General features: G+C 29.7%; 6 protein-coding genes, 1 long non-coding RNA gene and 1 other non-coding gene across 12 annotated transcripts; 4 read left to right on the plus strand and 4 right to left on the minus strand.

Annotated features, from left to right (window-relative positions):
- Positions 1-7,084: 7,084 nt before the first annotated feature.
- LOC107262395 (ethylene-responsive transcription factor ERF119-like) lies at positions 7,085-9,297 on the plus strand. The gene is made up of 3 exons (XM_048373952.1): positions 7,085-7,339; positions 7,509-7,749; positions 7,923-9,297. The coding sequence occupies exon 3, from the start codon at positions 8,120-8,122 to the stop codon at positions 9,083-9,085; it is 966 nt and encodes a 321-aa protein (XP_048229909.1). The 5' UTR covers positions 7,085-7,339; positions 7,509-7,749; positions 7,923-8,119; the 3' UTR covers positions 9,086-9,297.
- Positions 9,298-11,457: 2,160 nt separating this feature from the next.
- LOC8280383 (carbon catabolite repressor protein 4 homolog 5) lies at positions 11,458-17,595 on the minus strand. The gene is made up of 14 exons (XM_015727922.3): positions 17,181-17,595; positions 16,857-17,020; positions 16,252-16,317; positions 16,085-16,137; positions 15,674-15,755; positions 14,711-14,757; positions 14,134-14,221; positions 13,830-13,922; positions 13,688-13,720; positions 13,487-13,584; positions 12,881-13,013; positions 12,482-12,567; positions 12,315-12,399; positions 11,458-11,850 (listed from the first exon to the last, which is right to left on the minus strand). The coding sequence occupies exons 1-14, from the start codon at positions 17,446-17,448 to the stop codon at positions 11,797-11,799; spliced, it is 1,350 nt and encodes a 449-aa protein (XP_015583408.2). The 5' UTR covers positions 17,449-17,595; the 3' UTR covers positions 11,458-11,796.
- A 229-nt stretch (positions 17,596-17,824) lies between these two features.
- LOC8280382 (lysM domain-containing GPI-anchored protein 1) lies at positions 17,825-22,954 on the plus strand. 4 transcript variants are annotated; one of them, XM_048370690.1, is made up of 7 exons: positions 18,701-18,842; positions 18,986-19,109; positions 19,216-19,245; positions 21,731-21,845; positions 21,936-22,097; positions 22,376-22,407; positions 22,486-22,954. In XM_048370690.1, exons 2-7 carry the CDS (start codon positions 19,013-19,015, stop codon positions 22,731-22,733), a joined length of 684 nt encoding a protein of 227 aa, XP_048226647.1. In that variant the 5' UTR covers positions 18,701-18,842; positions 18,986-19,012; the 3' UTR covers positions 22,734-22,954. The 4 variants fall into 4 exon arrangements, with proteins under 4 accessions (XP_048226637.1, XP_002533411.2, XP_048226647.1 ...); XM_048370687.1 differs by having other exon boundaries at positions 18,725-18,866; XM_048370680.1 differs by having other exon boundaries at positions 17,825-19,109.
- Positions 22,955-24,140: 1,186 nt separating this feature from the next.
- LOC125370902 lies at positions 24,141-25,484 on the plus strand. The gene is made up of 2 exons (XR_007217092.1): positions 24,141-24,726; positions 25,145-25,484. It is a non-coding gene; the product is annotated as an uncharacterized LOC125370902 (long non-coding RNA).
- Positions 25,485-29,835: 4,351 nt separating this feature from the next.
- LOC112536910 lies at positions 29,836-29,942 on the minus strand. Its single transcript, XR_003080824.2, has one exon. It is a non-coding gene; the product is annotated as a small nucleolar RNA R71 (small nucleolar RNA).
- A 6,447-nt stretch (positions 29,943-36,389) lies between these two features.
- Positions 36,390-38,598, plus strand: LOC8261758 (zinc finger protein CONSTANS-LIKE 6). The gene is made up of 2 exons (XM_002533366.4): positions 36,390-37,633; positions 37,964-38,598. Exons 1-2 carry the CDS (start codon positions 36,587-36,589, stop codon positions 38,207-38,209), a joined length of 1,293 nt encoding a protein of 430 aa, XP_002533412.2. The 5' UTR covers positions 36,390-36,586; the 3' UTR covers positions 38,210-38,598.
- A 13,212-nt stretch (positions 38,599-51,810) lies between these two features.
- On the minus strand, positions 51,811-56,653 carry LOC8268608 (NADH dehydrogenase [ubiquinone] 1 beta subcomplex subunit 10-B). Of its 2 annotated transcripts, none has more exons than XM_002533368.4 (3): positions 56,285-56,650; positions 56,158-56,198; positions 51,811-52,079 (listed from the first exon to the last, which is right to left on the minus strand). In XM_002533368.4, exons 1-2 carry the CDS (start codon positions 56,571-56,573, stop codon positions 56,167-56,169), a joined length of 321 nt encoding a protein of 106 aa, XP_002533414.1. In that variant the 5' UTR covers positions 56,574-56,650; the 3' UTR covers positions 51,811-52,079; positions 56,158-56,166. The 2 variants fall into 2 exon arrangements, with proteins under 2 accessions (XP_002533414.1, XP_048235946.1); XM_048379989.1 differs by lacking the exon at positions 51,811-52,079 and adding an exon at positions 53,886-54,022 and having other exon boundaries at positions 56,285-56,653.
- Positions 56,654-58,717: 2,064 nt separating this feature from the next.
- On the minus strand, positions 58,718-60,182 carry LOC8280381 (LOB domain-containing protein 40). Its single transcript, XM_002533369.4, has 2 exons — positions 59,587-60,182; positions 58,718-59,436 (listed from the first exon to the last, which is right to left on the minus strand). The coding sequence occupies exons 1-2, from the start codon at positions 59,930-59,932 to the stop codon at positions 58,907-58,909; spliced, it is 876 nt and encodes a 291-aa protein (XP_002533415.3). The 5' UTR covers positions 59,933-60,182; the 3' UTR covers positions 58,718-58,906.
- Between the last annotated feature and the right edge of the window lie 5,888 nt (positions 60,183-66,070).

Consider the following 66,070-nt stretch of genomic DNA (forward strand, 5'->3'; position numbering starts at 1 on the left):
TTAAATATATTTTCATCAGATTAATTAATTATTGGATGGTCTTTAAATAAATTTTAAGCATAGCTTTATTTTATTTTTATATTTTCCTTATAAGTCTGAAAAGTCCAATACCCTATATATTCTATCCAAGAAAATAAATTAAAGGAAGAGACCAAGATGTTTCCAAGTAAGTCTTTGATATCTCAATTATCATACTTCTATGATAATAAATAGTAATAAGATTCCACTTTTTATATATGGTTAAGTCATTATGTGAAATGTATATGATAGTGTCCTTCAATAGAATGTGGACCTAGAATGTCATAGCAAATGCTTTACTATCATACTTTGATCTATTTAAAAGGCATATGTTTGATTATTCAATGATGATGGAGTGGAAATGAGAATAAAATAAAGATTTTTTAGGATTGGAGTTGTTGAAAAATAGGAAGAGTGATATCTTTGTAAATATGAGTTGATATTTTATAATGCTAAATGGATATTTACATCAATAACTGTAAATTTATTTTGTTTTTCTTCCTGTGAATATATATATTATATTTATGTGTAAATTCATAGATCCGATCAAGATGCATATCCAACTAATTTATTAAAGATCTAACTACTAATTAAATTTTGAATTTTATATATTTTAATAATTTTATCTAATGTCTTAAAATTTTAAAATAAATATTCATGTTTTCAACTTATTCTAAAAATATTTTAATAATTCCATAATAAAAAACAACGTGGCAAATCAAATATATTTACTAGAAAAGAAAAATTTGGAAGTCAATAAAAAGATTTATCCTAAATTTAGCAATGTAGCTATTAAAGTCTTACATATGTACATCATTTTCCCATTTCTTACATCTAATTGCACCAAGTTTTTCTTGATTCACAAATTTTTCTTTTAGTTCATCGACAATGCTATTAATTTCATTGTAAAATTACAAAAACTGTCACCAGACAATGTTTTGAAAATAAAATATATGAAAAATAAATTCTAAAACAATTATTTAAAATTATTAAGAAGTGTAAAATTTAGACATTTATAAAATTGATTTTGTAACACAATTGAAGTTAGTAAACACTTGAGGCCTAGCTCAAGAGCGTTTACTTTTGGGAGTGAAAGATTTGAGTTCGAGTCATTTCTTACGCATTAGGTGCGTTTTCATTTTTGTGACGAGTGTAAGAGAAAGATTATCTAATGTTGTGTAATTCATGACCAGTAGGATCTCCAATTAATAAAAAAGGGTTTAAGCTAGTAACATAACAGAAAATTATCAAAGGGAGGTTGGATGCTTAGTCCAGCAGTACTTCGCAATGATTAAATTGATCTCAAATGAGAAGATTGAGAGAATTAGAGATTATAAAAATTATTTAGTGAGTGAATTACGTTACCTCTTCATGAGACTGTTTCTATATAGATATAGAGTAGTCTTTCTTTAAGATGAGTTGGTCTTTTCCATTAGAATAAGTATTTCTTTTGGAATTTATTTTTTTAAAATAATTTATTATTATTTAATTTAAATTTAATTCAAATCTACTTGTATAGTTCTCGTATATTCGACTTGTAGTCCTCCTAATATGATTAGATAATTTAATAGCTACCATAAAGAATATGAATTATTTTGAGATTTTGCAATCTAAACACCATAAATACATACTAAACGTACAGTGAGATATTTGAACTTTAGTCATTTAATCACTCCAATGCCTAAAATTTTAATATAACCTAATAGATTCAACTTGTACTTTTTATAATATTTGAGCATAATGGCTTCATCCAATATGTCCACTGATATTGAGCGATAAGTGTTTTAATATTATAAAAAATTAAAGTTCATATGTAGATTAAATCAATTTAAAAACTAAAAGGATTTAAAAAGTTATAAAAATAAAATTCAAATGTTTATCGTATTAAATAAAAATTCAAATGTTAAAATGACTAAATGGTTAAACTATAATATAGTATTTGATTGAAATCTATAAAATTTATGGAATTTATTTTGTGAATCTGAAATTTATATGCTTTAAATAGAGTGAAAGTTAATTAAATATTCTATATAATAAAATTTGTATGGAGTTGGTTACAGTTAAACTAAATTCTAATAAAATAGATAGAATTTTCAAATAAATTTCACATTAGTAAGTTAATACATTTCATAATATAAAAATATCTCTTTCAACTTTATTATTTCTATTTTATCTTCTATCTCATGTATTTTTTTTTTAAATAAAATAAATTTTTTGTGGATTTAGACCAAATATAGCATAAATATCTAAATATGTATTATGCCGTGATACCATTCGTATGTATTATATACCAGACACAACTTTAGAAAATTATACTCCGAAACGTAATCCCAAACTTATATCTTTTTTTATCTTTTTTAACAATATAAATATATATATATATAGAAGGAAAATATTTTATAAAGTGAAAATAAAATATCACATTTGGAAAAAGAGTTATAACAATCTGCTATTATGATCCTAGTTGGCGACATATAAAAATTGAATCTCACAATGAAAATATGGAATTTCAGTGAGAGATATATATGGAATTGGGCTCTCTCGTTTTTGAGGTTTGATTCTCTCAAGGTTCACAACATCGCAGCAGCTTTTGGTTTAGGCGTTTCACGTGGAGAACAGGGGAGATTTCATGACCTTGCAATCTCCCCTTTTGTTAAGTCTCACTATTGTTTGCATTCTCATATTTCTTTCTTCTTATAAACTTATGCTATATAATTATACACCTATATTAATGGCCAATTTGATATTGCTTTTTACCATGTATTTCTTTTACTCTTTTTTTAAGAAAACAAAAAAAAAAAATTATAAAATAAACATTTAGAAAAATCATCCATCCAAAACTTAACTTTAAGAATTGAGTTAAATTAGAAGAACGATCTCAATTTTGATAAATTGTATCAAATAAATTAAATCTAATAATTCCGTTAAATTTTAAATTTCTTTAATCAAAACAGTATTATAGATATATTGATAATGATGATATTAATTTAATATTTAAATCAACTATTAAATAAATACTGTTTCAAAATTCATTATTGCATTCGTTGGACACCTCGAATTTTCAACAAAGTCCATTATAGTTCAATCAGGATATCAATGAGACCCATTAAGAAAAGTATTTGCCCTTCCTCAATCTCCCTATTCGAGAGACATGTAGTAGTATAAGTCAAAGTGATAAGGATAGAAGCACAAGCCACTAAAAATAGCTCAAAACTCACCTAAACACTTCTCTCATAAGATAAAGTCCCGTGTCACACAAATCAACGACTCTCATTTACCATCACTGTAAATGTTCCTTTATTTCCTAATAGAAGCAATTTTCTGTTTTATCTCATTTTGTAACTTTAGAGAATTGAGAGCTTCTCCCTCTAAGCCTGACTGCACTCCCTTGCTACTGTACTGCGCTACCTCTACTGCTACTGTACTCACTACCACTGCTCATCATCACTCGCCACTCGCCAGTTTATTTGAGGTGCCCCTCTTAAGAGCTATTACTACATATACACGGGTCGTAAAAACTACTCAGCTCTCATCCCATGTCTACATTTCTCTCGTTCCCAGTTTACTGTATCTAGTGAAAACATAAACTAAGACATTAACCCTCATTACATACAAAATAAACCATCTAACAAACCCTAAGTATCTACAAATATTCTGCGTGAAATAGTATTCTGAATTGAATATTCTTTTAGGCATTGCTACATAACTTATGTGCATGTGCTTAAAATGAGTTTAACTCCTGATAATAAAGAAAAAAAAAGATTTTAACTCTTGAATATATTTAAAGATGTGTAATAATTATTATAAAACATTCATTATGTCGATATATACAACTCTTTTGAATAAAAATTTAATTTTAAGTCCTTAAAATTTAATTTTATGATCGAATGGATTATCAGATACATTATTTTTTTTCTTCTTTTAATATTTTTTATGGACTTTCTAAAAGTACTCTAAAAAATTATTAAAAATATCATTATTATTATGTAATTTAAAAAAAAAAATCTTTTTCTAATTTTCTTTTCAAATTTACAATATGGTTATTTTTTAGTTGTTTTTTGATTTTTTTTTCAGTTATTTTTTGATTGTGTTTTTAGTTGTTTTATTCAAAAATAACTAAAAGAAAATAAAAAAAAATCAATCAAAACCATAATTTTAAAAAGAAAATTAAAAACCATTAACACGATAAAATGAAAAAGTAGCATAAACCTAATAAAAAAAAAATCAAAAGACATATATCTTCTTTAATTTCAGTGACCCGTGGTGATTAGATTGGACTCTAAGTGAGAGCGGACATCAATTTCCATCTCAAGTAAATGTAATTGAAAACAGAATAAGAAAAAAAGATGCTCTGTCTGCTTTAACAAAAGAGTAGGCCATGCATAACAAGATGATCCAAACAAGTTGTCCTAAGCTTAGGCCGAAAGAGAAGCTGGGCCAAATCCTGAACACACAGTTATACCATTATTTCTTCTACTTTTCTCCCTGCCTGCCAATTGATGCACAACTAGGATAAGTTTTCAAGTAACCTAGAGGATTTCTATTAGTAATCTTCTTTAAAAATCTAGAAAAAAAAATTAAAAAAATTATTAGGTATCAGCTGCCAATTCTATTAAGAGAAATCAATCATGACGTGTGTTAATAAGATCACAACTAATTTTATCTTAAAGTGAAACGCTCGTTGGCCTTTTTTGGGGAAGAGCTCAGTATCCAGCCGTAAGAGTCGAGTCTTAATTCTCGGACACAGCCTATGAACTTATTAGGATTGTCCAGTCCCTATCAATTTGGACAGGGACACAGAGAGAGAAAGAGGGGTTTGTCTCAACAGCTTTCTAAAGAAGAAAATCATTATATAATTCAGAAACTTCAGGTGTCAAATGGGTGGTGTTTCATATATTCTGATAATTCTTTTGAAAATAAAAAAGGAGCATGTCTCAATCTGAAACTCCAAATCTAATTTCATAAGCCCAATTTGATTAAAAGGTAAAATTTATATAATAAGTTATATTTCAATATTATGCTTTTAATATTTTGGATTATCTGATAGAATTTTAAAGATTTATGTTTAAACTTCACATAATAGTTAAATTCACTCTCTAAAGTAAGTTGAATAACAGTAATAATTTTTAAATTGGAAGTTAAAAAGTTACTGAATAATAAAAATGATTCCACATAATAAAAGAGAGAAAAAATAACGTTGCAGTCCTATCTAACAAATTAGGAAGTATCTAACAATTTCTGTTGGTACCAAAAAACAAAATCAATAAAACAGCACATTTTGTTATATATATATATATATATATATATATATATATATATATATATATATATATATATTGTGCCAGCTGAAATGACAACTAATAATAGCACTTCATTGCATCAAATAAGGAATCCCTCTTTGAAGTTTTGAATCAGAAAAGGAATAATTCTTGCCCAGAAAAATAATGAACATTTTAATTATGAAGACAACTCAAAGAAGGTCCAACTCCAACCACATTTATGGTAATTGACTTTATATAAAAGTGAAATATTCAGTAAAAAATTAAAAATAAAATGTAGAATCAACATGGTCCCGCACTACAATAATATATATATATATATATATATATATATATTAAGGGTAGTTGATATAATAAAAACCTCTAAAAAAATGTCCGCTCGTAACATAACAGATAAAGTATATTACATAGTCCGTTTTAAGAATTGGCGACCTAATTCAGTGCAAAAAATGAGTACTCTCGGATCAGATGAATCCAATAATAGACGTATGTTGGTACTTCGACTTTCTTTCTCCTTTCCGGCCTATCCGAAAAAAAATTAAATACTTCTTGATCGTAAATATCTGAATAGGACGAACAGTCCTATGGATATCTTTATTTCGAAACAAAATAATTAAGAATATATTTATCCAACTATAGTATTAAGGCATATGATTCATTTAAAAAAATTATCCATGGTATAAAATTTATAGCAATAATTGCCAAGAGCACATAATTCAATTGGAAAAAATATTTGTAATCCCATAACGTTTCATAATAATTGCTAAATTCCAGATTTTTATTGTTTAGATAATTGTTCTTTCTTTTTGAAGCAAACTCATTTTTACCTATCTAACACTAGATTTCTATGGTATATCATTTTCCTTTTTGAAACTATGAATCAATTATCTATAATACAACACAACGATAATGAGTTAAAAATGATATACCATTAACTTATGAAAAAAATCCCTGTGCAGACAGTAAAAGTTAATTTCTTAGAAATAGTAAGGGAGGACTATTTTGTAAAATAATATATGTATATTGAAATTAAAGTGGAACCCATTTGTACTGGACTGAAAAAATTAATTTTAGTTGAATTGATACTACTTGTGTTACAATTATAATCCCTTTCATTTTAAGACATGCCAAATTTGATTTGGTACTAATTTATTTCATAAATATAACAAAATTTGTTTCAAGAAAAATATATAAATTCTTAAATTTATATTATATGCCTATATATCATAAATAAATACAGATATAAATTTTTTTGATATATATATTTATTATGGATATAAAATTGTTATCTTAAATTGAATTATTATGTTTAAGAATATTATATTATAATTATATTTTTTAAACGAGTAAAAAGAATATATTAAATTTTAATTAAATAATAATCTTAATTCTAAAATTAGTATAATAATTAATACGTTAACACATAAATCCATTTTCTAATTAAGCAATGATTTTCAATTTTAAGAATATAAATTATATTTCAATTTTAGTTTATATAGATATAATTGATATATATAAAGAAATTAATTAAATTCTCTCATTCTAATTCGATATATACTATCAAAAAATATTTGTTTTAAACATAAAAATCAACTTAGAATTTTCTAAATTTAAAATGTTTATTAATCAAACCAGTAGACAACTAATGTTTCTTATTATGGTGCTAATAGTAATGAATATGAAAACGTGTCACTAGCATGCAAAATCCAACTTGTAGTTGCATGACAACACAATCTTCTAAATTTGTTTTTCTTGCATGATTTTCAAAATCAAAACTAATTTTGCATAAAAGGAAAATTCTTAGGGAGTATCGCAGGAAAGAAAGAGTCGGGATTGGAAGGTTTTGGAGAGAGAGACACTGAGAGAGTGGTCCTACTGATTGATACTCTGTTTCGTTTAGAGAAAGGCCCCCTTTTGATTTCATTTCAGTTTCTTCTCTCCTCTCTCTCTCTCTAGTCTCTTTCATTCACTCAAAAAGAAACACCATTCTTTGGAGAGAAAGAGAGTCAGAGAGAGAGAGTGATTGATTCATCAACTTTTGAGTAAGTTACAAGTTTCTTGATATACACCTCCTTTTTCTTTCTTTCTCTTTTTTGAATTTCAATTTTTGGTTTCCATTTCTTGATATTCTGTTTCTTGATTCATGGGATTTCGTTGCAATCTTTAATATTTTCTATCCTAATAAGATTCATATTTTGAATTTCGATACAGATACCAGAAGATTTTTCTTTTCTTCATTCTATCAGGGAAAAACAGAGGAGAAACAAGAAAAACAGAGAGGATTTATGTCGTGTCTGTTTGATCTGCTAACAACTAGAGCTCTAAAGAAGCTCTGGATCTCGTTTTGTTCACTCTGTATCGCTCTCTTCACTTTTAGCGATCAGTCCTGGTCATTTGGGAACAGCAGGAAACAGAACTTTTTTATCATTTCTATTCAATTAAGATTAATATGGTATGTGGGCTTCTTTTATTTATTTTTTATTTTTTTATGCATTTTGTTGTTCACTCCTGAATTATCGTTAACACATAATGATCATTGATTTTAATCAACTAGTGTACATAGATGTTCTGTTTTTTTTTTTTTTTGGTTTTACTTTTAATTCTGTTTGTATCTTCTTTGTACAGGAATTGTTATTGCTTCCAGAATTATCAGAGAAATCATTTATTGTCTTTAACCTTAGGGTTTAAGGGGTTTTAGAATTTTGGGTTTTACTTGATACTCGAGTTGTCAGAGATTTGCTTTCCATTTATTGTTATCCTGCTTTTTCATTTATTTAATTTCAAGATTCCCTTTTGGGTTCAATCAGTTTCACTTTCAAATAATGCCAGGCCTTAGAAGGCCAATTTTGGATCAAAATTTGAGTTTCGAGTTTGACAAAGAGAAGACAATTAGGCCAGGCATGAAAAACAATTTGATGATGACAAGGAAAGTTCGTATTATATGCCATGATCCTGAGGCAACTGACTCCTCAAGCGATGAAGATGAAGGAGATATTAGCAGAAGAATGATGGGTGCTAAACTTTTTGTGAAAGAGATTAATCTTTCAATTCTGCCATATGAATCAAGCACTGAGAACTCGTCACAAGACAATAATAATGACAAAGGAGGCAAAACCACAAGTCATAGTAAGTATGGTGACAAAAAGAAAACTCGAACGTCCTCCCCTTATTATAAAGGCGTTAGGCGAAGGCCATGGGGAAAATATTCAGCAGAGATTAGAGATCCATTTCGAAAGATCCGACTATGGCTTGGTACTTACACTACTGCAGAGGAGGCTGCTGCTGCTTATAGGAAAAAGAAGGAGGAGTTCGATAGCAAGATGGCGGCAGAGAAACTCAAGAATTTGCCTATAGTTTCTAAGGAGGGAACAGAAGAACCTAGCGGTTTATTTTCGCATCCGTCGCCGTCTTCTGTGCTTGATGTTTCCGCAGCAACATCACTTAGTCATGGAGTTGAATGTTCGATTAGAGATGAGAGCAGTGCGGAACAGGCAGTCAAAGAATGCACCGAGAGAAAAATGGTGGAAGAAGAACATTCTATATCTAATTTATGGGATGAGTCAGCGCTATCGCCATCGGTTAGTCAAGAATTGCTGGGTGGTGACTACTACTTGCACTTCGGGAATGATTTTGAGCATTTTTTTGACGGTGTGAATGATGTAGAAGATTTCTATATGGCTGAAAGCAGTGAGGTGAGTTTTCCCTGTGACGGGGTGATGGATCTTCCAAACATTGAACTTGATGCTCTTGCTTTTGTTGATGAAACTCTCAATTTTACATGCCTATAAGTTTTGCAGTTAGGAACAGAAGCATTAGTTATGAGTGTTTTTTTATTGAATTGAGGAAATACAGCTAGTTTTTTAGTCATATATTAGTATTTTGGTGAAGAGAAATTGGAGTTTTTGATCTTGTTAGAGAGGGATAAAAGAGAGAGCTCTTGGGTTTTTGATTGTGATTTTCCAAGAATTTTGAATGAAGTTCTCCTAAATATGCTGTGGAATTTTGAGTAAAATCTTTAATTATATGGAATTTTATCTTTGCCTGCAAGTAATACTAAGGAAACCATTTCTCTAATTGAAGATTAAGGAAACCATTTCTCTAATTGAGAATCTGAATATTCATGCATAGACAAACAAAGGCTCTGACGTCCAAGTTTTGTTTATTGATGTCATTGTTTGATGCCAAGGAAACAACTTGGAAGCTGGCATCTTCGTCTATTGTACGTTTATGAATAATTTATTCATTTAATCGTCGGTTTCCCGCCATGTTTGTCTTCATAGAGGCAATGACATTTTGAAGACTTGGAAGTCCTAATGTAGTTGTTGAGAATATTAAAAGTTTTGAGAGGAAAAACACAGTGCAGATTTCTGTTGGTTCTTTTCTTTCAACCATGGGAGTTTTCTGTAGCATGATAGGTTGTGGTTTAATAGTCACCACCACTCACTTATGGGTCACTGGAGCAACTTTAGGAAGATCACAGATAACTAGTAATCTTTCATTTATAACTGAGAACATTATGCTGCTGAATCAATAATGATTTTGGCGGCTGATCTCACTTGTTTTCCGGGCGATGCCTAGACTTTGAATGTGGTAGTTAAATGGCGCTTTCATATCCCTCGAATTTTGTACTATAATGGCTTCATATTTCTCAGAAAAAGATTGCTGAGTTAGTATTTTCTTTTTCTTTTTTAAAAAGAGACAAAATTACCTGTTCAGTATGAATCTAATTTTCTGTTATAGATGAGTCTGGTTATAGGAATGCAACATTATTCAACAAAAATAGAAGCATAATGATTTGTCAACTAGACTGCTAGTTGGGTTGACAAATATAGAGTTAAATTACATTTTTCTGCACAATGGAATTGAAAAATGACTTGGGAAATGACGTATTTCGTAACAAGCCAAGTAACAGGCACCGCCACATGACATGTAAGAAAACAAATAAATAGGCGAACATGTCCTCTTCTGAAACTGAATGCTAATCTTTCATTAGAAACATAAAAAGCCGCCATCATCAGTTCCAAAACGTCAATGTCTCTTCAGCAATCCATTCTTCCCCAAGATTATCAATGATCCTCTTTCAGACAGTAAAATCACTATAATATATATATATATATATATATATATATATATATATAGAGAGAGAGAGAGAGAGAGAGAGAGAGAGACCACACTTTTATTATGGTTCCTGCCCATACAGAACCGACCCATAAGAAACCGTAATAGGACCAACTCTAATTCTGAATCCTGCATCTATCTACCACTTCAAGAGGATTCCTCGAAGGTAATAGGATTTGAAGTTATGACGTTTAAATCATGGGTGCCTCATTGGCACATTATTATATTCACTAAGCTAAACCCAGAAAAAGGAAAAAGTAGTGAAGGCAGGTCTTTTCTCAGCTTGTAAATCTTGACAATTTTAGTGGTGGACATTTTTAGCCAACCACAAAACTTCTGTGCCATTACAAAGATGAAATTAACTTCTTCAACAGCACAGCTCTTACCGGCCATAAACACCGGATTTGACTTTTGCAGGGATCCTCTCCTCCAATCCCATTATTACCTTTTGCCCCACTTTTCTTCAACCAAAAGGCATTTTGATTTGTGGGTCTTCTATTCTATTCTCCTCACCTTTTCTTTCCCTTTTTCTCCAATATAACATATTCTCTCTCTCTCTCTGTCTTCATGTTCTTTATCTGACTTTTCCATATCCTAATAATGCAAAACAGAAATCATACAACAATGCCTTTTAATTAAAGAGAGTAGGTGCAAAAATCAGTTCTGGGACCCTCACTATTAAGCAATGCGTTTGACAAGTCGGTCCTTGGCAGTGAACTGCACCGTCAAGCCATGAGCTAAGTCCACCTAAGCGTGACAATGAGCCCGTTCCGGTGACCAGCCTATAGGAGACTGTCTAAAACCAATTCCGGCGTTTTTTTTTTTTTTTCCCTTTTACATGTCATGACCATTTCACAAAATGGGGCAGCAACAGTTCCCAACAGGAACCAGAACTCTCGAACAACCAAAGTTGGGGTCCGGTTTCTGTGGGCCAATTTTGGTCCGCTTTCACATGAGAACCGGCCTGTGCCCCCTAACAGTCCACCCTTTGTGCTTCATGCTATTTTGCAAAAATCAGATCGATGATTAAAAGGTTTCGGGGTTTTAAAAGCAAGACGTCTTTAATTATTTAACTTGGATGCTTGAAAAGCCTATGACAAATTGTAAAGTTACAGTTGATAAATATTTTGGACGCCCGTCAATAAAATAGAGAAAACTTTACTGCTACTAGCTACCCTTTGGGATTTAAATGCAAACCTTTTTCATCAAAGGAGAGACTTGATTAGGAACTGCAGTTGCTGCACCACAGATCATATGGAATTCCAGAACCCTAACTGTTAGCAAAATTACGCATCTAATGCTCACACGCAATGCAGCTTCTTGAACGTCGGAGTTCCTTTAAACAATAGGAACTTGGTGTGCCACTCTGGCTTTAATTGTCTCAATCTGCAAAGGCTAGTTCGCACACAAGAGCAAGATGATCACTTCCCCATTTCTGCAAAACGATGAAGTTGTTTCAGGATGCAGAGAATCTGAAATATAGTAAGATAATTTGTAGCAAGCGAGAAAACTAACTGCTCCATCATATAAGAGAATTTTCAAGATAAGGGGCAAAAGTTGCTCAGATTACAAGCCAAACTATCTTACACTCCATTGGCAAAATCATTTCCAACTGTTAGGCTATCAGGAATACATGTATTTGGCATTCATGCATGCTTTTGTATTTTGTTATTGCTGTCATTGTTGTTGCTGGTATTACTATTGTGACAATCATTATCTAACAGTCATACTGTAAGAATTTAAATTTCATCCATGGTTAAATGAAAATCTTTCATCCATGGAGGGAAAACAGCAAAATATCCTGCATGCCAATCATGCAAGCATCAATAAGATAGCAGAGATCAAACTTTGACAGAATGTAACCAATCAAAGACATGCATTTGCAATTATGAAAGGCACCTCATTCGGAAGTCCTGCACTTCTTCTCAAAATATCAATGGGCAAGGTCTCAAGAACTCTTACAGGAATGAGTTCTTGTGTGTGCCTGAGACAAATAATGAAATCAATGCTCAAAATTTTGGATGGAAACAACATGTATTCTGCTAATTGCTATTTACTTATATTACCAAATATAATCAACAGTTCCCATAAACATGGAGTGGTATGATGTTGCCAATGGTTCTCCATGATTGTCTCTTGTTCTACGGCTCCCCTGAAGAACTTTACTAGGTTAAAACTGGATGAGATGAGAGATTAAAAACAACATAAATATTTTTTAACTACTAATAAAATACTATTAAATTGAAGCAAGTCAGTAACAAAGTAGGTAACACCTATATTGCCTTTCTGTATCACAAAAAGATTTTCTCTAAGAGATAGTCATATCGGGTGATTTGAGTCAGAGAACAGCATCCATATTTACATTAGGTTGATTAACTACAATGTCCCTAAAGAAGCAGAAAACTTAAGCATATAAAAAATATTGAAGTACCAGATAAAAATATAAAAAACATAAATGTACTTACAGGAACCCCATGATATGCACTACCAAGCTTTAATTGGTGACAAAGATGAGTGACTCCTTTGCAACCAGTAGCAAGACTTACTTCTTCATCGTTCCATGTATGTATCAATGGCCTTGAGATGGACCTACGATTGCTGCAGCCATATCAACCAATCAGTTGAATAGAGCCATACGACCATAAAAAATTTGACAACATAGGGTATCATATAAAAGGAATAAAAAAATCCCCAATATTCTTCAGCTTGTCAGTTGTCTATAAGCGTTGAAGAAAATGTATCTTTCTTCGGTTATACACAATAACCTTGTTTTGTTACGCTATGAACAAAAGATATCCTTTTGCCCGTCTCTCTTCTCAAGTTGAAAGCATGCTAGTTTTCATAACTGATTCACCTGCTTTTACCTCTTTTTATTGTTGGGGAGGAGAAATGTAATTCCTAAACTCTAATAGGTCATGTTATGTTTTGAACTTGAAACCTATTCCTAGATAAACTCAAATGTCCAGTAGGCATCAATTCTCTGCCAATCAATAATGCAATGATAATTACAAATCAAAACATTTTCATTGATGTTGTCTCAATTACATGAAGGAATTATGAGAACTTTTGACCTCTCAGCATTCTTATTTTGGGATTTGAAGTATTCGTGCTGTGGTAGATGATCAAGCTGCCCCGAAATGTTTCTGCGGTCATGGACCAGGATGTTCAGCTACAAATATTCAAACAGCACAAAGAGGAGAGAGGGGAGGGTCTCAGGGCCATGCAATTCGGTTAATCTATAAGCTTGAAGTCATACCATAACCAAAACTCACCTCTGACGAAGCCAGAAACTGATACACAGCACTCTAACCATGTGATGAAAACAAAACCAAAGTTACAAGGTTGCTTTCAGTAATGTTGTGGTTTACATCTAATATACAATTTCCCAATCAGTATTACATCATAAGACCCTACCTGTGGAAGGCTATTTAGATCTCCACCAAGTACAACAGGGATGCCACCCCATTCTTGTGATAACTTGTAGGCTCTCTCAAGAAATAATCGAACCTATATTCAAAGGGAACACATGTACTAAGGTGTTATTAATGTTGAGAATATTCAAAAGACAACTCTTTATTATGATTTTCTTTTTGACTGAGATAATAACAGTTGCAGTATCATTTACTGGCATCTCCTGATCCATGCTACTTCTCAATTCTGAGCTCCAAAAGAGGATATGCCTATTTTAGAAAGAATGAAGCACTAGATGAGCATATACCTGGCCCAGCTTGATGTCTCCACGCTTTGGGTTGAAGAGAACATGCACATTTCCTACCACAAATCTTCGACTTTTGGAAGTTCTGGCCCTGTACACATGTTTCATGTCATCATTAGCAAAAGTACTTGTATGATTAAAAGAACAAAAACAACAGAACCAGAGAAACAATGACTCTGTTCAGGAAAACAAAATAACTTCAGAGGAAGAAAAAAATGTGATCCTTGTGTAAGTAACAGCACAGCAAAAGGTTCATGGTCATCTAGATCGGTTATCATTAACAGTGTTGATTACGAAAAAGGGTTTAAATCAAATTGATGTAAAGCAGAAATCAAAATCCTTAATCAATGCTGATGATAGATCAAAGAAAAGAATAAAATACTGAAAAGTAACAAGCCTGCATCGTGATTAAGGGGACTAATAGACTGTTCAAATTATTGCAAATTTCTGAAACTACAAATTACTTTTTCATTTATATTTTTATATATATTTATCATCACTTTTTTTGTTCTCTATATGATTTAAAAACTACACACTCAAGATGACAAAACAATAAATAGTGCAACAAATTTGAACTTACTCTGATGATTGCATAAATTGGTCAGACTTGGATTGACTTTCATTCATCTGCACAATTAAGAGGGGAAAACAGAAGGATTGAAGAAAGTTAACGTGGCAAACAAGTAAATTAATACATGATAATCTGAAAGGTGCACAAAAGAAGGTAAAAAATTGGTGCACATGACCTCAGATCACATTATGTCTGAAGTCAAGTAATATTCCATGAGTCCTCTTTGCATATTTTGATTTCTGGCTCTTTCCAAATACTGTCCACCACAACACTTTGAGAAACTTGGAGGTCCATCTAATTATAATATTGTAAGCCTTGTTTTTATAATCTTCACAAAATCTGAACTGCTGAGGAGCTTTCAACACCAGAAAGGGCTAGACAGCCAATCTCTTAATCAAGGAAAGTACAGCAAGCTGTAACTCCAATCACATAACTCACAACTTCACACATATGAGATAAATTTACATTTTGATCATTGCATTTTACTGCTACGCAGGACATTTTTTTCTTTTTCCTGATTTTTTCTAAAAAGAATTTCCAAATAAAAACCTTATCTACAAGATTTTGAGAGATATTAACTTAGATTGCTTCTCAATAGTACATATTTCTCATATACTTCATTGTTTAGATGAGGCGACATGTTGGTATTGAGAGATATGTAATATCTTACAAGATTTTAATGACTTGGAGAACAATAAGATGAATGAGCAAGAAGATTGTCCCAATCTTTTAAACCTACTTTGCATGGGAACTCATATTCCTGAATGCTGCAACTTGTCGCGGGTTTTAACACAGATCACTAAAAGAAGAAAGAGAAACTTAATCTTTATTCATACCTTATTGCATTTAATCAAACTTAATCGTTGTTCACACCTTATTGGATGTAGTCTTTAATTATTTAAACCCTTAGACACAAGGAGAAAAAGGTAAAAAGAAAAAAATCACGCGGCAAAAGGTCAGCACACAGCATACCTTTAAAACACAAAGTTGAGCAACATTGTTTCGGAGGCCAAAACTCTGGAACTCTATATTTTCTTCATGCAAAAGAGAAAACCTGTATTGAGAATATGGCTTTGCTAAAACTTGGATATAAACGAAAAGAAATGAGAATAAAATAAAAGAATCAGCATTTACATTTCCCACCCCGAACAACCTGAAAGAACCCAAATTCTGAGAATGAGACTTTCATTAAAAGAAAATCCCAATAAAAGATTTATTAGATTCATCATATTTCCTTTATATCTCAAGTTCAACAATGAACATACAACAATTTTCATACTCCACACAAGCCTAGTAAATGAACATAAAAAGAACAACCGCTGACTATAAATTATTTTAAAGCAATATAAACTTACAAACAGAAAACAAATTCAGAAACCTTACAGCGTGTCTTTCCAAAATATAGCACAGCCGTCACATGCTTCACCTGTGCGGGCCTGGAAGGAACATTAGTTAAATGAAGTTAAAAGAAAATAATTGATAACCAACTCCTGGACAAAGAGAAGTTACATGACTAAGAGAAGCCACATAAATACATTATTTCAGTGTACCTTGTAAACACCTCTGAAGCTATCCTCTTGAAGAAGACAATCTAAATCATCGAAACGGTCAACCTCCTATTTTCAGAAGAGTGGATTGTGAAAATACAACTCGGAGAGTAATATAACAGATAATATCCAGTTTTAAGGCACCTCAATGAAATGAAAAAATGTAAAAAGGAAAAGCAAGATGATTAAAAGCAAGTCTGCATTCCAAACTCTAAGACATGGAATTCATGCCAGACCTCTAAAGCATATGGAAACCGTCATTTCATAATCTTAAGCATTATTCTCGGTTCAAACCAGTAAAAAGATTCCAGGTATACTCCAAGAAAGAAAATTTATTTATCAAATGCGACGTTATAAGTGGACATTCTACAGAATGGTTTACTAGAATGTCTTAATTTGCACATACCCAATGGTCATTGTGCCCTAATGCACCAAGATTTAGAGGCTATTCATATCTTCCCAATGTAAAACCACAAAAGTTGTTAAAATCCATAATGTTCTCAAACATCAATGCAATATATTGAGTAAACACATAAAAGCTCCATTCTTTAAGTAGACAGATAACATGAAATAACATTGCATTAGAAATCAAAACCAATTCAACTTGCCTGGAAACATAAGATGCCTGCATTATAATGACTGATCTCCTCACAAATTAGCTCCTTCCGCCTATCCCAGTCCAAGAATTTAGGTGGAATTTTGAAATACAAATCAGGATGGTTTGAAGCATTTTCAACACCTAGTATATTATATGACACAACAACAACTCTATCTGCACAATAATATAAACAAAAGGATAAATATGAGTAAACAAAAGCTAATAAATAAAATCTTACCAAACTGTATATGAAGAAGATCAAAACTTCCCACTGAAATTCTTTTTAAAAAAAGTAAAACTTGCTTATAAAATCAAATTCATATAAAGTTTCTACCTTTATAAGCAGAGAAATCGTTGTCAGAGAAGACCCATCTGCGATTACACTCTGCGGTACTCGAGTTTTTGCTAACATAGTTATTTGTTAGAAACCTATTTGAAGTGGGCAAATTTGGATAGACAGTTAGGGTTTTGGTTTTCGGAACTAAATTTGGCTTTTTTGTGTCAATTTTGTTATCATGTCCTACTGTGTCGTCATCCAAGTGCTTGCGCTTGGCGTGTGTGTGATGTGTTCTTGAAGGACCCCGCTTTCTGTTTTCTCTCATTTTGCCGTCAATTTCAGTTTGTGGTGGCGCGTGTAGATACTGCAGTGGCGGGAGCGGCAGCAGAATGGAGATGATTAATAAATGGAAAATTCTAATCCCTAGTATATGGAATTCGAGCACTCTTGGTACCTTAACTTCTTATATTTGAGCACTAAAATCCCTCAAATTAAAGTTTCCATTATCAACGTACTAGATGACTTAAGCAATTGAATTGTCAACATACTAAATTATTCATTTTACTACTTTTTTTTTATTTTTTTTAGAATATTTTTAAAATATTTTAAAATTAATAAACACACTTAACTAGAACATGTATTATCTATATAAGGGATCCTTTAATCGAGAAGATCCATCAACCTTAAATGAAGAGAGATCCATCTATTTTATTTAGTTACTTAGTTAAATCAAAATAATTCGTTATTGAAGCAAATAGCAACTCAGGTTGCACTCTTTGTCGGAAAAATTGAATCAAAAGCATTGAATACCATGGGTTTTACTACAGACTAGGTTATAAAGTCCTTTTTTTTTGTTGTTTTATGATTGTCCAGTTGTTTTACCTAAAAAAAAATAACTCAATCATAATTTAAAAAAAAAAATTAGAAAACTGTAATTTTTAATATTTTAGCACAATAAAAATGAAAAAAAATATATAGATTTGATAAAAAAAAAAAAAACAAATTATGGGTATTTTTGATATTTTCCTCTTTTTCACTTAAAGACTTACAAATGTAATAGGCCGGGCCTGCCATATGAAATGGACGCAACGATTACAAGGTAAAGCCCAAACTCAAGCAATAAGTTAGATAGCCACCATACCGCCAAACCATCCGTTCAAAGTTTCAGACGTCGATGCTGGTCCAATTTTATCTCTGAATCATAGCACTGACATTAAATGACACTCTCACCTAATAGGTGAATTGCACAAATGATAAGCTTTGGTATTTCAATCTCACGGGCTCCTTCTGATTTTGTTCAACAGTTAAGAGGGAAATAAAGAAACATGAATTGCCCAATACTGCATTCTTTACTACTCATTTCTGTACTTGTACCAATTTTCCCTTGCACTATTCATGCAAAATCCATAATAGAACCATGCATCTCTTCAGATTCTTGTCCTTCTCTTCTCTCTTACCTTCTCCCATTTGATTCACAGCTTCCTGCAATAGCCTACCGGTTCGGAGTCAATATTTCTGATATCTTAGCTACAAATTCTATTGACCCAGAAGCATTACCATCCATAAATAACCAAATTCTGCATGCCAATTCTCTTGTCAAGATACCCATTTCATGCCCATGTGTAGAAGGCATCAGACGGTTGATGTCAACCTCTTATACTGTCAAGCCAGCTGACACAGTCGATTCTATATCACTTGGTTTTGGTGGATTAGTTAGCGGTGAGCAAATTACAAGTACTAATGGTATCAATGCCAACAACCCATTAATGATTGGACAGAAACTAGTGATCCCATTGCCTTGTTCTTGCTTTGATAATAATGACAATGGTGTTGCTGCTGTTTATATGTCGTATGTGGTGCAGAATGGAGAGAGTTTGGAGAAGATTGCTATGGAGTTTGATACTACGGTTATGGACTTGGAGAATGTCAATGGATTTGGCCAACCTCAGGTTGATCCTGGTGACATTTTGGCAGTTCCAATTTCAGGTTAGTCTCTCATTATGCAATTCAACTTGTGGAAGATGTGATCTACTTCTTTCTTCATTTCATCTTTCTTCTCTCATCCAGTTCTTCATTTTATGTTTTCATTTAGGGGGGTTAATCGAATTCAGAACCTTTGCTGGTAATGGATAGACTTTAACACTGAGACAAGATTTATGTTAATAAACTCATGTGTTTATTTCATATATAAAAAGATATAATATATGGTATTTTTTTTATTTTCTAAGATTCCTTGTTTATAATTCTTTTATTTCCTAAATATTTTAGCTTAATTTGACTTTTAACTATCTATTTTTTTTATATTACTTTAAAACATAAATTATTTATTTGAATAAAATTTATTATTTAAACTTGAGAATTCGTATTTATTCTTTCAATTGTTACTTTTAACTTTATTTTGTATAAATCCTTAAAAAATTAGAACTTATAAGTAGTTTATTAAGAAAAAATTTGTTAAATTGATATTTGATTGAAGTCATTATTTTTCTAGGGAAGAACTATTACAATTTCATTAATAAGAACTTATAAGTACATATTAATATAAAAAATAAAAATAATTATCAAATATTAAAATTACATGTAAAAAAAATTATTTCTAATAATCATAGTAGATTGTAATTTTGAGAAAAATACTCTCCAATTGATAATACTAAGACAATATTGATTTCATAATTATTTTTTGACAATTAATTATTTAATTGTCAAATTTAAAATTTAAAATTTTTTCACCATCCATCAACATCCATATTACGTTGATGTTTTCATAGAATAAAAGTTTATGAAAAATTTTGATGAATTCGTTTCAGTAATATTTTTTCATAAAATTAAATATATTTGAGTGTGACAATTTATATTTATTAATTAACTTTGATATAATAACAGAAGGAATTCAATTACTTTTATATTAAATTTCAAAATATAAAATATTCATTATAAATTTTACTCTTTTATTAATTACAGTATATATTTCGGTATAAGTAAAAAATCCCTCATAAAAAAAGTTATGTTATTCATATTTATTTTAAAGTTATGATACTGAGATTGAATGTATTTGGTGTGTCTATTTATTAATTCTTATCCTTACACCAACTAGTCATACTCTGATTTTATTATATGATGGGGTCTCTTTCCTTTTTCTTTTTCTTGCATATCTCCACATCAAATTATAAACAATGGCTGCTTCATAAAACACATAAATATATACAAATAAAATAAGAGTTTTAGTAAGTTCTCAATTAGGTTTTTAACGTTCTTTTTACAATGATTTATAATATTCTATTTTAAGTATTTTCTCATATAATAAAAGAAATTTATATAGTATACTTTTGAAAATATATTCATGGAAAGAATATTTTTATAAGCTATTATGTGATAAAAGCCTTAAAATAGAATATTATACATATGTTCAAGATTCATTATGTTTTATTTAAATATTTTTAAATCTATGTGAAAGAATTTCAAGGGTATAACTAGAAAATATTCGAAATGTAGTGGCTTAGTTTAAAATTAGCCATTGGGTTAAATATGCAAACACACTTAAATTTTATAATAGTTTTCTAATTCTTTTTCTTCATTTTCTGAAATTATGAATTGTCACTGTATATGCCATTAATATTGAAAATTACACTGTACCTAACCTTTTTTGTCCGTGAAATTTATATAATACATGGAAGAATATATATACCATTTGCACTCGTGATAAGTTAAGAGACTTTAAATGGCTAAAGTACCAGCTTACCCCCTAGATTTAGACTGAATGGCCAATTAGATCAGGATTTCAGTAGGCAATTCACTCCTATCAAAGTATTTGATCGATTAAAATTTTTAATTTGGTCCTTAAACTTCACATCTAATTTTAAAGTGTATAATAATGAGCCTTATATCGAGTTGAAAGTAAAATGACTTAATTTTAATGTAATCTAATCCTAATATCGAATAAAAATAATTAAATAATACTTTTATTAAAATTTTTAGTTAAATAATACTATATAAAATTATATATTTACAAAGTTAGAGTAAAAATTCATATTTTATTAATATTTAATCTTAGTTCTTAATAAAAACAACTTAATAGTTGTTTCAGTTTTAAACTCATATTCAAATTTGGTAACAGATTATAAGTTCAACCAGCGAGTTAGTTATTCAACCATTTGATCGTGTATACAGCTAATGTTTTTATTTTATACGCCAAAACTTATTTAAAATATTTTGAACTGTAATTTTTCAATTTTACTATTTTTATAATCTATATAATGATAATTAATTTTATAAAATATAATGAGCAATGAAAATCTATGGTTTTAATTATTAAATATCATAATTGCTGATTATTAGTTCTTATTAGACATTAAGATCAGACTATGTAAAATTAAATAATTTCGTTTTAACTCAATTAAAAGATATTTCTATAGAGTTTAATATTTAGCATAATGCAAGAAGTAAACTAAATTGTTTAATTAGAGTGGATTGGTCACTTTTAGCAAGGTATTGAGTGAATTGGTCAGAAAATTAAAGATAAGTAGTAATTCACTTTATAAAACCAATTCTAAATTATGAATCGTATGAACATAAACCAATTATTCCATAGGCTAACTGTTTACGTGCAGCTTGTTCTTCTACAAATCTGAATTGGTACAATCAGAGTCTACTGGTTCCAAATGGCTCTTATGCTCTAACGGCCAACAACTGCATAAAATGCCTTTGCTTGCCGCGCAACCTCAGGTACTAATTAATTTAATTCAATTTTAAGTTATGCATATATTTATAACAGCACTGTTATAATCATATAGTAACTCCTTTCATCATCGTCAGCCTGCAGTGTTTACCTTCAGGAATTGGGGACTCGTGCTCTCATTTACAATGCAAAGATTCTAATCTCTTCATAGGGGATCAATACGTGCAGCACACTGCAACTGCCTGCAACATCACTGCTTGTGTTTATCGTGGCTATTCTGGCCGCAAAATTCTGAGAAAGTAAGGGCACTTTTGTTTTTTCTTTTGATTCATTAGGCGAAGAGCAGAGCTGTGACATAAATAATAAAATTTATTTGATCAGAATGATAATAGACGAGCTTGAATTGGAAGCGTTTTAAAATTTTCATAAATAAGAATATCAATGAAATTCATTAATTCATATTTAATTAATTTTTCACGTGCATATAATTATTTATACAATTGATCGATTTTGTTGGTTAGGAGTATGTGACTATGTAGTTTTTTTATTTTTCACTTTTCTTTCTTGGTATTTGCAGATTATTAAAATCCTCTAATGTTCAATGTCCAGGTATGTATACGTATATGTATATGTGTGCGCATTTGTCTTCTATATAATTGTATTGATATATGCTTTCAAATTCTACAGGTAACCATAGTTATAATGCAATCTCACCATTGGCTTCTCCGTCGTTCAATCCAATTGAACCATCTATAGCGTTACCTCCATTGTTATCCCCATCTTCAGCTCCTCATCCAAGTATGGGGATTGATGGTTCTAATCCTAGGAATAACCAGAATTTCAATGCTTCTAGCAATGGAGAATTTCTTGGTCACATCTCTTTCTCTTTGTACACTCTATTTCTTTTAGAAATTTTCTTTTGCTTCTTCTTCTGATAGAAAATTCATTTCTTCTTCAAACATTAGTCCTGTTTTTAAGTGATTGGATTGGATATTTTAGACGAGACGTACCTTGCCCATGCCATGATGCATTAATTTTGATCATTTATGGCATTTTGTATTATATATTGGATAGAAACAAAGTGAAAATTAAGACTAGTATGCATGACGAATGCATTATTTATTTTTTTAATTGAAATAAAATGGTATTTAAAATATAATGTCTATTTTTTATATATTTTATATCTTTCTAAAATGCGGTGTGAATTGAATTCTGACGGGTCTTTTTATTTATCATTAACTTTGGAAGAATTAGATTTAACAATAAATAAGAAAACAAAGAAAGCTTTTACATTGTTTATCATCGAATTTCAAAGGCTGTCTAGTAGCTAAATTGACCTATTGCGGATTGAAAGGGACAGCCATGTAAATATTTGTTGAATCAATCACCAGAGGACATGTGGAGATGCGAAGAACATCCAATGGGAGCAATGCACGTTCTCTGGTTTCTACTTCTTATCTCTTACAACTTACAAAAAATATGAACTTCTTTATACTGTTCCCTACCTTGTTTTAGACCTCATCTCTACCATTTTCAGGCAATCTTGCATGCTTTGAGTTTGATGGGATTGTGTTTGTGATATCCACATAGCTCTGATATATGAAAATGAAAAGAAGTATATTTATGGACGTAGGAGGGCAGCCCAATGGTTTAATACAATATTTTAAAAAAATTATGAAAGATTTAATGGAACGTAAATAATTTTTATTTATCACTTGTTATAAAAATAAAAATTTATTTAACGCAAAGATAAAAATTTGAATTTAAGACCTCTATTTTTTAAGAACAAACATTTTTACCACTTCAACTAAATTTGACGTGATTTAATAATATGATTTAGTAGTTTAACAAGTCAATATTGATAAGTTTTATGATTGAACTAATAACTTTTTGATAGTTAGAACTTTAAATTCACTTTTTTTTTAAGGAAAATTATTAATATCATCTTGAAGTTTGCATAATCTGCACTTACATCTCTTATTTTTTAATGATGTGCACTTTCATCCCTTATGTTGTATTATTGTCTATTTAGGTGTTATTATTGTGTGAAATTATTAAAAAAGGTAATACATTTGATGTATTATGTATTTTTATTACTTTTTAATATGATATTTTATTTTTTAAAATGAAAAAAGAAAATTCTGTATTTTTTGCCCTAATTTATGTGAAAGATGTATTCATTTCATTATAAAATGAATTTCAGTTTAATATAGACTTACATAAGAATATAAATGTCTTTCTAAATTAGTAAAATATGATATTTCAGTATTTTTATCAATTCAAAATTTATTAAACTAATAAACTACTAATAAAATTAGTATTATGATTAACAACGCACAAAAAGAAAATATAAGTACCTAATTTTAATAATTGGAGAACGGAATAGATTATGGCGAACTTGAGGGAGGGATTTATAATTATCCCTTTATAAAAGAAAATCATCTATTTTTTTCTATCAGTTTTCTTTTTTCAGCTGCATAGCCACCATCAGTTATTGCTGACAGGGCAGAGTCATCTGCATTGAAATATAATAATTATATATTATAAATTTTTTAATTTAAATAAGTTAGGCGCATCATAATCTTAGGCTGCCCCATTTAGATTTAACAAAATTGTCAGCCATGGATGTTACCCCTGTCAAATCCATTCTTTTTTGATTCTGTGAATAGAAAATCTATATTTACTAATTCCTTTCGAGAAAAGAAAAGAAACTTTCAAATGATCTTCTGCTCAAAATTTTCAGAGCGGAGTTCAGACATTAGTGCTTTAAACTGGTCCCTCAGTACAAGGAAAACCTCATCATTCGATGTAAAGCCAAAAAGATCTTTCCAAGCAAATTACAGGTGTTCAAAGATGAGAAGATGAACATTCCATCAGTTGTGTTAGAATCTACCCAATCATATTCTTGTTGACAAACACTTGGCACTGGTATTTATGATATTCCCTCATTTCTCAGACGTATTTGGTGTGTGTAAGCCTCGTCTGATTTACAGATTCTTTTTTTCTCTCACTCTCTCTCTCTCTCTCTAGAAATATGGTTTTTCATAATGGATTAGGTTTGTGTCTTTATTCTAATGGTTTACTCTTTGTTTGGATTGAGAGAAAATATCAAAGGTAGAAAATAAGAGAAAAAGGAGGAAAATAGTTTTTTTTTTTTTTTAATGTTTAGAAAAGAAAGAGAAATAGTAACTCTTATTTTTCAATTTATATCTTCTCTCTATTTTAAAAAGAAAAATAAAAATGAAAGTAAAAACAAATAAATGGAAAATGAAGAATGTATTTTATTTCAATCCGTTCAAATAAATAAAAAAAAAAATTATTTTCTCTTCTCATTTTCTTGTTCCAGCGTGGGAGGGAAAGTGAACAGAGCTCAGGATACATATCACATTTTTTTAATGAAGTGATTAAATGCCACGTGTTATGTGATAACAATCAGAGGCACCGATGAGCAGAAGTAGGTGAGTGATTGATTTGTTTGGCATATCAATAAAAAGAGATGTTTTGCGATTTTGTATAGATATTTTGTGATTTGAAGAGATAATATATCGGGAAGAATGCGTTCCAGGGGCGGTTCTCTGATGCTCTTTCCTTTTATACTCTCTCTGTCCCACCTTGATGGTACATAATAGTTCACTCCTTTTTGTATTTATTATTTAATAAATAATGAAATATAATATATTTTATTAGAGTAGAATGAGATAATTACTAATTACATTAAAAATATTAATAGAAAAATTATCACAAATTAAACTCTAATTAATTTTCTTGATTTATGTATAAAGTAAAAATAGACTGTCAAAATAAATAATAAGAAATATATAACATTTGATAAATTAATTATTTTATACTTATAAATTTTAAAAGAATAGCTTTAATTTACATTGAATAATTGATGACTTTATTATTTAAAAAGTAATAAATCTTAAGAATAATCCTTTGTATTATTTAGTAGAGGAGAGAGCAAATAAAACTAATATTATTGATGTATATAAATATTTAAAAGAATTATGTTTGAGTATATATTTATTTTCTTAATCACTTCTTTAAATTAAAACTTAAACTTTTACATAAAAAACAAATTTATTCCTGCAAAATGATTTATTAATTTTAAATATATGAATCATGTTTTTCTTTCAGTATATTGGTAAATAAATATCTTAAATTTTTAATTATTACAAATTTAATAATTTAATATATTAATTATCAAAGTGACGACTGTAACCACATAGTTAATTTAATATTGAAATAGCATTTTCGAAAATTACTAATTTATTTATGTACTACACAAGCTCATGAAAATTTTAATATAATTCTTTAATATCTTAAAATTTTATTAATATAATTTTAAATATCTTAAAATCTTTGTCCAAATTTGTAAAATAATATATATAAATTAATAAATTTTAAATATTTTACATCGTATAATTACAAGGATAAGATAAATTATTTTATGAATGGGAACTAATTTTGAGATACATAAAAAAGTGGTTGTAATGAAATAAGTTAGCTAGGTATAAGTTAGCTACACTGTAAAATTATTATCCATGATTTAATCAAATAGCATATTCAAAAACAACAAATACACATATATCCAATTTTTCATTATTATAGAATTATAATAATAAAATATTTTTTTTATAATACAACTGAATAAATTATAATATATTATCTTGTGGAACAAAATTATAAAAATCAAATTACATAAGTTTTAAGTTGTTATTATTAAATAATATAAATTAGATCATAAAAAATTATAAATTAATAAAAAAATATGGTTAAACTGTAGAGTGCAAGATGATGTGATAGATAAAGATAAAGCGATGATTATTTAAAGTTTTAGATTTCAATTCATTTTTATTGATAGAGAGAAAAATATATTTTATTATATTAGGGTTAAGTGTTACCGAACTACTTAACTCAATTAATGACATATTATTTTCTATAAAATTGCTTTATTTCGATCTATCTCGTTAATCTTGGCCAGAATGGCAAATTCGGTCTAATCTCGGTCATTCTGATCCAAGATGACCGAGATTTTAATCGATATGGAACAAAAGATGTTTTATTTCATTTTTTTCTCAATAAGATGAGACATCTCGGCCATTTCGAATGGAACGAAACGAAATTAATAACTTTACAAATTTATCTTAAATTTATTTAAAAATTTAATTTGATTGTTTAATCCGCCCTGAATTCAATTAATACTCCAGAAATATTATCCAAATTCTCAACTTCGATTATATTTCATATTTATAAATATATTTTATAGATAAAACTACACAATAATCTAATTTTTTATCATAAAATTTAAACCAATTAGATAAATTAAAAATATTAATATTAAACAAGTATCCGCCGGTGAGAATGTAAAATTCGAATCCTACCCTAAAATTTCACGGCTATCAAGAATTAAGAATCTGCCCAAATTCGACAATATACTCTTCAAACTCATTCTAATAGGGCAGGGAATGCAAAATTATGTGGTTCATTTTCTTTCCTAACTAGTAAGATATAATAAAATAATAATTAGTAGATAAATTGTAATAATAAATGGACAGTAATGAATAATGATGATAAAGACAACATCAATAAGGATGATATTACCAATAAAAAGAATAACTATAGTAATAGTAAGTAGCAGCAGTGATTATAAAAAATAATTATATGATTAAAATCAGATCCGAATTCCTTCTCAAAACCAATATTCTCACTATAGCCAATCCATAAAAAAAAGCAAACAAAAACAAAACAAGTGAAGATATTTCGACGATCAACAGTATGGCAGAAGAATTTGTTGTTCCTTCGACTAAGATACGGACAAGAATGAATTGCTTGACAAATGTAAGGAATTTTTGATGTTAACAACTTATCAATTGTTGTATGGAACCAATATTGGCATATATTGTATTATATAAATAAATATAGGTAACCTTTTGCATATGACCAAGTTCAAAGTCTGAGGAACTTTAGAATTCATTTTAGAGAAAAATTTAACATTTATATTTAAATTTTCTTTTTTTATTGTTGTGGGCGGCATTTTTACTGCCAGCAGTAACTAATTTTAATTCTGTGCCAGTTAATAACTCCTCTGTGGAGAGTGGGATATGAGTAGTCTTATAATGAATTCAAAATAATTTTAGAATAATATTTAGTATATGTACTTACTAATGATAAATTAGAGATATGTATTTTCATTAGCATTCAAAAATTTAATCTGACAATAGATGTATATTTAGAAATCACATATAAATTTTTACTAAAATATATAAATCAGAAGCCACAATTCAAATTCCATTGAGTTAAAAAAAAGTTAACCATTATCTTGTAAACTATATATAGTGATATATCCAAATTATATATAGATATTTAGAGTATTGTAGACCTTTAATAATATAATTTTTATATATAATATAGTGAAAATATGTATTTTTACCTCACTTAAGCTTAATTGTCTATTTTCAAGTAGTAGTCGCAAAGAGAGGAAAACATTGATATACTTATCTATAGGGAGACTTACTTAGAGGATGACTCTTCTCAATATATATCTCTACAAACCTAGTTTTAGGAGAGGAGAGGAGCTCTCTACATCTATCCACCATTATTTTCTCTACAGTTCTTCCATAAACACTTTAGTTTAGTTTTCATTACTCTTTTTAAGATCTAAGGAGCTTTTCAAGAAATGGAAAGTGAGGACCAATCCTCTTCCTACTTGAAAAAGTTTTGGATCTAGAGAGAGCTTTTACTTTATTGTTTTATATATTTCTATTTAATATCATGATCATTGGGTTAAATATGTTAGGCTAGTTTTCATAAGTGTTTAGTTTAGCCTTTTTACTTTTGTATAAATCTTGTTATTTATTTATTTAATGAATGATTTCTTTACCTTTATATCTTTATTAGTTCCAATTTTATTGTTAGTTAACCATCATATTAATTTAGCAATGGTAATTATTATGAACATATTTAGGTTGAATGTATTAGAGACTCCAACTTTGCTTCAATCTATGTAGGTATAAGAAAGTTTAGTTACATTATTAGTTTGAGTGACTAAAGAAAAAGGCACATCACCATCTCATTCATTAGATCTAGACTTAGAGTAAAACAAGAATATTTCTAAGTAAATGGCTAGACTAAATATTGTCTTTAGCATATAGTTTTAAATCATAAACATTTGCATTTGCATTGCGTATTTATTTATTGTTTTGTTACTTTACTTTATGAATATTATTCTCTCAAAAATACTGATTTAGAATATTTTAGATTTATTTTTATTGTTTTGTGTTCATAATTAGTCTTTATAATAAGTGGCCTTATAGTTCCTTGAGAGATCGACCTCGTGGTGAACTTACCCTTACTATTGGAACGTTTCGCGCACTTGCGAGTACTAACTTAGACACATCAAGTTTTTGGCACCGTTGCCGGGGAACTGTATCCAAATTTTTTATATTAATTGATTATCAAAAATGTCTTTGTGTTTCCTTATTTTTTTGTGTTCTGTGATTTATTTTATTTATGTGTTTTTATTTTATTTTTAAGTTTTTAAATATGAGATTTTCTTTTATTTTGTATGCGAAGAAGAAAAACTAAATCAAGTAATTTATCAACTCAAAAGATTGAAGAGGAATCAAAAAAAGAAGTTGAAATCATGGCAAACCCACCAAGAGAAATAGAAGCTGAAAGGCGAATGGTTACAAAAGATTATGCACGATCTATAATTGGTAAAACTACTTCATACATAGTTCTAGGTGATGCATCTAGGAATTATGAACTAAAAAATATTCATTTTAACATGCTTCCTTTATTTTACGGTATATCTAGTGAGAATGCATTAATATTCATTAGAGAGTTTTATGCTATAGTTCATACTTTCACATTATCTAGACTTAACGAGGATCAATTAAGAATAAGGTGTTTCCCTTATTCATTGAAGATAGAGCAAAGGCTTGGTTAATAACCTTGCCTCCTAATTCTTTGAGAACTTGAGATGAAATTTATCAAAAGTTTATGAGTAGGTTTTACTCACATCAAAAGACCAAACAATTAAGAGTTAAAATTTCTAATTTTTATCAAAAGGATACTGAATCTTTTCATGAAGCATGAGATTGCTTTAAATCACTTTTATTGCAATGCCCACACCATGGATACCCACTTCCAATAACCAACTAATTATTTTATAATGGGTTGACACAACAATATCAATGTATGGTTAATAATGCAGCTGGGGGTGCTATTTTAGAAAGGACAACTGATGAGGTTTATGGCATCTTTGAGATGTTAAGAGCCAATTCTCAACAAAAGAGTGTGAAGATAAAAAGAGTAGAAGTAAATTAAGTAATAACTAGTAATGAGATGATCATGCAATTAGCTGAATTGACTAAGCAAGTTAAGATGCTTGCTTCAACAAAAAATTACCAAACAATGAAGTATATATTATTTATGGTTATGGTACTAATGTTTGTTCATCTTTTGATAATAATAGAGGAAATATGTACGACCAAGTAAATTTGATGGATTCTTACCAAGCCATGCATCCTATGAATGACCCTTATTCCAAAACATATAACCCAGGTTGGAGAAACTATCCAAATTCTTTTTAAAAATATAATGACCAAAATCCACCATAATTATTGAGAAACCGAAATCAACCTCATTACCAAGACCAATATTCTCAATTCCAAAGGGACTCCTATCCTTTCTTTCAAGATTAAGAATAAACTTTGCAATCTAATGAGCAAAGAAATCCAAGTTTGGAAGAAACACTTCAATCATTTATGATGGCTTCTCATGGTAGGATGGAGAGGAATGAGAAAAAGACAGATTCAATTGAGGCTTTAATGAAACATTTAAAAGCTTAAATGGGGTAAATTGTTAAAGTTGTTCAAGAGCTCAAGAAAGAGAAACTATCAAGTCAACATGAACAAGCCAATTTTATTACTACTATTAGAAAAGGTGAGGTTGTCGATAATATTGTTATGGAAACTGAAAGAAATTCTTCTTCTTATGTAGGTACACCTAAAAATGATGAATTAATACAAATCAATAAGGGGAGCATGCAAAATGAAGAAAAAGTATAGTCTAATCTTAGGCTTGAAAAGAAAGAAAATGAAGCATTTTCTGGACCTGAATTCTATAAGGCAGCTCGACCTTATAGACCACCTATTTCTTTTCTAAACCAACTTAAAGAGAGCAAAAATGATAAGCAATCTTTTAAAAATATTGAGATGCTCTTTAAAGTTAATACTAATTTACTTTTGTTAGATGTTGTTAGAAATAAGCCAGCTTATACAAGATTTTTTTAAGAGTTGAGCACCAACAAAAGGCGATATGCGAACAATAAAAAAGTACAAGTAGCAAGTGTAATGCTTCAATGTTAGTTGCCCTTTAAGATAAAGGATCCTGATAGCTTCACCATTGATATTACAATAGGTGACAAAAAGGACACGAAAGCTATTTTAGATTTGGGAGCAAGCATCAACTCGATGCCTTATTCGATATATGAACAACTTGGCATTGGAGAGTTGAAGCCTACCGCTATATCTCTACAATTTGCTGATAGATCGATAAAATATTCTAGAGATATAGTGGAAGACTTATTAGTACAAGAAGGTAAGTTAATAATTCTTGTTGGCTTTGTAGTACTTTACATGGAAAATATACCAACAAAGGATAAAGAGCAAACTATACTTCTTGGTAGACCTTTCACGACAACTACTAGAACTATGATTGATGTGCATGATGGAAAACTTACCATGACAGTTTTAGGAGACACTATGGATTTTAAAGTGTTTGATTCTCTAACTTTATCTTCTAAATCTACTATTGATAAATGTTCATATAATTATTTAAATTCTCTTATTTATGAACAATTATATGATGATGTTATATTCTTAATTGATAAGAGCTTTCGTAACACTTTAGATATTTGCATTAAAATTATAAAGCCATACTTGAAAGGAACGACTACGATCAAGAGGTGGAATGCGTGGATGAACGCCCACCATGAGCATAATCGGGAATGTCTAGCTATAGACAATAAACTTAGTAATTGTATTTTTATTTTTGTGCATTTTAATTATTATTTTTATATTAAATTTTAGTGTTTTATATTTACTTTGTAGGCCTATGAAGGAAAAGTAAGCATTCCTACCTTTTTTTATTCCCAAAAGGAAATATTTCTCTATGTAAAGCAATTAAATCCCCTTTAGGAAAAATTTATTTTTGAGCAAGCCAAGTTGCGGCAACGAATTTTCACAAGGGCCTGTAGCAGAGGCATGACACGGGCCCGAAGTAGTCAAGTAAAAGTAGAGCCAGTCGTGGGTCAGGGGACTCACCGCAAGAGAGGTAGCCGCTGCAGCACCAGTAACGCGTGAGCATCGCGTGGTCGCAGGCCACCCCGAGGCGCGGCTGAAACCATGAAGAAGATAGTCATGGCAGCACGCACAAGGTCGCTAGCCGCAGGTCGCAGACTACACGTAGTGGAAGCACCCGCGAGGCGCGGACAAGGCTGTAAGGTGCGCAGCAGCGGCACCAGCACTTACGACGTGAGGTCACAAAATTTTCCTCAATTTAAGTGTAAGGAAGGGAAATAGAATATTTCTTCAATTAAACTTTACATGCCATGCCATGAGAATTAGCATATTTATTGAATTTTTGCAAAACTTTAAATTTTTCTATTCAGCTTTTTCTTATTATGCATATGGACAATGATGAATAGTTTGGCAAATTTGAGTTGGGTATAATTAGAAGTGTATGATTTAGATTATGATTTCTTTGTTATTAAATTAGTTTGCCTAAGGTTGTGAGATATGATATGGGTAAGTTTAAAGCTCTAAGTTTAATAATTCTACTCTGCTAATTTTTAGTTGCTTAGTAACCAGGGATCTTCATGACCAATGTCAATTTTTATGTAAAAAGGTAATTGAGATTATGAGTATGCAAAGTATCTTGATGTATGTTTTGTTGAGTAATCAGGCGTATTCATCACCCATATTTGTATTTGCGTAAAAAGACATAACATCTTAAGAAAGAAAGAAAAACCCCAAGGATCAAGTAAAAATCCAAATGATGTAAAGAAAAGAAAAATAGTATAAGAGTTTGAAAAGTAAGTGATATAAAAATGTATAAATGCATGTTGATCTCTTGTTTATGAATGGAGGTTTTACCTTTTTGAATAAGGTTATATGATAATTTGGATTATGCATTATAGTTGTATCCTTTAAAGGTAAATTAGCTTATTTGTTGTGAAACAGGTGTAAATGATTGGATGTTTGAGTCTTTTAATTAACAATGATTGAGTTTATATTTTTAAAGAAAATTATTTTAATTCAAGTATTCTTGGGTTGACATGATCTTTGCATTAGTGAGATTTTTTTGAGTAATATCTTGAAGTTGAGTATGGATATTTTTCATTGTTTTTTGCAAAAGGTTAATTCCTAAGTTGCTATTTACTTGAGGACAAGTACAAGTTTAAGTGTGGGGATATTTGATAGGTCCATATTATATATAGATATTTAAGGTATTTTAGAGCTTTAATAATATGATTTCTATATATAATATAGTGAAAATATATGTTTTTACCTCACTTAAGCTTAATTGTCTATTTTCAAGTAGTAGTAGCAAAGAGAGGAAAACATTAAGCTAAATACTAAAAAAAAAAAAAAGCTTAATTGGACATGTTCGTGTCAAAGCCCAAGACTAAGACGCATAGATTGCTATTTGCAAGGCCTGGACAAAGATTACAAGGTCCAGAGATATTTTAGTCATTTTGTATAATTATTAGAATTTAAATTAAGAGTTATTTATAGGATAGTACTTGGTGGAGATAAGGATACCTATATTCTTATCTATCAGATAGACTTATATTGGTATATTTATCTCTAGAGAGACTTACTTAGAGGATGACACTTCTCTATATATATCTCTACAAATCTAGTTCTAAGGGAGGAGGAAAGCTCTCTCCTATCTGCTCTACCCATCTGTCCACCATTATTTTCTCTACAGTTCTTTCATAAACATTTAGTTTAGTTTTTATTACTCTTTTTAAGATATAAGGAGCTTTTCAAGAAGTGGAAAGTGAGGACCAATCATCTTCCTACTTGAAGAAATTCTAGATCTAGAGAGAGCTTTTATTTTATTGTTTTATGTCTTTCTATTTAATACTATAATCATTAGGTTAAATATGTTAGGCTAGTTTCCATAAGTGTATAGTTTAATCTTTTTACTTTTGTATGAATCTTGTTTTTTATTTATTTAATGAATGATTTTTTTACCTTCATATTTTTATTAGTTTCAGTTATTATTGTTAGTTAACCATTATATTAATTTAGCAATGGTAATTATTATAAACATATTTAGGTTGAATGTATTAGAAACACCAACTTTGCTTCAATCTATGTAGGTATAAAAAACTTTAATTCCATCATCAATTTGAATGACTAAAGAAAAATGCACATCACCATATCATTTATCAAATCTAGGCTTAAAGTAAAACAAAGATATTACTATGTAAATTGCTAGACTAAATACTGTCTTTAGCATATAGTTTTAAATCATAAGCATTTGCATTTATATTGCATATTTATTTATTATTTAGTTACTTTATTTTATAAATATTATTTTTTCAAAAATACTGATTTAGAGTGTTTAGATTTATTTTTATTGTTTTGTGTTGATAATTAGTCTTTATAATAAATAGTTTTATAGTTTATTGAGAGATTGACCTCGTGGTAAACTTACCCTTACTATAGCAATAATTCGTGCACTCGCAATAAAATAAGTCTAATATCCATGAAAATTGGCAAAGAGATAATTAATATATAGGCGGGGTCGTGACAGCAAATATCATAACAGTCACCAACTAGTGCTTATTAGTATTGTCTAGTGCTAGACTTTGACTATTGTTTTTGAAGAAATATAGGGGCAATCAATTTGTGTGGCTTGTTAATACTGCAACCAACATAGTAATCGAATGAAATGATAGGTAAAATTGTCAAAAAGTTTTAAGATTTATTTTGTCAATCAATAGGCCAATTAAGTAAGATTGCAGAATTTTTTTGTGTGTTGGCTTAAGCGAGGTGTTATAATCGGCTGAGAATCTAAAATCATGTCTTTTGGCTTTAATGCTTTACAGTCAATTTGGGTTCCTAAATGATTTCCTTGCTACCAAGAGTGTCTTTTAAAGTAAGAATATAACAAAAACAAAAAAGAAAAAGAAAAATAATAGATATAATTAAGAGTTATTTTTTTTCTTTTAAATTTAAAGAGAAAAATTGTGGCTTTAAGTCATTTTATAAAAAGAGAGTGAAGTAAATAATCTCTTAAAAACCTAATTTTTATATATATTTCTTATAATAGATAATAGAAAATAAGTATGATTTAAAAACTTGTTAGGCAATGCTTTAAGGGTTTGTTGGAGACACTCTAACTGATTACTCACTTCATTTTAAAATAAGTATCGTTTAAGATTTTTACATATAGATTAAGTAACTTAATAAATAATCTCAATTATGGTAAAAGATAATTTAATATGACTAGAAGACATTTTCAAAATCATTATAAGTTTTATTTGTTATTGTATTAAATCTCTTTTTCTCTCTGGTAGAGTTTTACTTCTAACAAATAAAAGTAAAATTGAGAAACTAATTAATGCTTCATTAATTTCTTGAAAATGAGACTTAATTTAGAATAAAATAGTTTATCTAAAGTGACACTTATTTTAGAAGGAAGAAGTAATATTTTCACAAATTCTTTTCCTTGACATGGAATACATGTTGATGCTAACTAATTAGCGAAGGGTTATCAAACTTTAATTATTATCTTCTCCATCAGTTGAAGGGTAATAATAAGTATGATAACTCATTAGTTGAATAATTAATTATTACAATACTATTTATATAATGAGCTATTGCATTAATTATTTTCCTTATAAAAGATAAAAAAGAAAAGGGAAGAAAATTAAAAAGAAAAGCATTTGAGGTGCAAATTGCTTCGTCTACTGGCACCTGTCAGTGTTAATTCGCGGTGCTTAGATTGAATTGAAACCCAATTGGAGGTGGAAAATGTTTTTTTAACGGGACCCTGAAAATTCAAGGCTCAGATGAATTTGAAAGGATTGCACAGGGAAGTCATTTGTATAACAGAAGTATGCCCAAGTCCAGCCCCAAACTACACCTTTACTTGCTACCATGTATCAGAAGATGGTTCTGGTTGATAGAAATAGAAAGGGATTTGGAGGGCAACCACAACAGTGTTGAAAGCAACAGTGGGGGGACCAAAAACAAGAGCTTTAAATTTGTATCAGGAATTATTGAAATTTAGAGAGAGAAAACAACAAAAGGGTCTTGCTCAATTTTCATGTAGAGAGAGAATGGACCCCTTTGATAATCCAACTAGGTTCCACTAGGAATCCACTTCGTTAGACATCCAGCCAATAAGAATTCAGGGATTAGGATCATCTTCAATTCTTTAGCCAATCAACACTGAGATAAGACCATTCGTTGGGTCCCAAAAGGGGGGCAATCAGACCCTTGTAGCAACCCACCAAAAGTGCATGGGCTTATAATATGACCAACCTTGTGCAAAGAGTAAAAGCACGTTATTGTGGGTCATGTCCTTAACAAGGACTTGCTCTCTTAACAATAATTGTAACGAATTGGCCCTTTAAATAAATATAAGTCACCCCAATAGATCTTCTAACGGTCACTCCTTTGTTTCCATTAACTGCTCACTTCTCACCTTGGCTCGCTAATACTTCCTCTCCCTTTCTTTCCCAATTAGCCAATTCTCTTCAATGACCAACGATCGGAAAGCAGCAAATGCCCTGTCGGGGAAGACTGCTCGAGCCTGCGATGGCTGTTCGCGGAAAAGAGCACGGTGGTTTTGTGCTGCTGATGATGCTTTTCTTTGCCAAGCATGTGATGATTCAGTCCATTCCGCGAATCAGTTAGCAAGCAGACATGAAAGGGTCCGGCTAGAGACTGCTTCTTCCAAGATAAGAGGTTCGAGGAACACTGTTGATTCTGTTCCGGCGTGGCATCAAGGGTTCATTAGGAAGGCAAGGACTCCAAGGAATAGCAGTAACAAACAGCAACTTAAAGATGAAGATAAAGTATTAGTCATGAATCCACTACCTCTTGTTCCTGAAATTGGCGGTGAAGAAGAGGGTAATAGTACTTTTGCTGATGAAGATGACGATCGGTTGCTTTATAGGGTCCCTGTGTTTGATCCTTATGCTTCAGAATTATGTACTGATGATATGGTAACATGTGGTGAAGGAACTGAAATCACCATGGGAAATGAAGAGGGAAATATTGTTTTCGATGGTTATAATGGACAGGAAGGAACATGTGATGATTTGGACATTTTACCTGAGTTCTTTTCTTCAGACATGGATCTTGCTGAGTTTGCCGCAGATGTCGAGAACTTACTAGGAGTAAATGAGGATTCTCCTGATATCGAAGATTTATGTTTGCTCCATTGTAAAGAAGAAGAAGATGATCAGAAGTGTTTTTTTGATGATCAGGACAAAGTGGTGATGAAGGTTAAAGATGAACAAGAAGTTGAAGCATGTGATCATTTCGATCAAGCATTTGAAAGAGAATCATTGGATTGGAGTTTCAATTACGAGTCGCCGACAATAACTGCAGATGAAGTAGAAGAGAAGAAGAGAGTACCTGTGGCCATAAACAGCCAACAGAAGAAAGAAACGAAAAGTACTGCATCTTTATTGAGGCTAAACTATGAGGATGTTATTAATGCCTGGGCTAGCCAAGGTTCTCCTTGGACTTCAGGAAGCAGACCAGAACTGAATTCTGATGATTGCTGGCCTGATTGCATGGTATTTCTCTTTCTTTCTATCCATGCTTTCAGGATACTTTTTCTTCATAAGAATATGGTATTAGAGCCTTGTGCATGTATGTCTTTGCCCTATCCTTTCATGTGTACTTTGACCCTTGTATTTCGTTAATATTTTTAATAGTTTATACCTGTACAAAAATCTAAACCAAATCATTTGGGATTGTAAATGTGTAAAGTTATAAGATAAGTTTTAACAGTGGGGTGTTGATTCATCATAGTTGCTTTCTGCAATAAGAGGCTTTAGCCCGTTCTGTAATATAAGAAATTGGTCAATAGTTTTGAATGATATGTGATTTAATTGATGTTATAGGATATTTGCCTTAAGGATGGTCATCATCACCCATATGGAGGCATGGGAGGACACACAAGAGGAGGAAATGGGGCAAGAGAAGCAAGAGTTCTGAGGTACAAAGAGAAGCGAAGAACACGATTGTTCTCCAAGAAAATAAGGTACGAGGTGAGGAAATTGAATGCAGAAAAGAGGCCTAGAATGAAAGGGAGGTTCGTTAAGAGGACATCTTTCATGGGAAATGGTTTTCCTTACATGAATAAGTAAATAACGGTTAACTGCCATGCCATGTCTGCTTCTTTGTTGCTGGCTACATGCATGAGATGATCATATTGTAGGATTGCTAATTATGTTCAAAATAATTTTACTATAAAAGGAGAGTAACTTAGGCAGTTACTCCTTTCTTCTTTTCTTTTTTCCTGTCTTTGTCTTCATCTCTGACAGTATTTGTAATTAACTCTTTGGCAGAATGAAGATATCAATCTTAAAGAAGACAAAGATTTTAATAAATTCTTTTGTCTTAAAAATGTATTTTTCTTGACGCTAGATGTGTAAACTAATCTGTTGCACTTAGCAATTTTGATCATGTAATATTTCTATTCAGCAAACACATGATAATACAGTTGAACTGTATATATATATATATATATATGATAGATGATCCAGAAATCTCAGTTTTCTAGTAGAAGGACAAAGAGAAGGAAGAAGAGTCTTCTCATTCTATGAGTTTTTTCTATCTTTTCTAATTTTTCTGATTTACTTCTTAGAGACAGATTATGTACCAATTGAAGTCAGCTCAAATGGGACACCAATCTGTAATTACATGAAAAGAAATGAGGTCAATGCAAAAGCATTTGATCCAAATCAAAACCATTAAGCAAAAAGGAAAGAAAGAAAAACTATCAAGTACTTGTTCTTGTTGCACCCTTAATGAAATAGCTGGGTCCTATTTATTCTTACTGGGAAGATTACATTTTGGAGACATATAGAACATACAATTCTTTCAGAAGTATAAATAGAGAAACCAAAGTAGACCATAAACCTAATTATGCACATCATGTCCTTTGTCAGTTTATGATGACTATTAAGTGATTATGTTCATCTTCTTGAGCATTGTAGGGGCATCAATAAGACTATACTAGAAAATGTATGAATCTTTAAGGGATTTGTGCGTGAGATTAAAAAATTTTAAACAAGTCTACATTGAGCTAGATGAAGCTGGAAGTGAACTAAAAACATAAATGTTTGTCAATTATTTCCAGAGAATAGACAAATGTGCTTATACTTAATTAACATGTTTTAGTTTTAACTCTGTGAAGAGTGATTCATTATCAAATTTGAGTTTTCTCATTCATTAATTAACATAACAATTAATTAATCATCAACTTGACAAGAGTTTTACAAATTACTTCCCCCTATCTGTCATCATTTACCTTCATGTTGTTGAATTTGCTATTTAATGATCATAGGATTCTAGAAAATATTCAACAACCACATGATTGAATTTTCCAAATATCTCTTATCTACAAGTATACAATAGCATTTTTAAGTTTCAAATTGCATACTCCTTTGCTTTTCCTCCTTTGTGATTAATGATCTTTATGGCCTATAGAAATGCAATTAGAATATCTGAGGGAGATGTTTTCTTAAAAGAAAGAAAGAAAAGGAAAAAAGAAAACAATACCTTTCATTCTTTTTGATATTATTCTTATTTTTTAAAATTAAGCAAGGCCTAATGACAGATATTAATCTCAATAAAACAAAGAAGTGTTCTCTTCTAAACATCACACAAGCAATCATTACATAAGCCTTATATGGCTAAGAAATATTAGATCTCGGCCATTGTATTATGTGCATAAATTTGTACATGTTTCAAGAGATAACCAATGTTTCTCCACAAACACTCTCAAATTTCAAATTAGACTTAGAGCAAAACTTCTATAACAAAGAAGAATAGAAATTCCACATTGTGCGCTAGTAAGAAATTCTTTTATACTATGTTTGAATGAAATCCATAAAAAAATTTATTTCATTTGAGAAAAAGACACGAGAGAAAGTAAAATGGAAATAATAAAGTTGAAAAAAATATTTTAATATTATAGAATATATTGACTTACTAATGTGGAATGTGTTTGAAAATTCTACCTATTTTGTTAGAATTTAACTTAGCTGTAATTGATTCTACATAAATTTGATCATGTAAAATTTTAAATTAACTTTCAATTCATTCAAAGTATATAAACTTGAGATTTGCAAATAAATTTTATGAATTTCAACCAAACACAATGTTAGGTAATTATTATTTTAATTTTATTAATGCAAATAATTTTACAATGCTCTTTGAATAATGTATAAATTAATGGATTGTATGAGAGAATGGAAATTTATAATTTTGTGTGTTGAAAATATATAAACGTGAGAAAGTTTCTCAATTTACTAATGTAAAGTTATGATGGAAGATTTTCTTAATTTCTTGAGATTGTTTTCTTTTTTATTAATACCTGCGAATAAATAACTTTAAAATTTTGCAATATATACAAAGCATATATATAGATAGCCAGCTAGAAGATGCATGGTTGTCTATAGTAGAAAAATTTGGATGAAGCTGACAGCTGAATTGCATAAATGGGTTATTTATACTTTACAATAGAAGTTGACCTTTCATATATTATAACTCCAAGCCATTAATTACTCTTGCACTATGTATAGTTGTTACTTATTTGTTCTATTTTCCCGACGACCCACGACCTGGACAAGTTGGTTCTGTTATGGTGTTGGACCACCATTCCTGCAAGTGTCGATTCTGGAAGTGGACCAATTTGTATATAAAGAATAAAGGTCGTTTAAAGAAAAATCTTATTTATTCAATAGGGTGTAGATCATATCATAATGGTATTGATAAATATCTAGCTAAGTAGGAATCTCCTATGCTAGTTGTGACCAGTTTGCCTGTTACTTCACAAGATGCCTATATTGGTCAAAGGATGTGCATCCATGATAATCGAAAATATAGGACATCATGTTTCATTATGCCAAACTCAGAGATTACTCTTCATACCTGACTATACACATGATATGATGCTATAAATATTTTAGGGAACTTCCATCATTATGTAACTCAATTACAATCCTTTACATGATTTGTCTAAGCCATTGCTCATATACTGATTTAAGCATCAGAATGATTTTTCAAATATCACACCCGGGACATCTAATTTGTTCTTTTATGGACATTTGGAAGATAAAAATAAAGAGTATAATTAGCCATTTGTTCCTTATTGTATCAGATATGTTATAACTTAACTAAAATTTCAAGTTTGAATCTCAAGTATGCTTTTACATTAAAATTTTTAAAGTAGAATTTTGTCATTCGTAAAGATTTTGTCGTGCATATATTCTAAATTAATTCTAGATATATACTAAAGAAGAAAGCATTATTTTGGTTGACTATGGAGATGTTTTAGTTCGGGTGCGAACAGCAAACCAAGTCAAATATATTGAAAGATAGCAAGTAACAAAATTGGAACGCCACTCTAGCTTGGCTTGAGTAGCAATACAATGAGCAAAACTATTACAAGACCGAGAGCTATGTAAACCAAAAGAATGAACAAACTTGGAACTCAGGGATAAGACAGAGAATAATATTCTATAGTCTCCTCTGCCTCAAGGCAGTCCCACTGTCTATAGAATTAAACATTTGAGTAACCCTAAAGCATCACCTTCTAATATAACATTCAGCTAATCCATTTGTAAAGCCCAAATGAGACTACCTTTTAAAGCTACAAATTCCATTCCAGTAGCAATGGATCTTTCAGACCTGGAAACACTTTAGAATGATTGCTTAATAGTCTACCGGATTAATCATAAGCCATAAGTCCCATGATTCCAAACCGGTGCCGATCATCACATGCTCCATCAGAGTTAATCTTGATGGAGGAAAATGGTGGAGTCAGCCATTGAACAAATGAACCGGTGCCGATCATCACATGCTCCCTAAAGCATCACCTTTTATTAGAAACTTTTAAAAAATATACCAAAGTCAATAAGAAATTTTATTTTATGGTGTAAATATTTTTTTTAAGAAATAGGGTTTTTTAATTTTGAAAATTTCAGTTATTTTCCAATTATTTTTGGTTGTTCCTCAATTATTTTCAGTTTTTTTATTATTTTTTTTGTTATCGATTATTTTTAGCTGTTTGCAGTTGTTTTACTGAAAAAGAAAATGAAAATTTAACCAAAATAGTAAATTTGATAGAAGAAAGTTAAAAGAAACTTTAATTTTCTGATTTTTGTTTTTTTTTTTTTTTTTCTAATAAGATTCAATTCAAAAGCCCAACTCGGTACTTAGGGCAGCAGTCTATAGGGGATTACCAGCAGCTACTTCAAAACCTAAACATATAATGTAACATAATTACGTGAGGATTTAGTCATGATTTTAACGTAATTACGTTAGCTGCATTTTATAATTCATTTGATCTAAAAATTCATCATATCTGAGTGGTCGAAATGAGCAACTAGCCGGCTTGCATATATCATTTCTGCATCAAAAACACCCCTAAACCATTCACACAGTTTGGCCTAATAATTCCTTCCATTTATTTTTGGTAAAAACTCAGGTCCCAACAAATTCTGAAATTAACTAATTATAAGCTAACTATGTGAAACTATTCATACAAAAAAAGGTTTAAAAAAATAAGAAATTCTAGGACTAAAATATAGTGGTAAAAAGTTAAATTGGAGCTAAGTAAATTTTTACAGTATCTTACATATTAACATTTTTGGAATATTCTTTTTAAAAGGATTAAAAAAAGAAAAGACATATTCAGTGCTTGGCTTGGCTCATTTTTCCTTAACTTTCTATTTATTTCTTTTGGAAAAGATTTCCTAGAAGCGACGAATTGATTTGGGTTTCCAAGAGACTATTGTTTGGCAGCATTCTACAGTCTGTGCACTGACAATTACATGCCTTCAGCCATTGTCGAAGTTGCTCATTTCACGTAAGAATGAAGGACTCCACTTTCCCTTTATATATGTATCTATTGTCCCTAAAGATAAATAGCCCACTTTCTTTTTCCTTCTCTAATTTTTATTTTATATAACTTTTAACACCTTTGAAAATACTTTAACTTAAGATCCGGAGTTCACACTAACTAATCTAAAACATATTAAACAAAATACTTATGAGTCATAAACTACAATTTTTAATACAGATTTTGTACTTAAAGATTTAAATTAAGTTAGAAAAACTTTTTAATTTTAAAAATAATTAATTATTATAATAACTCTTTTAATTATGATTATACTAATTAATGCTTTAGAGTTTTTTTAAGCTTTTCTTATATTAAAGAAAAGTAAAGGAGAAGGCTAGTCCTTCTTTGTCCCACCTCTATCACTGAACACAATTCTATGTTGTTATTTCAAAACCATTTTTAGTAAATTTATATGTCCTCCACTCCTTTTTCACATTTTTATAATATTATGATTATGATATCTATTTTATAATGTTATGATTATGATACATGCATGCCCTTATAACCAAATCAGCTACTTAGTACTGATTTATTTAGAAAATTTTGTGAGTAGTGGATGTCTAACGATCTTATTTAATCAATCTTCTTCATGCATCAAGTAATGTAATTATATTTCCCCAAAAAAATAAATTTGTTCTCTCATTATTTAAATGGAAGGGGAGAAGGGGAGAAAGAAAATTAACATAGAATGCATGTGTATGAACAGAAAACAGACAAATAATGAACAGAATATGTATGCACATAAGCTTTGAGAAGGGGGAATCCGAATCCAAACACCAAAATGGAAGACAAATACTAAACCACAACTCACAATGTACTCATAGTCATGTCTACTGCCATTCCTCGTAACTCAAAACAAGTTGTATGTTTCTCTCTATATATATATATCTATCTTAAAGTTTTTTTATGAAAAAATATTATGAATTTAAAAAAAAAAAATAAGTTCCAGTAACTAATATATATTTAAAAATAATACTGTAAAATTATTAAAAAAGACAAAATTATGGCAAGTCTTTTTTTGTTGTTGCATATATTGTTTATCTACTCGAATGACCCATTAATTCTATGGTCATATCCTAATAAGACCAGATGAAGGCTATGCTTTTCTTGGAATTCTTACAGAGACAAAGACACGAACACATTACATAACATAATCTTCTCCATTTTCTCCGCGTCAAGAAACTAGCTAGGGTTCTGTTGCTAGTTTATACGAGGGAGATAGATCCTGGTAATAGACAGTAGACATTACCCGCTGGTGATTTAGTGGCCTTATGATAATACCCAAAAGGAAAATGATAAAAGAAAAGAAAGAAGACAGGCTTTTGCAACTTGTCTTAAACGAGGAAGTGAAAAAGGCTGGACAAAACTACAACTGTTCCTTTGAATAGGTCAGTATTTATCTGATGGGTAACAACATGGTGCGACTGACTGAATCACTGTCGATACAAGTGCATAGGGTTAAAAAGCTAGAGGTGTTTTTCTTTTTTCTTTTTTTAAATTCAAAATATAAAAAATAACTGCCTACTACATCAATATTACTCAAAATATCAAGTTCTACAATTTACTAAGTGAGACACCTTCTTTACCGTTAATTCTCAGCCTCTAATTTGCCATTTATGTCAAGGTTATGTAGATACTAAAACTAAAAGCTTTCTAAATTATACACAAACATTTTTTGGTGTCATTTTCAGGAATTCTGATGGGAAGATTGCGGATGGGGAGGCCAGAAAGGTCCTTCCTGCAGTTCAGCCCTCATGAGAGAAACCTTAGCCCTAGAAGAAGTTGTGCTCTTAGCTAGCTCAAAGAATTAGCCTCTCAGTTTATGTCAGAACTCTATTTGGATGAACAAATCAATCGAAGTTGCAAAAAGAATTATAAAATGAAGCTATTAAAATATCAGCTGGAATCGTAAAGATTACACACTCATTCTATATAACTTACTGGGTAATATTAAATCATAAAATATCAACTGGTACATACTGTCTGTGATTCCTGATATTCTAAATATCATATGGTTTCATTTTTCTTTCTTTTTTTTTTTCTAAATTTTCTCAGTTTCATTTTTCTGTTTTTGATTTTTATATTGAAAAAATTTTCAGTTTCTAGGTGAATTTTAAAATACTTTAGTTTATAATAATTTTTAATATTTTTATACATTTATTGAATAAAAAATTATAAAATTTAGAATAATTTACATAAAATGTTCTTTTTAAAGAAATTTACATAAAATATTTAGTATGCAAATTTAATTCAAATTTTATAATTTTTTTTTATATATACATAAAGGCATTAAAGAGGAATTATGTCACTGTAAACTACGATACTCTAGAATTAACCCAGTTTCAATCAATTGACTTATTCTTTTTCTCAAATTCTCAGATTAAACGTGTTTAATGAGTTGGTTAATCAAATTGGGCTTGTTATTATTTTATTTTATTTTATTTTCTTTCGGATCATTTTTCTATATTTCTGAATTAATTATCGACTTTTTAAAATATTAATTAATTGTCGATTTTAGTTAACCAAACTAATAATATTTAATTATTTGTTTTATTTGTTTTTTAAAGCTAACTGGGTCGGTTAAAAATAGTGATCACAGTTGGATTAATCCATCTTAATGCAAAGCACGCCTCCATATTAATTTATACAAAGTGTAGCTTGAGAACATCATATTGAGGAAAGAAGTATCACTAGTGAACAAAATAGAAATCAAGTTACCGCCCTGAAAAAGATTTTAATTTGTGGAAGATACAAACCCTAAAAGCCGAAATTAACATGGAAATATTCTTTTTACACCTCAGAAATACCAAAGAGAAGAGTTAACGACCATGGTAAAAACAATAAGACTAAATTCTATAATATGCTTTCGGCAAGCTTAAGAAATATAAATGGAGGCATTTTTTTTTTAATTCATCAAACTGCAATATCCATATGATCAATACTTTGAATCTAAAAAAAAGGATTTTAATCCTAGGAACTTTTCTATCATCATGTGGACCCATTTTATCAATTGAATTTTATTTTTGACACTTATATTGGTTACTACAGGTATTATTCAAACTCAATGAAAATTGTACAATTGGTTCAATTGAAATATACATTATCAAAACTAATATATTGTGAATAGTTGGATATATTGTGAGGTTTTGGAGCATCTCTGTACTCTTGGAAGATAGACATTATGATAACTTAAATTTGAAACTGTCAAAATGAGAAAAAACTCAAGGCCAAATCAATTTAGTATTTGCACCAATATTAGGCCAACCTCTTATTTTTGTCAATTATATCCTTGTTTTTGGGTGTTAATGTCAATTAGAAGCATCTCTTGTATTAAACTTTATTAAACATTTAGGATCATACATGCACGGAAGACTGACATTATCTTTTTCTTTTACAACAAATAAGGATACTTAACAAGGGAAAGGAAAATGGAAAATGAGACTAAAAAGGAAAATTTAAAAGTTAATTGAGATGAATTTGAAATTAACTGAATAAAGAGATGTGAAGGGAGAAAGTATTATTTATTTATTATATTTGAAAATTAAAAAAAAAAAAGAGAGAGATAAAAATATTTTATTATTTTTATCAATGAAATATTTTTTTGACTTATATATTTGAGATTAATTTAAAATCTTTTAACACAGATGCCTATTAAACTCGTCCCAGTGTTGACGAAATATTTGTTCAACACTTGTTGCCCATTCCATGCATGCCTTTGACTTAGTCAAATTCGGGTGTAAAAGAGCTAAAAGTGGAAAGTAATGGGCATATGCGTCAAAGTTTAATTTTAACTTTTTGACTATGTCTCAGGTGCCAAATGACGTTTGTCTTGTCGAGGAATGCGTCAAAGTTCATTATTTCCCGGAGACTCTCTTTGGATACAATTTTATTTTGTATAATTAGTTCACTTCATTTTTTAATTTTTAATAGAAATCTCTCTTTCCAATTATAAAAGTGAGTCAATTTGCAAAAGGATGAGTGTCCAAGAAAGAGTTTGGCTAGCATTCCTCCTCTCAATCAATTGTAAACGTCAACAAAATTTATGAATAACTATAGTTAAATGACACATCTTCGCTCCATGATTAAATAGTAGCAAGATTCTGATTAAGATATGCAGAAATGATTATTTAAAGGGAAAGATAAACAGTTAAATAATTAGAACTAATTGTAAACAAGAAACATAAATCTAAGCATAACAATAATGTAAAATGAAATGTTAATGTGCAATTTTAAAGACGCAATTATTAATTTAAAAGTATGTAGATAAAATGATAAGAGTTTCTTATAATTTAATTAAGATATCGAGTTCGAACTTTAGATATGAAACAATTTTAAAATTTTTGAAAAAAATATTTTGCCACCTGTAGCTAGATTAATTCTAGTATAAAATGCAATAAAAAGACAATCATGATGCTTTGTATGTATTCTAATTTGGCAACCTGTGATTTCATATCAAAAGTTAGTATAAATCCAGCAATAGGATTGCAGAAATTTGAATACAAACAAAAGCCACTCAGGCCTTATATGACTAACTTCATGACCAAAAGAAAATCAAAGATTCCATGCATATGTTCCCGTCCAAGCTAAGGAGTTTATATATAGAATTCTCGCTCTTATGAGATTCTGAGTTTATATTAAAGCAAGAAAAAAGAAAAGAGCGAAGGGAGGAAGCTTATGGTCCTCTCTAGAGATATATATATATATACATATATAAATTGCAGGGCCAACCCAAAGGAGCTCCTTTCAGTCCAATATGGAGGGCTTAGAAGCGGCAAAGAGCTGCCATCTCATGCATTAAGGCAATACTTGACAAGTTTTTCACAGTGAAAATCTCAAGTTTGGCCTGGTGCATGGTGTGGGAGCAACTCCTTCCCTCCTTCCCCCACCCATTGGACTGAAGGGAGCTCCTTCTTTCATTTTGCCTGTTTTGCATATCCACATAATAATAAAGTCATGCACCCTGCAAAACTCAAACCCTAGCTAGGTGAGTTTTGAATTTCTGCAGCTTGTGTTCATTGCTTTATTAACTTGCTGTTCTTCTTGCTCTTTTGGCAGGCAGACTGTGAAGAAGAGATCGTAATTATAACGAGCGTGTGAAGGATCAACGATATGGGAGCACGATACAGGAAGGCTAATTTTGACTAAAGTCCTGCATCAGTTTCCTTAAATGTTTCTTGACCTGGAATTAATCATTATCTGTAACCTTTTTCTTCTCTTGATCCTTGCTCTTGAAAGAGTAAAAAGAAAAAGGAATATGTATAGGCATGATATGAAATGCTAGTGATTAACATTATTGTAATGAAAAATTCTATATCTTTGTGAACAAGCATGCACCTCGGAGCTTCACCATATAACATCACTACATATGAAGAGGCAGAGAAATTACTTGCACAAACCTCTACCTAATTAGGTTCCAACTTAGGAGATTTTGTCGCCATCCTCTGAAACATCACCTCTGAAAATGCTATAAGGTGTCCACGAGAGGTAATTTATTATTATTATTATTATTATTATTTAGCTTCCTGCCAAAATAGATGTATATATGTAGCTTATATAATATATTTTATTGTTATAATATAATCAAAGTTATTTTAAAGACTAAACATATACCAAAGCACAGGATATTTCAATATTTGGACAATCCCCTTTTCATTTTTCTCACCTAACATGATCTCGTATGGGAAAAATATTAGATAGACTAAATATACCACATCATTCGTAAATTAAATCAATTATATATTGACATGTGCCTTTATTTATTAATTGTAGCATTTTCATTAGTTGATATATTTATTACTAATAACAACTCATGATTAAAATTCAATCAAAGAAAATGTTACAATTAATAAATAAAGCCATATATTAGTATGTATTGATTTAATTTATGGATTATATGGTGGACTGAGTCTGTCTATGAATTTCTCCACGTATCAATTAGATTTTGTCTTGCATGTGTTTTACTCTATTATATATAGATTTTCCTTAAACAAATGTAGGTCAAATCCATATTTATATTTTTAAATTTTAATCATTTAGTCAATTTAATATTTTAATTTTTGAATAAATAGATATTTAAATTTATTTTTAATAATATTTTAATATTTTTTATATGTATTTTCATTATATACGTCCATGTGTATTGTATGAAGATGTTTAAATATTATAAAAAATTAAAATTCATTTGTCTTTTATATTAAAATAAAAATTAAATGTGATTAGAAATATTTAAAAAAATTCAAATGTATATCAAGTTAAATCGAAAGTTAAAATATTAACCTAACTAATATATACAAATTGATTTAAATTACTTTTATATATATATATATATATAATAAAGCTCCATTTAGAATTTTTCCTTATCATGGGATAGTTGTATAATGGACAGGAGAACTGAGTTACGCTTTTGTATTTATCCGTTAATCTAGAAAGGCCGAATAAATATGGTTGGTGCCTCTTCTCATGGCACACAAAATCATTTGACCTCTAAATATTAAGTTGAAATTATAGACACTTCTTGCAGACTTGATGATTTTCAAGCACTTTAACTTCGAATTTGATGTTATGGACACTCCATTTTACAAATTAATATTATTATTATTTGTCTAAGGAACGATTATAAGTGTTGCATTTTCTTTGTTGTTTTATATTAATTAACAATTTAGTAATCAATATTCATATAAATTACACGTTCAATCAAGTAAAAAGACACAACTAAGCATCCCAAATAGGAGTTTTCATTTGCTTCACAAAAATAGGTAATTCTTTATTTTTCTTTAGCGAGTCATACATCGAGAAAATTAAAATCAACGACCCAGAAATGTGTTTAGGGTTTACCCCTTTGTGTCCATACGCAGAGCCTTTCAGTTGAGCAAGGAATGGACTATGGCGTCTCAAGGTGATAATCTAAAAGCTCCGGGAGGAGTGTTCTCTCACAGTTATCAAGCTTGGTGCCCTCCTGCCCCTGGCTTCTTTAAGTTCAATTCTGATGCTGCTTTTGATGCTCTTAAGGGAATTGTTGCCATTGCTGTTGTATGTCGAAAGACTCTAATGGCCAGTTGAAGGATGGGTGCTCCAGAATTGTCAAGGCTTCTTCTCCTTTGGCTGCGAAGGCATTGGCCTTTAAGGAGGCTCTCACTTTGGCTAAAACTACTTATTCTCTTGCAAGCATCTTTGAGACAGACTCTTTAATCCTGTTTAATGCCCTTAAAGGTCCCTAGTTCAAGCCCTTGGAAAATTGATCCTATTGTTAGAGACTGTCTTTTCCTTTTGACACAAATACCTCGATGTTCTTTCTTTTTTGTTAGAAGATGTTGTATCAGAGTTGCGAAAACAACTTTGAATGGTTGTATTCCCTGTTGTTGGGTGGCTCCCCCACCTCCTTTCTTGTTGAACATTATTCTTTTTTATCTTAATGCTTCTTCCTTTTAATTGATAAAAAAAAAAAAAGTGTTTACTGATAATTTTTTAACATTCATAAATGAAAGAGATTTTTACATAACTATAGAAAAGCCATAGCAAAATAATTTTTTATAGTCAATTTCTTATTTTTTATGATCTATTTCAAAAAAACTTATGATATTTTTCAAAAAAAAAAATATGTTTTTATATTTTTTTTAAACTGCACCGTGGTATCTTTTGATATTATGTTAATATCCTTTTAGTATATCTTTATTACCATTAAATGACTTTTTTAATTTTACTTTTAATATCTTTATGTATTTTAAACAACACTTAGTATATTGTTTGAAACACACACATATTCATGTCATCAAAACACTAGTTACTATAAGAAAACATGTAAAATTATTCAATTTATGAATACTTAAACATAAAGATATAAAATAAACAATAGTTCAACCTCATTTAACTAATTTCACACTGATACAAGTTAAAATAATATTCTTTTTATATATTATAGATACATTTTAATATCTTTTTCATATGAAATTCTCAAAAAAAATTTATAATAATCCAAATAAAAATAATAAATTTTTGATATTTTTTAAATATACTTTTAGTATCTCTTTTTTTATAAATTGTTTTTAAAAATAAAAAATATAAAATAAAAATTGAATTTACGATAATACAAATAAAGATAAATATCATTTTGATATCTTTCAGTATCTTCTTTAGAATGAGATTCTAAAAAAAAAAAAATCATAATAATACAAGTTAAAATAAATAAATTTTTAATATTTTTAAATATATTTACAAAATTAAAAAAATTATATAATATAAAACTAAATTCACAATAATATAAATTAAAAAAAAATAATATCTTTTAATATTTTTCTTCTACCAATATTAAAAAAAAAAACGGATAAATTAAAATTAAAAAACAAATGCGTAAAAAAAAGTTTTTTAACGATAAAAATATTTTTTTTTTTCTGAAAGGTAAGTGGTGCGTCATTCTTCTTTTAAAAGAAACCACCTAGATTTACTGATGTGCTAACCATAGCCAATTAGAAGTACTGACCAATTTTCATTTTTCTGTGCGTCTGCGTGCCCACTTAAGGCGGGCATGATTAGGAAACAGAAAATTTACAAAATTGTCAATTTTCATCAGAGGTCAATTTTTAATGATAGATGACAACTGGGCCCATTTTTAAGCCACCAATCCCACCGCCGCCCATGAATTCATATCCATACATCATACGACATGCTTCATAACGTAAATGTTCAAACCAATTATTGACAAGGCAGAGAATTTGTGTGAGGTTGGAATCTTACCAGGGCCCTCCAACCCCAAATTACAAGAAAAAAAAAATTCAATGTCCAAATCAGCAATTTCTGATGGCACAAAATCGTAATCCATTACACTTGAACAAAAGCAAGCAATGACAGGAAACTTATTTCATTATCTTGAGTTACTTCCATTCATTAGCCCTGTCCAAATCACAAAGAGTTATTTTTCACTGTCAATAACCAAAAGGATTTCAATTTCCAAAAGCCAGTAATTTATGGCTCGTGCACATGAGAAGAAAAACTATGTATGATAGGCAAATCCTAATAAAGGAACATAGTAACAGCAAAGCATCAAATTAGTACAAACACGTGCCCCATCTTCCCTTCACTTCCAGTGTAAATCCCCTTCTAATTTCAGTCACCTGCACCAAGGGAAAAATCTTAAGGATATCCTCTACAGTGTAAATTATGTTTTTCTAAATGCTCTGATGTAGCAATCGGTATGATAATCTATCTCAAGATGAAGACTGTGTGTGTGTGTGTGTATAATATATATATTAATCTTATCTATTTCCTTGCTATGATTTATCACAACCAATTTATTATGCCATTTCACATCCAAATGGCTGCATCAAACTCACAGGATATAATAAAATAGAAAATGGAAAGAAAGCGACTCCTTGAAATATAATTAAAAAAGAAAAAAAGTAACTTATCATAGAAAAGAACATATCAAGTGGAGTCTCCTCTATCAGAGGTGATCTTAGAAAACAATATTATTGATTACCTATAGCAGTGGAACTGCACAATATAGAATCTTAGAATCTTATTATTCTTGATTCTGAAAACTACTTTTTTATTTAGATCCTACTCAAACTCCACGTAATCATATTCCTATCTGACTACTCATAAATAGGATCAAATACAATCAAGAGGCTACTCAACCTTTACTAATTTTTTGTTTTAACCATTAAAGGAATAAGTAACTCTGCCCTAGTGCCTTCTACAATTACCAAATACCAACTATTAAGGTATATTTTTCAATTATTTGTTTTACATTCCCTGGACTGAACTAATTCTTACTGCTCAATTTCTCTTCTAATTTGCTCTGTCATTAGGAGCTGATCATTAGAAACTTCTGAACGATGAGATCGGGATCCTACAAACAATGACTCCTATATTAAAATGGCAGTGTATATTAGGGAGTAAAAACTCCACCAGCTAATTTAGTTACTTCCAAACCAAACCACCTTCTCAAAACATACACAGATCTGTGCTGAATGTTATTTCAAACCTATTCTACTTCAATAATAGGATATTGATATGATCTGTTATCTCCCACTCTATGCTATACTTCAAATATTAATGATACTACAGATGACCCTTACAAATCAGGAGCATTGTGCACAAGGGGTTCCCTTCTTTGGTGAAGTATTCAGTTCATGAGAGCTAACAGACACAAGAAACTCAAATAGGGAAGCAAATCATCATGCAGAGGACCCCCTTTTAGATCTAATTTTCAAGGCTAAAGTGTAATCTAATCCACAATTTTGTGCTTTTCACTATCCACCTTTAGGCCCTTTACCACCTCACAAATTTTTCATTTTGCTTTTCCATCTACTGACAAATAACACTAAATAGAATTCCCCTCAATGAAGATGATAGTGATTCAAACATAGCCTAGTCAGTATGACTTATAATAGCTACAAAATTGATTCCTACTTAGAACAATTCAAAATTTCATATACAGAATAAGACCAATAAAGGCCACCACATAAAGGTCGAATATTAACAAGCTAAAGTGGTATTCGACCCACATTATGTGCCTTGTGCTTTCTAAATATAGGGCCTAACAAGTGCCTTGGCTCCCATAAGATCCCCAACAAAGAAACTCAATATAGAAGTAATTAGAAGTAGTTATACCTAAAATACGGATACTGATTGGAACGGAAATTGAGGGAGAGGAGGTCGACAACATTGTTTGAGATTGTTTAAGAAAATTAAAGTGTTTCCACATATCCTCTCATGCACTATAATTAAAAAATATATATACATATATTTCATTCCATAGATTAAGGCATAAAGGATGGATAGGAATAGGGATGCCATACTTTTTTTTATTGTAAAGCCACTTACCATCTTATTGATATTTAAACAGATGTACAAGGTATTTCTATTATAATTTCACAATGACATGTTATTCTTTCATTTCTCTTCCACCTTCTAGAAGAAGTTGGGCCATCACTACTGCTATTACAATAACATCCTTCGAGGTCATGTTAGGCGTGAATCATTTGTTTCCTTTGGCTGGATGCATATTTTTTCTTCCACTTCCGCAACCACCAATACTTCCCTTTCATTAGGCCTACATCAACTAAAATCACTTTAAACGTTTACTCCACTCACTTAATTTGATTTTCTTACCACGAAAATTTTAAATCAAGGAGAAAACTTCTAGGCTTGTTGACACTTTCTAACCAGAAAATTCTTTTATCAAAAACAGCATCATTAACCATAAGATAAAAGCAAGAAGCCTCTCGAACTCAATTTGAACATCATAAAGCTAGGTCTTCAATCTTGTTTTTGTTTTATACCAGTAAGTGAAATTAATTAATAAATATCAACTGTCAGCTCTCCAGCTTTATTTGATGCATTTTATTTGTTAGCAACATTTGTTAAATTCCAATCAACTTCTTGAATAATTACCTATTGTGTTCAACAATTTTTACAGCACCACAAACATGTTATGGCCATGGCAGCCCCATTTAAATGCAACCATTGCTGCAACTGTGATATAAATCCATGTTAGTAAATACTAAAAAGGTTATTCAAATTTCCTACAACTTGTTTTGACAACAAAATAGTAAGAAAAGCAATAGAGTAAAACAATCAAAGAAATAAAGTAAAATAATCATCAAATCATATAAATTATTAAAAATGGAGACATGACATTTCAGATTCTTACAATGTAAAACAATTATTTTTAGGACCCTTGAATCTTTAAACTTATTAATCCTATGAAAGAATAAAAATACTAATAAAAACCAAAGAAAATCAGCAAGAAGTCACAAAATATATCACCATATATTTTGGTCCTCATAGTGCCTCAAGCAAGCACATCTAAGTGAAAATGCACTATACTTCAGCTACTAAATAGCACTTTTAATGACAATGGATCTAAGAAGAAGCATTTAAGTGCAAGTTACAATTTCAATGGTCCTGGAATATTAAGATCCAGTAGTTCTACAAAGGAAGGAGATATTCACTAAATGCGCAGCTAAAATGCAGAGTCTCCATTACTCTTTCAAATCTTATCTTGGAGGTTATGAATCAAGAGAAACACTTTTTAGAACATTTTAAGAGCACAGCTTAGGACTCCTTTCTAGTAAGGGGATTTTTTTTAATTTTTCTTTTCAAAATCTATTGCTTGTGTGCTTATCATATCTCTTGATGAATGTCATACACCACATGCTATAACAATACCGATAACTTATTATAACGGCAGGCTCATCTCACTTATAATCTATTCACTTTTTTAAGCACTCAAAGCAATCAGATCTCAAAATTCAAAAATTATTCACATCAAACAACCAGACGCTCTAGTAGTCTAGTTATTAATACGGCCATATAATGGCCAAATAAAAACCCAAGCCATTGTAAAGCTAGAAATTATAGGTCTTCCATCCTTATCCAGTATGATTAAGATATCCAAATGTAGAAGGAAGAAAATGGAGAACCCAACTACCCAAGTGGTAATGAAGATCTTATCCATGATAATAGTTGTTCAGCTCATCAATATCCATATTAGTTACCTCAAGGCTCAAACACAACAGGCTGTACTATCAGGCAATATTTGGTATAAGAGACCAGCAGGCTAATCTCATTCAACCGCATTCACTGTATCATGAGACATGACAGAGGGGTTATCAATTCAATCTACTTTTCTAGAACTCTCTCCCTGATGCTAAAATACACACTCCAAAACTGCAATAATGTCCCCTCCCCCTATGGACTTAAGCTTGTCAAATGACTTGACTTTTCCTTGTACCAAACATCAGACAACACAGTCTATATTTCCTGTCCGCCATATCTATTATGCCATATCTTTTTCTATATCTTCTAGTCTCTAACACCATACGCAACATGAAGAACACCATCCATCCTTTACCTCTCAATGAAGATATGAGGGAGAACGTCAATTACCCCAGTAGTCCTAGTCATATATGATGGATACTAAGTCTTGTACATATCAATCAATACTCTGCCATACTCTCAGTTTAACATTTTTAAGGAGGTCAAATATCTAACTAATCATATAATTTCTCCAACTAAATGAGATTTAAAAAACTTGTGCACATAGATTTTATTATTTTCAACCAATCTCAAATTTATACTAAATTTAAATTTATGCTCATTTCATCTAAGTTGAGCAGGATATCAATACAAACACGAAAAAGAAAATTGTAACAGACATTATATTACTAAAAGTATAAGGGATACCTCAAGAATTCATTCAGACTCAGCTACCTCCACCTTAGGACCTAATTCACAAAATTATTCAATAAATCAATTAATAAACAAAACAAGATACTTCATTATCCACTTTGAAAAATTTGATAAAATTTACCGTGGAGGGAGGGAGGGCGTTGGTCTTTGCCCCAACCAATACCACGAGTGGAATCGAGATACTGTTGAACAAGATGACGACATTTCTGGAGATGATTAACGCCTTCGATGCGATAACACCATCTCAGCTTCTCTCTTAAGATCTTCGATTTTTCAATTTGGATCCATTTTTCTCTCACTATATGCTCCCTCATTTCAAGCATCGCCACCGGGTCTTTGTACGGGTCCGACGGATCGAAGTCATCCGGACCCGTCTCCTCGAACTCTGCTACTCCCTTCTTCCTCCCCATTCTCGCTGTTTCTCGCTCACCGGCTTCACCTTTGCTAACCTTCGCTTTGTTAGCTAATGTGTCAGTGAACTTGAGATTTCTGGATGTTGGACTCGGGTCTGGGACTTGGGCTGGGCTTGGTCACTGGGCCTTAAAATATCTTGTAACTGAAAGCATCTGTAGTTCTTTATTAGGGTTAAAAGAGACCTTTTCTTTTTTGAGAAAAAAAAGTTCAGGCATTTTCAGATTATGTAAATTTTAAATTTTTACAAACTTTTGTCGTTTGTTTTTTAAAATAATCCATTGACAGACAGTCTAATCAGAAAATTTCATTTCTAATTAAATCATTAATATGTTTCAAGAAATGTATAATTTGTGATCTATCATTTTGGAGAAAAATATTGTCTCATAAGTTAATCATGAGAAATAAAATTAAAAAATAAACTATTTGTTCTTACTGCATCACATTAAAATCATGCTCTTCAACTATATTAGGACTGTATATAGCAAACTATAATCATTCATTTATTAAGTATTCATCAAAAACACATATCTCTTATTTAACCCATTATATGATAACAAAAATAGGAAAAAGAGATACTGGAGCAACACTAAATAAATTTCAATAATTATAATGTGATTCTTCAAAGTTTTCTGTTGTGAATAACATCTCATCACTTTTATTATCTTTTGATCCATAGTTAATTTATTATAAATAACCAATATTAAACTTTTGTAGGCTGTAAAATCCGGTGAAATTATATTTTTTTAATTAATTATTTAAAATATAAAAAAAAATTATTATGCTGCACCTTTCTTTCAATAATAGAAAAAATTAGTAAGATTAAGGAAGTATCAAGATTGTTTGTATAAAAGTAGTCTCTTAGTAAATTGATTAATGGGGAAGCTAACAGTTGCCACCAGCAAGCTTGCTAAGTAAAAATATATATATTAATTTTTCGTATCTAAATTTTTTTTGACATATATACTTAATTTTTGATTTTTAAAATTTTTATTTTGACATATGAAGTTTAAGGTCACATATAACTCTCAAAACACTGGCTTATTTAGATTTATTTTTAGTATTTTTATATGATAATTAATCTTTATAGTATATGTTTTACAGTTTCTTATGAGATTAATCTCGTGTGAACTTATAAAATTAAATTTGAGACATCAATAAACATACTAGTTGAATTAATTTTTCAACTTCAATCCAGTTTAACTACAAATTCAATTGTTGGATGTATTAGGTAAATAGATGGTTGTTCCTTATTTGTGGGTCGCATTAAGTATGATATTTGTGCGAGTCTCCAATAAATAAATAAGCATTAGTAATTATAAATATTCTAAGAAAAAAAAAAACCTTTACAGTAAAAGTCTGACATATAAAAACAATCTCTTAAAATGTCTATTTTTTTTTTTTTAAATAAAGGATCACACATGTCCCATCAAACCATTAGAAAGAAATACACGAGAGTCCTTAATTACAAAGGGATTTAAAGAGTACATCAAATCCAGGGGACAAGAATGATTCAATAAAGCAATCCAATCAACCACCTTATTTCCATTCCCTTAAACATGTCTTTACCCATGCTAGCAACATTTTCGTTAAACACTTTCTTTGTAATTGGTTGATCTCACTTGGTAAATATTTATAATATATTTTATTTCTCTTTCTTCTATTAATAATTATACTTTATATATAAAATAATACTAAAATTAACAAGTGAAGTCCACCAATTATGGAAAAAATAATCCAAAAATAGAGTGTTGGGAGTCCCTATTACCACAGTAGAATTAGTTGGTTGTTTGTTTCTTTATCTAATAAAATAGACTAAACAAACAAGAGAGCAGAATTGGATATTATTCAATTTTTAATCTGGACACAAAACTACGACAATGCTTTTTAACACTAACTCTTCCATTTAATTTGGATGGTTTGAATACATTTTCTAATAAATTTACAAAATAATCTGATTGATATTTTTATATTTAACTATAATTTATTATTTATAATAATTATAATAACTGTTCGCTGTTATACAGGTTGATATTTTTCGAGAAAAAAATAAAATTTTATAATTCTTGTGTAATTTTTTTTCATTTGTGTCCGGTATACACTTGAAACATTTTAAATAAATAATTAGGAAAAAAGAAGGAAGTAAAAGAATTTCTACCTACTAAAATAAAAGCGTGTTATTTGAAAAAAAGAAGAAGAAGAAGAAAAAGAACTCATTCTAAAAATCTTCGATCGCCAGAGCCGCCAAAACGGTTTTTTATACATGGCTTTCGCTGCACCAAATCGCAACTCTGCTCTACACGTGCCACCACCACAACCGTCCATCTACCCTCTAGCTTCTTTTCAACCCTAAAGTCAACTCTAACTCTACATTACTTCCATCAGCCTGCTCATCAAGCTTAGCCAAAGAAGCCTCCACAGTCTCAGCTGACATGCTGTCACCTTCTCCACTATCACTGTCAATGGTCGGACGCCAACTCACTCCTGAGTCATGACTCGCCAACCCACTTAGACTCAATAAACCTGTCTCAGCCTCAAACTCCAGAGCCGGCTCTACTTTGAGCTTGGGTTTAGAAGCCGAGCGCTTGAATTGGCTCTTAGGCTTACGCTTGATTTTATGCAGCTGATCAGAAACAGCAGGCATAGTAGCTAAGCTATCATCCTTATAGACGTGGCGGATTTCGCAGGCGTTGATAGCCAATTCATTAGATGATGAAATTTGCTTAATCGGCTCACCTCTTAAAACGGCTTCCACAGCGGCCTGGCAGAGCTGCCAGTTCCGAGTCCATAACAACCCAACTGAACCGTAAACCGGGTTTACAATCCGCCCACAAGCCTCGTACAGTAGTGATTTAAAAATTGCTGCAGTAATACATAGCCCAATGGTTAATACTTTAACATGAAAATTCGAATACTTAAAAGAAAAAAAAACCCAAATCGGAGTCCAATAATTAAAAATAGTAAATAATTTTCTCAACTAAAAGAGAAACAGGAAGAGAAAAAATAGATTACCAGGACGGAGATGTTGAGGACCAGCGTTGATGAGGTTGATAAGGCCGGCGCGACCGTAGAATTTAGCCAAAAAGAGAGTGGCGTTCGCTTGGGATTTGGGAGAATTGAGCCATTGAAGGCAAGGTTTTATGGTACAGTCATCACTGCAGCCTTTGCGTAAGACTCGACATCCACTGCAACTCAACCGCATAGTGTTGTTTGGTATTACTAAAAAGCAATAAAGTTTGGGAGATTTTTGGATGGAGATTTGTTTAGAGATGGAGAGGAGGAAGAAGCGTGTGGAAAATGGGGAGGTTAGAGAAGGGGGGTTATATCGATAAGAAAGAGAGAGTGAGAACGCGGACATTTTCTCAAGAGGTGGTGATGGTGGGGGATGGGGGCGCAGTGGTTTTCCAAGAAAACAGGTAAATCTACGAAACCTGGTCTATATTTTTTGTTTTTGTTTTTGTTTTTATACAAGTCGCATAATGATATAATAAATATGGTTTTTTCTGCCCTTTTTATTTTTTTGAGAAAATATGCTTACTGCCCTTGATAAAGTCCACATTATTACAATTCCTATGTTTCCTTTAGGAAAAGATTTACTGATTAGTATTAATGTCTTTTTTTATTATTTTTTTTCTTAATCAATATTGATTATTAGTAATGTTAATATGTTTTTTTGACTTGTGATTATCAAACTTCTCCTTGGGTATACCAAGAGAATTTAGGAGTTTAAACACTATATATGTTATAGTGTTTGTTTTTCTTTGAAATGGTGATATTTTATCATATTTTTGTTATTAGGTGGAATCAAATTTTGATAGAGCTTGAGGTGTGCAAGGATGACACTATTTTTAATAATTTACTTTGTAATCCTTAGGATTCAATAAACAGTAGTAAAAATAATTTGAACCCAACAAAGTAGAAAGCTCGGTGTATAAAAAACTCGGTAATAGAGTGTATTTATAGTGTTAAAATTATAACGTTATAATACGATATTCACAAAGTTATTTAAGAGATATTTTCTTAACTAATTAGATGTTTAATAAAATAATAACACAAAATAATAACTGTGTTATTAAAAATTACTAACTTAAAAATAAATATTTTAAAGTAAGATAAATATAAATAAATAAAAATTAACAATTTGATTGGATTAGACTCAGGCCCATTTCATGCACGAGTAAAAAATTCAGTGTATAAAATATTCAGTAATAGAATGTATTTATAATGTTAAAATTATAACGTTATAATACAACGTTTACAAAGTTATTTAAGAGATATTTTCTCCACCAATGGAAAGTTACAATAAAAGAATAGCAAAAAATAGATGATTGAGTTATTAAAAACTACTAAGTCAAAAATAAACGTTGTAAGATAAATATAAATAAATAAAATAATATAAAAAATTGAATTGGATTAGACACAAGTTTATTTCACGCACAAGGAAAATCCACAGATTTGTGCATACAAGCCCAACACTCCATAAGGCTCTTGCAAGCTCAAAGAGATAGATTTCTTTATAAACAAAAATAGAGACTTTTATTTTAAAGATGCAAAATAAAAGATTTTTTAAATAATTAATGAAAATACTAAACAATCAAAAGAATGAATGTTTTCAATAGTATTTTAATTTTTTCGTTTATTTTCATTTTTTTATGATAGTAAGCTAATTAAATAAAATTAATTGAAACAAAATCATATACCATAAATAATATTCGTGCAAAAGACTTGTAGAAAATTAATTTGTAGAAAATGATTTTAACTTTAAATATTTGGTTAATAAAAGTTTAGTTTTATGAAAATTTTAATTGTTGGTCTAAATGATTTTTATTTTATTGAAAGAAAATAATTCCTTCACTCTATTATCGAGTGTTTCATTTCCATGCCATCACTCATAAATGATTTCTTAATGTATAGATAGAATGTGGACATACTTCTTGAAATTTATTACAAGAAGTGAATTAATTAAGGTACTTTTGTGAAGGTGAAATTTAACTTGAAAATCTAAGAAAATTAGTCTATTGTTGGATTGAAAAAAATGAAAAAAGAAGAAGAAAATAACCTTAGAAATAAAAAGGTTATTCTTAATATTTGAAAAAAAATGAAATAAGAAAATACAAAAAGTAAAACTTTATTTTATCTTTAAATTTCCAAAAAATGACATATAAAATAATATATTTAATTTTAACATAATTTATTATTTATAGTGTTACTGTTCTGTAGCATTAGATGAAACTTTAAATAGAAAAAGAAGAAAAATATATTATACATATGCAATTTTATTTATTTTACTTAAAAGATGTATCATGCAACTTTAGCCTTGTGAAGAAATTGATTGGGTGAATGGTATCAGTGTAATTAATTGGAATTCGGAGGAGTTTTTATAGAAAAGTACCATGAAAGTTGGTGGGAAATCTGAAACAGCAAGATACAAAACACGTGGGATCTGACACTGAAGTTTTAACGGTGCTGACGAGTTGCCACATAGGGGCACAAGAGTGAGTTTGTGCCATCTCCAACCTACTCTCATAGACCGCTATCACGCGCCATGCTAAATATACTGCTTTAATCTAACCTTTAGCAACTGCTGGGTTAAAACACGTACCTGAAACCAAATGTATTTAAAATATAAATATTCATATTAAATATTTAAGCAATTAATATAATTAATATATTGTATTATACTACTTCAATAATATATGAATTAATTTATTAAAATTAAAAACTTATTTTACATTAGCTGATTGAACTTATTATTTAAATATTATAGATTGTATTAAAAATTAAATTTAAGTCTGTTATATTCTCCTTCTAACCTAAATCATGATTTGATGGGCTCTTCTTCTATAATCATTTAGTTGTTTTATAATTTGTTAGATTTTAGTCCTTTTATTAGTTAAAAACCTAAAAAAAAAAAAAAAAAAAAAGGGGGCGATACCTAAAATTATTTTGATCCTTGAGCATCCCAAAGTGCATTGAAAGCTTGTTGGATCGCGTGAGAGGAAACGCGGGTGAGTGATCAATGATTGGGTTGGATTTAGGCACCGCCGCCGCCCATGCTTGTCTACTACTCCTGGTTTTATGGAATCCGTACACGGGATTTTATAAGAGGGGACTGTGGGCGCCATTAGGAATCCAGCCTCTGGTTTTTGGTTTTGGAAAATGCAAATTTAGACGACTCTCTCTCGCTCACGCACTCATGCTTATCCAATAAACGTGGAACTGATGTTTCTTATTCCTCTTCTTTTTATTTCCATTGACTTGTTCCTTCCGTCCTCTAATGTATGATTTGCCTCTTGCACGTGTATTTGGAGAACTCAACCCGTCTCTTTTAACTTTCGGTTGAATACTAAACTTCTAAAATTATAAATTTAATAACTTTCATCATTTATTTTGAAATCAATTCTAAAATTTATGAAAGTTGGGAATTTAACCCCCAAAAATACGGCCACCAAAACTAGTAAAGTTTGTTATTTTTATAATAAATATAAGAAATTAAATGATATGGTCTAAACATAGCATTATTCAAACTTGACTCGGTAAAATTATAACAATAATTAAAATCATCTTGAATTTGAGCGAGTTCAAATAAAATAAAAAGCAAACTATATTTAAATTAAATTTAAACTGTTTAAAATTCGTTTTAACTTTTCATTTGTTTTTAACTTATGTTTGAAAAAGAAAATAAGGGGAGGAGAAGAAAGGAGAAGTTCTATTTAGAAAAAAAAGATGAAAAAAGAAAAAAAGAAAAAAATTCTTAAGAATAGTTTTGATTATTGTTCAAAATGTTTCATGAGTATTGGAGAAAAAAACTAAAAGTAATAAAGTTTAAAGATTCTTATCTAATAAAAAAATCTCAAAAATATAAAAAAATATCTTTGTTATCAATAAATAGATTTTCTTAAAAGTACATCATTGTTATAAATAAACTATATTGTTTATAACGAGCCTCAAAACTTATAAATATAACAAATAAAATATTTTAATTTTTAAATTTAGTTTAAATTTTAAAAAATTTAAAAATAAAATAAAATTTAGATTGTTATATTTTTTTAGACGTATTTAAATAAATTAAAAAATGAGCCGAACTAGTTTAATAAATTGATTTGCTCTCTACTTTATCAAAACAGAGTTAAATTTTCATAGGCAATGCATAAAAGTGTGAACACTTTATGAGAAATATACAATATATTCATTCAGTTGCCCATAAAGGGGTGCATACCCCATATACCTACTTGTTTAATTAAAAAAAAAAAAAAGGAATTTATAAACTTTAATGTAGACTGTTGTGTAAAGATTATTGAGTAAACCATTTTCTTTCTGAAAGTATCGAAGTCTTTAAAATTAATATTTCTGTTGGATTTCAATCCAAAGTTTAAAAGACTCTCTCCTTTTCTTTCTCATATAAATAGAAAGAAATATATATGTATATAAAAGTAAGGTTGTAGCTACTTCTTTCTCTTTTTATAAAATTTTTAAATTATTTATTTAAATTGTGATGAATTTAAAAATTTATATGAAAAAACTACTAAAAATATAATAATTATATTATATTAAAAAAATACATTAACTATTCTAAAAAGATATATATTAATTAGTATTAAAAGTGTAATAATTTTATATTTAATCATTTAATTACTTTCAATTATTTTTCTCATCCTATCATCATTATAATTATTTTAAAATTTTTAATCCACTTTTTAGAATTATAATTTAATTTTTGTAAAAAATTTCTATAAATTTTCTTTTATTTATTTAATTACTTCGAAATTTTTTCGTTATTTTCTTTCATAAGAGTTCAACTAAGATTTTTAATATATTTTTTAATATAATTCTTTATATATTTTTTGTTGGATTTTATAAAAAACTTTAATTGATAAATATTTGTATATGTATTTAAATAATTTTTATGATTAATAAATTACTACATCCATGTTAATATCTAACTCACATAAATACTTTATGGCTAAATAAATAATTAGATCCTTGAACTTGTTTTGTTTTTGCAATTAGCCTTGGAACTCAATTTTGATTCAATTGGATTTCTCAACTGTAGGGGTTGTTATTTTTAACCCCTTCATTAATGGTAGTATTAAAAAATTAATATTTTTTCTAATGATATTATTTATAATATACAAAATACATAATTAAACTATTGAACTTATTTTATTTTTGTAATTGGCCCCCTAAACTCAACTTTGATTCAACTGCATCATATGAACTTCACGAGTTGTTATATTTAAATCATTCACATACGGAAATTAAACGCTTTGGATTAATATCTTGTGAAAAATGTATTCCATTAATTCTAATATATTATGTATTCTATATTAAAATTATTTTATTAATTTATTAAATAAAATAAAAATATATTTTCCAAATGATTAAAATAAACCGTTGTAATCCTTTAAATTTTCAGTCATTAAATTTTTTTTTTATTCTCACAGGCTATGCCCACACCGGTAACCATAGCAATAAAATATTTAAAAGATATAAAAAAACAACAAATTTTATTTGAAAACTAAAATTCATTGTTTTTTATTTTATTTACTTATTTTATATTTTAAATATATTATTATTTTATTCAAACTTACGCATTTTTTAGATAGCATAATACACACACTATTAATGTTTGTGATTAAAGAATTTAAAAATAACATCTAGTAAAGTTGAGAGGTCTAATTCAATCAAAATTGAGTTCGGATGGTCAATTACAAAAATAAGACAAATTAAGGAGGCCATTTATGTTTTTAACCGTTATTTTATATTTTAAATATATTAATATTTTATTCAAACTTAACTATTTTTAGATGGTAAAATATACACGCATAACGTATGTGATTAAAGGGTTTAAAACTAATAACTCATAAATTGATAAGTCCAATTGAATCAAAGTTGGGATCGTGGGACAAATTACAAAAACGAGACAAATTCATGGACCCATTTATGTATTTATATTTTATTCGTATAAAATGACTTTCGCCTCCAAGAACGATACTACACTATTTTATTACTGTAATTAATTTATTGATGACTATGTTTTAAATATATATATATATATATATATATATTTAAAAACTATTTTAAAATTATATTACAAAATTTATAATTTTCAAATAATAGAACTTTCAATTTTAAAATTAATTCATAATTTTTATTTATTTTAATTAAAAATTTAGTAATTTTTATATATTAAAAATTTAATTTCATATTTTTAGCTAAATTTATGTTTATATTAAAATAATTTATTTTTAATAATATTATAAATTATATTAATTTTAATTTATATAAATTGATTTCTGTCCAAAGGACTGTTATTGGGCTAGTATATAAGTAGAGTAGTAATCATATGATATATTAAGAATCTTTTATAATAATCATCCTATGAGTGCCTATTATTTATTATGACACTTCAATTTAAAAAGAAAAAATGGCTAAAGAAATTGAAAAATGAGTTTTGGCGTTTGGAGGTCGCCATAGGCCAGTTTTTTCTCTTTTG

This window comes from Ricinus communis, chromosome 1 (genome assembly GCF_019578655.1).
Source record: "Ricinus communis isolate WT05 ecotype wild-type chromosome 1, ASM1957865v1, whole genome shotgun sequence".
NCBI classification, from domain to species: Eukaryota; Viridiplantae; Streptophyta; class Magnoliopsida; order Malpighiales; family Euphorbiaceae; genus Ricinus; species Ricinus communis.

Bases quoted from the DNA above. Each gene is read 5' to 3' on its own strand.
- LOC8280381 (XM_002533369.4), bottom strand. From the start codon at position 59,932: ATGTCCGCGTTCTCACTCTCTCTTTCTTATCGATATAACCCCCCTTCT. The intron at 59,437-59,586 runs GTAATCTATTTT...GTATTACTGCAG, and splicing joins TCCTCAACATCTCCGTCCTG to CAATTTTTAAATCACTACTG.
- LOC107262395 (XM_048373952.1), top strand. From the start codon at position 8,120: ATGCCAGGCCTTAGAAGGCCAATTTTGGATCAAAATTTGAGTTTCGAG.
- LOC8261758 (XM_002533366.4), top strand. From the start codon at position 36,587: ATGACCAACGATCGGAAAGCAGCAAATGCCCTGTCGGGGAAGACTGCT. The intron at 37,634-37,963 runs GTATTTCTCTTT...TTGATGTTATAG, and splicing joins ATTGCTGGCCTGATTGCATG to GATATTTGCCTTAAGGATGG.
- LOC8268608 (XM_002533368.4), bottom strand. From the start codon at position 56,573: ATGGGGAGGAAGAAGGGAGTAGCAGAGTTCGAGGAGACGGGTCCGGAT. The intron at 56,199-56,284 runs GTAAATTTTATC...TTTGTGAATTAG, and splicing joins ACGCCCTCCCTCCCTCCACG to GTCCTAAGGTGGAGGTAGCT.
- LOC8280382 (XM_048370680.1), top strand. From the start codon at position 18,449: ATGAATTGCCCAATACTGCATTCTTTACTACTCATTTCTGTACTTGTA. The intron at 19,246-21,730 runs GTAATGGATAGA...GTTTACGTGCAG, and splicing joins CGAATTCAGAACCTTTGCTG to CTTGTTCTTCTACAAATCTG. The intron at 21,846-21,935 runs GTACTAATTAAT...CATCATCGTCAG, and splicing joins TGCTTGCCGCGCAACCTCAG to CCTGCAGTGTTTACCTTCAG.
- LOC8280383 (XM_015727922.3), bottom strand. From the start codon at position 17,448: ATGAGAGAAAACAGAAAGCGGGGTCCTTCAAGAACACATCACACACAC. The intron at 14,758-15,673 runs GTATGCTGTGTG...TTAATTGTGCAG, and splicing joins CTCAACTTTGTGTTTTAAAG to ATGAATGAAAGTCAATCCAA. The intron at 12,400-12,481 runs GTAATATAAGTA...TATTTGTCTCAG, and splicing joins GGAACTGTTGATTATATTTG to GCACACACAAGAACTCATTC.